The following is a 72,089-nucleotide window of genomic DNA, read 5'->3' on the forward strand; positions in this document are numbered from 1 at the left end:
TTGGAGAAAATATATATTTTGAAGTTGTTGAAATAAAATATTTTCTGTGTCATTTAGCTGAAATTGATAAGTTCATTGTTCAGATCTTTCATATCATGACTAATGGGTTGCCATTTTATCAGCTGTTCATTCTATAAGCTACTGAAAAAGTTGTGTTAAATCTCTAAATTTGATTGTTGACTTATCTAGTACTCCTTTTAGTCCCATCCAGTTTTGTTTTATATAGTTTGAGTACATGGTATTGGGATTATTATGTCTTTCTGCTGGATTGATGTTTCTTACATGAAAGTCTACCTTTTCTATTAAATAGCCATGCCACCTTTCTTATGGTTAGTGTTTACATGACATACTATTTTCTCATCATTTACTTTTTAAATATTTGGTTTTTTTCTAAATCAGGTTATATATTCTGTAAAACTGTAAAAGTAGATATAATATCTTTTTTTGTCTGAGAATTTTTAAAATTTTAATTGGTATGTTTTATCTACATTTATTGAAATTACTAACACTGCTGGATTTAAATGTACTATCCTTGCTATTTGTTTTCTTTATACCGTGGGGTTCATTGTTTCTTTATTCCTTCTTTTCTAGCTTTTATGCATTCATTAACTACTTGTATGATTCTATTTATATCTTTGCACTGATTTTTAATGACTACCTTAGAGAGTTTACAATAATGCATCCTTGACTTTTTAGGATTAAACTTGAACACCTTAGCACTTCTTTAACAATGCAAAACTTCTACTACAGTTCACTCTGTTTATCCCCATTCTTTTTGGGTAGCAGTTCTTCATGTTATTATGGTCATATATTTTACTTCTACTTATGCTATAAACCCTATAAGACATCATTATTATTATACACAGTTAACTACGCTTTTATATTTCCTTATATACTTAGACTCTTCCACGTTCTTCATTCCTCCTTTCAATTTGTGCTTCCATTTGGTATCATTTTCATTCAGCCTGAAGAACTTCTTTTCTTACCTCCTATAGTCTCATTCAGCTGTCAACCAATTCTTCCACCTTTCATTTGGCTGAAAATGTTTGTACTTCACCCTCCATTTTGGGGGATATTAATTCTCTAGGTTGACAATTTTTTTTAAAAAACTTTCAGCTATTATAAGGTGTCATTACATTATCTCCTGGCTTTTATAATCTCTGACAAGTTAACCACAGCCTTACTGTGCTTCTTTGAAGGTTATGTGTCTTTTTGTTTGGCAGTTTCATGAATTTTTTCTTTGTCATTGGTTTCAGCAGTTTGGCCATTACGTGCTTAGCTGTGGCTTTCTTTGTATGTTTTCTGGCCACAATTCTTTGAGCTTCTTTTAATCATTTGAGGTATTCTCAAATTGGATGTATTCTCCCAACAAATGTATTTCTGGAAGTTCTTGGAAATTATCTCTTCAAATAGTTTTTGTTTCCCATTCTCTTGTTCTTCTGTTTCTGTGCATGTATTTTAGGTTATTTGACCCAGTCTCAGACTTTTACATTCTTGTTCTTTTCTTTGTACTTTTCTTCTCTCTGTGCTTCACTTGGACATTTTTTTTTTTTAAACTTTATGAGGTTACTGTTTTGAGTGTGCCATTACACCCATTCAGTGAATACTTAATATCAAATACTAGATGTTTATTTCTGGAGTGCCCATTTGATTTTGGTTTTAAAGAGTCTTATTCACTGTTGAAATGCTCCAAATTTTAATCTTTTTTTCCCATTTTCCTGAACATGTTAATCATAGTTATTTTAAAGTTCTTTCCTGCTAACCCTACTATCTGCATTGCCAATGGATTTACTTCTATGATCTAGTTTTTTTCAGTTATTATTATTGGTCCCATTTTTATTGCCATTATGCATAGATCATTTAAAAAATTATAATCAGATACTGTATATAAATGGACTTTAGAGGCTCTAAATGCATATTGTTTTGTCCAAGGAATATTCACCCTACGTTAGACAGAATGCATCAAGAGCTGTCTATGTCAGCAGTCAGACACTGAGCTGAGTCAAGGCTGCTTTGCAATTAGATTCAGCCGATCTCTGATTCATCCTGTTCTTTGGGTCTTGCCATCCTAGCCCTTTGAAAGCCTGGAAGGTATCTGTCTCCTCAGGGAAGAACAGTCATGTTTAATGCAGACCTCTTTCCTCCAGAGGGACTTTTTCTTCTAAGCACTCTGAAACTGTGGAGAATTTCGGTTTGCCTGTTAGAATTTTCCTATCCACAACCTTGGTCTTCTATTTTGCCACAACCAACAGCAAATTTCCACAATGAAAACTGGTCATGCATTTAGGGTTCTTCTAGATTCCAAACTGCCACACTGACCCCAACAACTATCAAAATCTCTGCTTGTTTCTCTTTTCCCAGTAGACTTCCTCCACCTGGACCAAGTCTAATCCACAACCTGTGCCCAGAATCGGCAAGTGCCTCACGGAAACAAAACAGGCAGCAATCATTAGCTAATAAAGAAAATACTTATACTTTTCTGGAATTTCAGTTTGTTTATTCTTCTTGCTTCCACAACTTTTCAAACTTTTAAAAGTTTGCAACTTTCCCAGTTGATATTTTCAGAATATTGATCTGTCGTGATCTTCTTACATTTTTTTTTCAGAAACAGAACCCATTTCTCAGAATTTCTGAACTTGGAACAGATTCAGATTAGTTTGTGCAATATGACTGAAGCTGAGGAAGTCAACTTCAGAAGGCATTAATGGTGAAAATGATTTTCAACAATGTGGAGAAAACCTGTCTGCTGTGAAACAGATGAAAGAAGCCAGTATATAGACAGAGACCGAGAATCCTGGTAATGATCCAGGATGCTGACTGTTTGTAGGGCTCAGATGCATTCCTTCAGCACCCAAAGCTCTGTGGCTCAATTACTCTTTGGATTTTGAGAGACCCCACTCTCCCTGAAATGAATGCCTTCCTTTGTTTCTAGGTATGATTAATTTGGTTTTCCATCACTTGCAATAAAAGTCTGAATTAATACTCTGTACTATCAAATGTGTTAACACAAATAATAATGTTGTTATTAACATTATTTTAGGTTTCTATTTTTTAAAGTTTAATCTGAATTTTCCTATTTTGCAATAATGATGGCAAGTTGTGGCATCTTACTGCATTCAGATGCTTACCTGACATACTTTCTGATCCACTTATATAATGTGATGCTTTTAATCTTCAGGAACCCTGAAGATTATAGCCAAACATAGCCAAACATGTTAGAAGTGTATGTAAAGTAAGAAGAAGTAAGATCTGAATGAGGCTAGGAGGAGCTCTTTTATGTATAAAGTGCACAAGTTTTAGGGCATTGGAATTTAAATTTATTTTTGTTTATATTCTTGGTTTTGGCAGGTTATTCATAGATGAACTTCCTGATTTCTGGTTGTTAAAATTTGAGTGATTTTCTCACCAGGAATATGCTTCTTTTGCTTTGGTGAATTACTAACTCTTAGGGGAAAAAAAATCAGTATGTTCAATATACAGGGGAGAAAAAAAGCAATTCAATTTTTTTAGGTTATTTTTCTAACTGATATTTAAACTAATGTGGTTAAAAATGGAGCACAGAGACTGTCACTGTATTTAATACATTCTATTCATACAATTTTAAAAAGCTTTAATTTATCATTTCCTTTTTTATTTACTCTGTGTGTGTGTGTGTGTGTGTGTGTGTGTGTGTGTGGCAGGCTGTGGAGGAAGTAAGGATGAGGCAGAGAAGGAGAAGCAAAAGAAAAAAGGTAGATGAGATAGAAAAAATAATTACACCCTGAAGGTAATGAATGCAACCCGGAAAGAAAGTCAAGAAGCTTCTTGAGGAAGGGCATACCCTAGTTTCTGTTTGGGCTATGGACTTCAGAATATATGGTATGTACTCACCTGTCAGCTCTACTTTGGAAGTGATGATTAGCCAGCTAAACAGAATTGTGGTATACAATCTTCCACCTGATTTTCAGAACCATCACCACCCCCACAAGAATTTGAAGTCACCTAACAGAAAATTATCCTGGAGACTTAAATAGCTATGAATAGTGACTCTACCTCATAGATTAGATGAGAGATGAGATCAAATCACAGTCCCGATTGAAAGGGAAGCCATTGCTGAGCTATGTGGCTGGCTCAGTGTAGACTACGGGTAAAGATTTGGACCTTGAAATTAGAGAGACTTGGATCTGAAAACCAGTTTTATCACTCATCAGCTGTTTGACAGCAAATTTACTTACATTCTCTAAGCTTCAACTTCATCCAGCAAATGAGAAGAATAATGACACTTCCGAGTACTTTCATAAGAATTAAATGAGAGAACATATGTGGAACCTGTAGCATAAAGCTTAATTCGTGGTGCTCACGGAAGGCTGATGATAATTATTCGTTATTTACAGGTGAGGAAACAATAAACTGGCTTGACTTGTTTAGCTTCTTGTTTGTTTGTTTGCAAGACTGGAACTAATCACTCAAAATAATGTAATTTTCCCTACTTTGAAAATAAGGCAAAATCCAATTTCAATTGTTTCTTTCCTTGGGCCAGTGGACAGCCTCATTGTTAAATGTTTTATTTGATTTTTCAGGAAAGACTTTACCCTTAACAGAGCTGCCTAAGGATCTGCCAAATCAAGGCAGCACGTTGTTTCTAAGTTCGGTGGGCTCACTGGCATTGTTTTCCATCCAAAGATTTATTATTGCCAAATCCCACTGTTTGTCCAAAAAGAGAAATTCAATGCCCCCTTCCCCATGCAATCTCTGTTTATATTACTTTAAGCATTAGGTTAGAAATTTTCTTCCAGGATCTAGATCTTTAGTCAGGAAATATGTGATTGAGAATTAAGTTGGGAACTAGCTCTTCCACTAGTTGGAACTGGGCTAGCTAGCTTTGAACCAGAGGTAACTTATGAGTTGTAGATACCTGTTCAAAGTAGCAAAGTGGCTGTTATTATAGAGACAGGAATTAGAAAGTGTCTAACTTATGGATACTTGCTCCACTTTTTTGTGGCATTCTTCCTTAAATATAGATACACAGTATTTGTAGCCATACATAAACACATAGCAGTTACTAATTCTCAGGAATTAATTAACGCCAGCCTAGAATTTAGGAAATAAAGCACCTGTTTTTATTATTTGGCATTAATTCCCTTATTAAGAATACAGCATATGAGTACTCTGACACAGATACCTAGTCAAAGGCCCAACGTGGGCTCAGTGATAATGGAGGAGCTGAGCCTCACAGGCTTTGGTAATCTCCAGAAGGTGTCTGTGAAAACTGTATGCATATGTCTGTGTGTATGTATATGTTCATTCATCTGAACATTTCCATAGTCCCATGAAACAAGGCATAAGTAAGACTCATACTTTTGTTACTACCGATATGCTTTTAAAAGAATAATTACTGGAGGAATATAAAAGGAACCAAAAGTGGGCTACCACCACACATGAGAATGTGTAGAGCTTACGGTCATGTGCTGTCAATTTTCTGGGTGGCAGTGTAAAACAACCACAACAATAAACGGTGGCCACAGATTGAGAAAGCAGGACTTGAAAAAAGTAGCTTGCCAAGTCCCCACATTTTCTGGTTAGGGACTGGTTGTGGATTTTTTTCAAGTAGTGGGGATGGAGAGTGTGAGATTGCATTTTCCTCTATCAAAGGAGCAAAGCCACTAGAGCTTGAGTGTCCTGGTTTTGATTTTGTTTTTGTTTGTTTGTTATTGCAGCAAAGCCAAGATTAACTTGCAACTACTTTCTTTGCTCCTGTGCCTGGAGCTCTCTTCAGGGTCACTTGCTGGGAAATGCAGAGAAGATCCTCCGGACGCTGCAAGCATGACCCACGTGCCCCCCTCCCTCTCCCTTGGCTGGCTGGCTGGCTGGCTTTGGGCCAACTCAGAGTCCAGTCGCTGTGAAGTTCTAGGGAGTGTCTGCTGTAGTCTCCTGGAGGTGGAAGGAGCTGCTCTTCACTGCATTTCCTCTAGCTAGCGCCAGGCCGCAAACTTCCAACCTGCGCCTCACATTTCGCTGCATCAGCAATTCCAAAATCTTTCTAGTTTAGGCAAAGTGTCTTTGAGAGGCGATTTTTCTCTGGTCCCTCCATAGCTCACCACCACGTTAGACTTCGTGTCCGATCGCAGGCTTCACGGCGGTTCCAGCGTTATCCTTCACCCTCTCAGCTTCTGCTTAAGGTCCACCCGCGTGGAGCACACTAATTTTTGCAGTCGCACTGCCCGGTGGCTAAACAAGAACTGATTTTAATCCAAATAACCTTTGCTGCGCTCTACCGCCCCATTTTAGTATTTTCCAACTCCTCCTCATCTTGCCCTCTCGCCGAGTCTGTGTAGGCTGAGTTTCCCGAAAACTTGAAGGGACTTTCCTTCCGCGGGCGCGCAGCGCGCCCAGGGGCTCCTCCTCTGTAGGTGGGGGGATCCAAGCAGAGGTTATTTTAAAGGTCCCTTGCTCTTCTGCGTGTTTCACACACATGCGCCCGTGTGCATACATCTGTATTTTGTATGTTTTAAAGTGCTAACGGAGTGAAAGGAGAGAGCCAAGTTAATGAAACGTGGTTCTCCACTAAATCCTTTCTTAAATCCCCTCTGTATGAAGGCTTGGTGTGTTCACGCAATTCTCAATTAACCAAAGCCTAGGAAAAAAATCAAACTCCGCGCAAAGGTGGCAGATTCCACCTCAGGTTCCACCCAGGGTTCAGGACTCGGGGAAGCAGTTTAGAGAGTGGCTGGAGAAAGCCACAGGTTCCCTACATCGCTAAATCCAAACCCTAGAGGAAGCAAGTGGTTTTCTCCTTTGCACGCCCCTGGAGACGAAATTTAGAAAGGCTGCCTGCAGCCTGGTAAAATTCCTTTCTGCCTTCCTCCGCTTTGCATCCTTTCAACACTTCTCCTCATCTTGCCCCGTTCCCCTAAGACAGCAGGAAAATAGTTTTCCTGGCACACCCCACTCCGCAACCACACACACTTTTGCTGCATCCTGGCCAACGCCCCCACCTAGTGGTTTGGGCTTGCCAGCCTTGCTTTCCTCTACTGTGATTTCTAAGAGAGTGCTGCAGTTTGCAAAAAGAAGAAGGAGAGGAAGAAGAAGAAGAAGAAGAAGAAGAAGAAGAAGAAGAAGAAGTCGTCGTCGGCGTCTGCTTAGGCTCCTGATGTGGGTGGGTGGGATGGGAGGATGGGCAGGAGCCCCTAATATGTGGTGCAAGTGAGGCTTAAGGTTAGTCAGAGCAATGCTGGGCACTAGGGACAGGAGGAGAGGAAAGAGAAGGTTTTGCTTTTAACCCCAGCTCTGATGCTACAAAGCTTCCAGAGGACATTTTTGGAGAACTGCCACCTGAAGGAGTACCTTCACTCTCAATGGAGGAATGTGCTGTTTTCTTCATAATTCTTAATGCTATCAGAGCGTATACTAATTTACTTATTTACGTGGTTATTGTCTATCTACCTCTTCTAGAATATGAGCGGCTCGATAACTGGGTCTGGGTATACCCCATTATACTTCTGATGTCTAGAATTCCCAGCACAGAGAAAGCACTCTATTTTCACCCTCCTGACTGGTTTAGGGAGGAGGAAAGTAAGACAACTTGGATTAGGGTTGGGTCACCTTGGATAAAAAGCTCTTCTCTCAAAGGATCTCAATTATTCTTTGAAACTAAATGGATGGGCGAGATAATCTTGGGCCCTAGACTAAATAATACTCCTTAAAATTTGCTTACACTTAACCTGATAAAGTCACTTATGACATAGGGTTCATCGAATGGGTTATACCTGCCAAACATGGAGCTAGGTGCTAGAAACTCCCAGTTGGGATCACTTAGCTGGGGGCTGAAAGTACATTGCCCTTTTCTGGGTCTTTTCTTTAAACTTTGTCTGACTTGTACTTCTACCCTACATTGATTTCTGTTAATGTTGGAGGAGGAAGTGAGCACCAGGGATCTGCCCAGAGGTCATGGCACCTGGGAGCTGGCATTGCTTGGTGCCACATATAGCTGATATCCTGCTGTATTTATTGACACCAGAGAAGTCACACTGGTGGTGATGGTCCCAAAGCCCGTTTCTTTTTTTCTTCCTTTCTTTCTTCCTTTTTTTTTTTTTTTTTTTTTTTTCCCTTTTAAATTTTGTTGACCTCCTTTCCAGGCAGGCTGTGGGAGGGAAGGTCCTTACTGTGAACTGTTTTCCACTGGCACTGAACTGCTGAGCCGCTGGAGACGGAGGGTGGAATGGAAGGTTTAGTTTCACATACAGTAGGCTATGGTTTGTGATACTTTCACATTTTTGTAGACAGTTCCGCCCCCCCCCCCCCACACTGTTGGCCCACAGTTAAAGGCGGGGCATTGAATGGAAAGCACAGATTCCTAAAACCAGATGTGAAAAATTAGTTTGCATTGTACCAAGAGTTAAGTATGACTCGAAGCCCGAAGTTTAAAATGCACTATTGGCCATTTCCTTCTAAGGCGATATTACCGGTGCCTCCTTCTAACCTGGGTGTGGTCCGCAGGGCTGGATAAAATTCCTGAGTGGAGAGGTCAGAGCCTGAGGCTGGCTCCGCCTAGCACTGGTCTGCTGGGGTGGGGGGTGGTAAGTAGAAGCCCCGGAAGGTAAGCGGGGAGTGTGCTTGTGCCCGCGGCCGAGGGCGTGGATCTAACTGGAGGGCCGCGCTGCAAGCTCGGAAGAGGGCAGAGGCAAGGACGGGACGCCCTCATCCCCAATCCTGGCCAGAACTGTGGCGTCTGGGTGTCAGGATTGGTAGGGGGGCCAGGGGATAGGTACTGGGGAGAGAAGGCGGTAGGACCCGGCGGGAAGCTTCCTGGGCCGGGGAGGGATCGGGGCGGGAGGAGAAGAGGGAGGGAGACAGAAAAGGGGAAGGTGATGGGGAGCGGGCGTCCGCACTTGCTGAGCCGCACGAGTTGCACGGCTCGAGCAGACCGGACCTGGACTCTATAAAAGAAGCCCATCTGCTCTGCCGCTCACACGCTCCTCCCGGGCTGGCGCACGCAGCGTTCTTCCAGCTCCCCAAGACACCTGCCCCTTACCCGCGTGCCGCGCCAGGTCCCCCCGACCCGTGCGCCCAGCAGCATGGCTCCAAGCGGTGCCTGTGGGACCGAGGTGGTGGCGGCGGTGGCGGCGCGTTGCGAGCAGCCGCAGCCCCAGCCCCCGAATCCCCCCTCAGGCGGCCCCGTCTCCGCGGGGCAGCTTGCCGGAGTGGCCAGCGCGTGAAAAGAAGGGAGGGCAGAGCTCCGGCGCGAGGCGCGGCGCAGCGCGGCTCCCAGACTTCACCCCACCCAGCTCTGGCGGCCTAAGCAGCCGCAGGAAACTGCCCCAGTCTGGGGAGGGGGGCGGGAATGCAAGACCAGGACTCCTGGCTGGCCTGCAAGCTTTGGTCTCGACAGCTAGGAAACTCCTGCGGGCCGATTCTGCAGATCGAGGAGCGCCCGGGTTAGGAGACTCAGCCCCGAGCAATTGGGGTAAGAGACCCTACCTGGCTGATGCTCCCTCCTCAAACAATACATCGCCCTCCAGCACTAGACGCCTAGGTGGGATTCCGAGTGGAGCGGGGGCTTAGCAACCCAGGGCTAAGACGGGGCGTGAAGAGGAGCAGGCTGGGACGCGGCGGCAGCGCCTGGCGCACTGGAAGTGCAGAGAACGCGCTCGCCTGCCTAGGCTGCCGCGCCCTTGACCTCTAGTTCCAGCAGGAATCTGGGTGGAGGAATAATTGAGGAGCCCACGGAACTGACTAGCAACCGGGAGACAAGACTGTGGTCTCCGCGGTCCTGCCGCCCTTTCCTTCGTTTGCTCCATGCCCAAGAGCTGCGCTCCAGAGCTGTGGCGAGGAGAGACATGGAAGAAACGGGCACTCGGTGCGCCCCGCTGCCGCCCGCGGGTTCCCAGACCGGGATTCCTCAAGCCAATCTCTCCTCTGCTCCCCACAACTGCAGCGCCGAGGGCTACATTTACCAGGACTCCATCGCCCTGCCCTGGAAAGTACTACTGGTCATGCTGCTGGCACTCATCACCTTGGCCACCACACTCTCCAATGCTTTTGTGATCGCCACTGTGTACCGGACCCGGAAGCTGCATACCCCAGCCAACTACCTGATCGCCTCCCTGGCGGTCACCGACCTGCTCGTATCCATCCTGGTGATGCCCATCAGCACCATGTACACGGTCACCGGCCGCTGGACGCTGGGCCAGGTGGTCTGCGACTTCTGGCAGTCGTCGGACATCACCTGTTGCACTGCTTCTATCCTGCACCTCTGTGTCATCGCCCTGGACCGCTACTGGGCCATCACGGACGCCGTGGAATACTCAGCTAAAAGGACTCCCAAGAGGGCCGCGGTCATGATCGCGCTGGTGTGGGTCTTCTCTATCTGCATCTCGCTGCCGCCCTTCTTCTGGCGTCAAGCCAAAGCCGAGGAGGAGGTGTCGTACTGCGTGGTGAACACCGACCACATCCTCTATACCGTTTACTCCACGGTGGGCGCTTTCTACTTCCCCACCCTGCTCCTCATCGCCCTCTACGGCCGCATCTATGTGGAAGCCCGCTCCCGGATTTTGAAACAGACGCCCAACAGGACCGGCAAGCGCCTGACCCGAGCCCAGCTGATCACCGACTCCCCCGGGTCCACGTCCTCGGTCACCTCCGTTAACTCGCGGGCTCCCGATGTGCCCAGCGAATCCGGGTCCCCTGTGTACGTGAACCAAGTCAAAGTGCGAGTCTCCGACGCCCTGCTAGAGAAGAAGAAACTCATGGCCGCTAGGGAGCGCAAAGCCACTAAAACCCTGGGGATCATACTGGGAGCCTTTATCGTGTGTTGGCTACCCTTCTTCATCATCTCCCTAGTGATGCCTATTTGCAAGGATGCTTGCTGGTTCCACCTGGCCATCTTTGACTTCTTCACGTGGCTGGGCTATCTCAACTCCCTTATCAACCCCATCATCTATACCATGTCCAATGAGGACTTCAAACAAGCATTCCATAAACTGATACGCTTTAAGTGCACAGGTTGACTTGTCAGTTGCAATGAGGTAGCCTGAGCGGCCTTTGGGGACCATGTTGGGTCTGGTTCCACAGGTAGGTCGACTCTTCTTTCACTGTTACTGGGTCGGATTGAGACTCTGTCTTCTGGGCAAAGGCAGTGGATCCTGAGAAGCCAGGACAGCCCTGAGAGAGAGAGAGAGAGAGAGCTCTGAGAGGAGAACTGTTCGCACTAAAGATAGAGCTTACCTGCAGGGGAAGGCTCACTTCGTCCCCTCAAACTCCAGGTCCAGCACTGACCCTGCCGCAGCCAGTCACAGGGGAGGGTTGTAACTTTTAAAAAATCAATGAAGGAAGGGGGATCCTCGCCCTGCTTTGGTATCATGGATCATGCCCTCTAGAACCAGTGGTACTTGTTGTCAGAAGCCTGTCTGAGATAGATCTACATACAGCCTGGCAGTACTTGAACTAGACGCATAATACCCTTTGTTTTGGGGAGAACTTTGTGTTACAGCCTCATTTCAGAAGAGTTACTTTGGCACCCTTCAGTCTCCAGTTTTTGTTTATTTAAACTTGGTTGGAGAAACTTGTGGATTTGGTGCTTCAAATCTTACGTGTGGCTTGGAGGATGCAGAGAAACCTTGAAGAGTTAACAGCAAAATTCTGATGTTAAGATCTCTATTTTTATTATAATTGAAACTATATGGGGTGGGTGGGTGGGAATGGGAGATGGGGAGCATTAAACCGAGAATCCACACCTATGATTGTTTTCTGCAGATTTGTAATTTTTTTAAATTCCTATTTAGTGATTGTCAACCCACATTCTAACAACTCAAACAAAACATTATGTGTGCTAGTGCCAAAGTCTGCAGATTGCTTTATTTTTCTTCCTAATTTCATGTACCTGTTATTTTACACATTTAAATCCTCATAAATGAAGGATATGATGGGTGACTCAGCCCAAGCTGCTGCTATATTTCTTATTAATGCAGTCGATTAAACTGATGAGTATATACTGCTCCTTAACAGGGAAAGTATTCTTATTCCTTGTCTAATTCAGTGAGATGTAAAGGAGACGGCTAAAATAGAAATGGTTCTTCTATAATTAAGGAATGGGGGGCAATAGGAGGTTGTATATTTTGACTTGTAAAAAATCTTAAATGCATGAGACTTTTTTCTGATAGTCATTTACACTCCTTCCCATCTGTAATTCCTTTGTGTGCTAACATATAAAGCAACTGAGAGAACCAGCTCCTTTCTCCAAAAATCTTCAAAGTGCAGTATGAACCCCAAAAAACTATATTAAAGGAAAAAAAATTATTTTCCCTTGCTATTGAAGTTTGGGTGGGAACAAAGATTATTAGTAAAGGACATGCAAAGACTTTATAAAAGCTCACAGAAGCTAAACTTGAGCCTGTTTTTCCTGTAACTGATGGAACCAAACCTGACTTACCTAGGCAATCAGGGAACTGACAAGCTTTTGAACCGGCGAAATTCGTCACTGACCTGATACCTCAATGAATATAATAAAAGTAATACTTTATATTTATCTGTCTTTTCAAATTTCAAAAATACTTAGTTGTTGTCTCAAATTCACTCTGAGGACTCTTCCAACACAGGGAAAGATGACACAACAAAAGATGAAAAATACATTATCTAAATAAAAAGAGTAGCCCTGAAGAACCCATCTGCACAGAAAAAAAAGAAAAAAAATTCTGTATGTGGAGCATTTAATATGCCAAAGAAGATTCACACTCCATTCTTCAGAGAGCTTTCTGCAGTGTGATACCTTTTGTCTGCAGAAGCAAGTTGTCTTTGTAAAATGAATTCACTCCCTGCTTGAAGCTCCCCAGTCCAGACTGTGAGACAATAGATGCATTGAGCTGAAGTACACTGCTGCTTTCCTACTGTGCAGACCTTCACTCTGGGGGTAATGACTCCTGAAAATAGACTATTCAAAAGTTCACACATAAACTAAGTAAAAAGGGGGATTTTTGATCAACATTTACACCTGTCGCTGGAGTAAAATAAAATTTTAGGCATTAGACAATCCCTATATTTCTGTTACAGCCCCAGGGTTTTTGTCCATTTTGTGACATTTCTCCTATGGAGACATCTAGCTTACTACTGATGGGAATGTACATTCAGCACGGTACTTGTTTCTATGTTACCAGTGTGTTTGACTTTTGTCTATGCAGCTGTGTTTTCTTTGGGCCTAAGAAACAATTAAGCCAACTTCTAGGAGCTTGAGGGGGAAAAATGAAGTGAAATAAATAGCCACTTACAAATGACTTCTTTACAGGGCACTTGCAATGATTGTGTCCTCCTATTAACAAAACATGGCATCTTAGTCACATGGGTTGTTTGCCATTTGTAGATTACCCACTTAACGGTTTTGCTTTATTATTTGGCCGAATTGACTGAATTTGGAGCATATTGTGTGAAGTAGACGCTTGCAAACCCTTGTAGTTATAAGAGATCTAGAATCATCATCCAGCATTGCACTTGATAATGCAAAGTGTACTCATCCCAGGGGTATGTAGTTAAGGCTGTTAAGTTCCTTGTCAGTTACTGCTGCTTCTAGCATAGTTTGTTTTGTAAACTAGACATACGGCTTTTTCTCAGAACATAAAATGGGAGATGGAAATGTTAAACTTACATAGAAATGAAAATATATTTTCATTGGCTGTGATAACAACTAACTTTGCCATATTGTTTAATTGCACAGAATTTCACACAAATATATGAATGTATACTCATTAAAAAAATACCAATATTGTCTTGTGTTTCTAGGAATTTTATTAGAGTTTCCTTTTTAAAAATGGACACGGCACCCGTGAATGAAGGTTATGGAGTTCAACAAATTTCCTCTAGAGTAATATTCTTCACTTTTCCTCTCTGTTATCTTAGTTTTTATCTTCTTTAACCAGGAAACCCTGAGAGGACTATAATTCACTCAAGCGGTAAAATCTCAGATTATGTGTATTTGATGGAGTTGCTGTGACTGAAAATTGCCGTTGGTGTTCCACCTTTCAACAAATGTGTAATTGGAAATGACGTTTAGGAAACTAATGAAATAAAGTCCTTTCCGTGTTCAAAAAAGAATGGGTTGGTGATTCTATTAGCATGGAAAGATTGGTTCTTTGGATTCTGTGTTGCATTTAGGACTTCAAACCTGCAAGAGAGAATAATTGATGAGAAACGAGACTGTGGTGGACTGGCCTGAGTACTGTCATAATTTGGGGGATTTTGTAGGAAGGGCTTGAAAGGAATGAGGCAGATCATGCTCTCACATGCTGCAAAGGAGGTAAGTCAGATGCACCATCACAAGAGTTTTCCAGATCCCTCCTTTTAGAGGGAATGTTTAGTCTGTAGGCTAGATAGTGGGATTCCAAGATACTGCATGGTGCTTGAAAAACAGAAAAAGGAAACAGGGAAGCAGGGTTAGAAGAGGCTTGGGAAAATGAGAGAGGAGGAGACTGACCTATGGAACAGCAGAGGAGTAGACACAAAAACAGCTTTGGAATCAGAAAGTCCTCAGTTTGAATAGCAAATAGAGTGCCTTACAGTGGTGTGGCTGTCCTCAAAGGCAGCCTACTTGGAATTTGTTGCATGCACCTGTGCCTGTAAAGCACCTATGGAAATACCTGATACTCAGCACATGTCCTTCCTTGTTAGCCATTATTTCCCCATTGCCTCCATTGCGGATGTAAGGCTGTAGCTTAGAAAAACTGATGGCTATTGGAGGGAGGTTGGACTGGGGAGGACCAAGCTAGCCTGTATGGGAGAAACCTGGCTAGACCAGAAATGATGGAAGTTAGGAGTGTTTTCACACTTACCCACTTTGGCTAGTGAAAAATAGCCCAAAGGCCAAAAGCTGACATAAGGGTTGGTTTGCTGTGGCCCCAATGGCCAAAAGGAAATTGCCAAATATTTAATGTTCTATAGCATTCTCTTATTCTTCCTCTTCTTTGTCTAGAGATTTTCCCAAGAATCCAAAGCCTCTTTCCACATCTGCATCTTCCCTTAGATGTTTCATTTTTCCTTTTCGAGCTTTTCTCTTATGAAGAGAGAGCCATGAAGAACCATGATAATGCGTTGATCTAATATGGTTCTTATTTTAGCTCTGGAGGGAAGATTTACATATGTAAAAAAGTTGTTGATTCAAGCTAATGTGTAATTAGTGGGGGTAAAAGCTTTTAACTAGGGCATCTACTGGAGCTTTCGAAAGGGTAGAGGCTGGAAGGGAGAGTGGGTGGCAAGGGAAGCTTCTGCACCCTTCATCAAAGTCCATCCTTTAGCAGTCCACCAGGGGGCAGAGTGCCGCTGAGTTGTTTCCAGAATTCAGGTGCTCACCATTGACAATCCCTAACTCCTTCTTGGATACTGCAAATGGTAATTGACTTCTCTAGACTCTGAAATGAAGATCCATGAGCCAAGGGAGGGGGGGGAAGGGAGACTTATCATTTATTAAAAGAGATTTTTCAGAATTGCAAATTCAGGCAGAGGATCCCTAAAATAAACCTAAAATTTTTCTTCATATATGCAAAATCAATTATTTTCTTACTCATCTCTAGGCCTGGGAAATGCTAAAATGTTGGTATTACAACATTGTGACCTTTGATTAATGCGGCAATGGATGAATTCAGATGTTAGAAGACAGAATTTATATTCAAATTAAGGAGGGCTAATTACTTAGCTATATCATTTGCCACCATGATTTTTCTCATCATTGTGTTTTTCTTTCTGAAATTTCATTGGTTTGAGGCTGATACATCCATAGCTCAAAGGTAGAACATATGTCATTTACCTTTTAAAGAGAGGGCTGTTTTTTGGGGTGTGTGTGTGTGTGTGTGTGTGTGTGTGTGTGTGTTTCTGCACAGAAATAAGGTATATTTCCATGTCAGTTTTCCCCAGAAGGCTGTGTAATTTGGGCATTTACTTTAAAAAGAGGCACATATAAAAAAAAATAAAAATAAAAAGAAGCACATATAAATGTGAGTACAATCTTATGTATCACAAACATAAATTCCCGTGTCAAAGAATAGATGATATAAAATGAGAGAACAGGTTAGGTTTTATCATTGCCATTCCTCCTTAACTGTTCTCCCTAGCATTTTCATGATCCCCAGAGGGGAGTTTTCTATGTGCCATTTCACACATCTGTCAGTTAAATCTGACTTTCAAAGTCAACATCCACATTTCAGGATTATACTAGGATTTTCAGGACTCCCCAAGAGAGAGCCAGTCCCTGGAGTTGGACCAGCTGACCAAGGGAAGACTTAATACTATTCCAAGTGTAGTTTGTAAAAGAAAATGCCATTTCTTTTGACTTATTAGTTCATATTTCAAAAGATAGGAAAAATACTTTCCAAAACTACCAACTAGAAATCTATATAACAAGAGTGGCCTTAGAATATTTCCTGTACCTAAAGTGAACAGATGGTGATATAAGGATCCATTTATGGTGAATGCTTAAAAGAATCTACACATGGCTTGCCTGAATGATGCATGAAGGCATGACTCACATCCTTCCCGACTCTGTGGGAACATTCCACACATCAGCCTCTGATTGGTCATTTCATATTAGATTAACTCATTTCAGGATAGCGCTTGCTCACAAGTGTGGAGATGGGGCTGCAGGGATAACAGTCCACAAAGGGTAGGTTACTTGATCCAGCCGCTGGGTTCCGGGGTACTTTTGCAAACACATCTGGTAGGTAGTCTCTTCTAAGCTTATTTGCTAACCCAGTTTGTGATTGTGTCTGTAAACCTGCATCACTGCTGTCATTTATCAATCTATCCTTATTTCATTGAATATCTCAACGGGTCCAGCATTAGACTGATCTGATTTTGTGGGGAAGCACTTTTTTTGGCCATTCACCTCTCCACCCCAGTCTTGCCTGGGTGTAAGGTCCTTGAGTCCTCTCTTTCCCCCCGCCCCTCAGAGGCTTTCCCCAGAGCCTAGTATGTTGGGGTAATCAATCACATAGTGGGAAGTTTGGCATGAAGATCACTCCCATGAAGAACCCCAACATGTTGGTAAGTTTCAAATGCAAAAGCAAGTCTTTGACATCGGAAAGGCCCGAGTTTAATCTGTGTTTTGCAACCATGAGCAAGTTTCTCCGTAAAAGGAATAGCACACACCTTTATGTTTGCCTAAAAATTAAATGGAATAATACAACTCTTTCAACACTGGCTGCACATCGGATTCATCAGGGGATCTTTGGGAAAAATCTTTTCTCAGACCCCGCCTCAGACTAATTAAATTATATTATTTGGAGTAGGGTCTGAAATTCTTCTTTTAAAAATTCTCTTCGGCTAATTGTAATGTTTGGCTAGGGTGAGATCCACCGAGACTATGTATATAAGGCTTTTAGAACAATGCTTGGCACACAGAGTTTCTGTGGGTGTGAAGGGGGCCCCTGAACAAAATGGCAAGTCAAGTGGATTTGGTTTTTCAGAGTGGTACTTCTCAGAATTTGGTGGATGTATGAATGCAGATTCTGATTCAGTAGGTCTAGAGTGGGGCTTGAGATTCTGCATTCCTGACAGGCTCTCAGGAGAGAGCGATGCTGTTCCATGGACCACGCTGAGGAAAAAGGATCTACAGGAAAATGCAGCTTAGTTATAAAGCATCAGCCATGTCCCAAGATTACAGACGTAAAAAACAACCCAAACAAAAGCAACATAAAACTTCCAGATAAGAAAATACGCTTTTTAATGTACACTAGGTGGTGTTTTCCTGGCTTGTTTACATGATATTCCTGTCTCAGCTTCAGCAGCTGTTAAATGTCTCTGCTTACATGCTTTCCCCCAGATGCCTCAGATCCTCAGTTTACCCTGAAACAAACAGCTTACTTCTGGATCTGAATCAGCAAAGCATGACCCTTAGGCTCAGTCCTTTTTTTTTTTTTTTGACATCACTTCTAAATAAGGACTTTGTCTTTTGTAAGAGAAAAGAAAAAGCATTAATTAAAAATATAAAACAGATGCTAAAACAACAAATGAAACAAAGAAATAACTATTATCAACACATGGCAAGTGGCACGATTTCTTCGGTAATCCTTTTCATTTAGGAAACCCACTTGGATTATAAACATACACATTTACATATTATATGGGTTTTATCTTTTGTAAACATGGTAACTATTTAATCAAAGGCAAAAAGACATGTGCTTTCTATCTGTTATACTTTATTCTTACTGTATTTTAGAAACTTAATATCCTAGAGCAGCCTTTTGATTTCAGGGAAAGTCCCTCCTCACTTTTTATTCCCCAAATATTTCCCAAGGTTTCCTTTTTCTTCTTTAGTGAAAGTAATTTATTATTGATGAAAAATGTTTGTCAATTTCTTGGCACCCACCCATCTAACTGAAGAAACTGTTGAGCGTCCTAAGCCTGGGTTGGAAATAAGATTCAAATGACCAGGGTGCCTGGGTGTCTCAGTCATTAAGCATCTGCCTTTGGCTCAGATCATGATTCCAGAATTCTGGAATCAAGTCCAGCCATCAGGCTCCCTGCTGGGCAGGAAGCCTGCTTCTTCCTCTCCCACTCCCCCTACTTGTGTTCCCTGTCTCTCTCTGCCAAATAAATAAATAAATAATCTTAAAAAAAAAAAAAAAGAAGAAGAAGAAAGAATCAAATGACCCTACTTCAGGAAGAATCTTATCCTTTAGTTTTTTAACTTGAGTTAAATCCGTGTGTGTGTCATGTCCAGGTATGTTGATATTCTACATTACAAAGCATAGTTCAAAGTCTTTCATCTCTTTCGCGTATAGTTATGATGCTTACAGTTGTACTCCAGCAAAGACACATGGCTGGGAATTTGCTTCATTTTAAAAGGGGCAGAAGTTGAGGAGGGAACTGACTGGCATTATTGAGCACTTGGTGCCGCAGACGTTAAATAGCAGCCTCCCGCATTAGTCCTTGTAAGGCTATCCTGATGTAAGATAGTATTGCTTTTTTATTATTGTGCTATCATCATCATCGTCATGGTCTTCGTCGTCATTATAAACAAAGTACTACAACAATTTCTTTCACTTCTGTGATTTAGAGAATTATGGCAATGACCCCAGGTGAATAATCTGTATTCAGACTTGGAAAGGAAACTGCATTATTAGGTCCGTTTCACTTAAACTTTGAGAATCGCATTTTCTAAATGCTATCAGAAGCATTAAACTATAATAGAAGTTAGGGATTTTTTTTTTTGTAAGTACAACATTCTCTCCAGGGGACACAGCTTTCCTTCTTGGTCTGCTCCCAAATTCCTGTCTCTCCATGTCTGACGACAACCTTGACTGGCCAGGGCACATACCATGCCCACTTGTCTCTTCCAAGGGAATTGCTATGCATTAAAATGTACATTTAAGCTGCTGGATGTGGCAGTATTAAATATAGATGCTTTTGCTCTGATGAGTAATGTGTGACAGGAGGTATTACCCGTTTATGGGAAGTTACTGAGGGCTAAGTGTGTCAAAAACTTGGTACTTGGGACATTATGCCTATTTTTACATGGAGTCAAATTTCTGAGTGAAAAGTAAATTCACGAAAGCAACAGGGTGTTTTCAAATATTCAGTTTGCCTTAGCATTGTATAGAGAAAACTTCTAAATTAATACTTCTTATTTCTGTCTTACAATTGTGTTTTGCATTAGCCCCACCCCTGTTTGTCATCAACTTCACATTACTTCTCTCTCCCCTCTGATCTCCTCAAGGGATCCTAAAACACTGCCACAAACAACAAAACCAATAAATCCTCAAGACATCAACTTATCGGTATACACAAAACTGATTTAAAGCCAGAACACTGAGATCATATATAAAGGAAAGAGTTGCTTTCCTTAAGGAGCAAATATTATAATAGTGAGTGTGCAAGGCTGAGGAATCACCTCTGTTCTTGATTAAAAAAACAAATAAATTGGAGAAAATTCTGCTCAAAATGCTTTTTTCCCTGTTCCTTTGGTTATCATCACCCATGTTTTAAAGATTTTACATATTTATTTTAGAAAAAGAGAGTGAGTGTGAGCAGTGGAGAGGGGCAAAGGGAGAGAATCTTCAGATTCCCATGGAATAGGGGGCCCCCCTCCCCCCACCCCTCTTCCCCCCACTCCCCAAAACTGGTTCCCAGGGCTTGGGGCTCAGTCCCAGGACCTATGAGATCATGACATGAGCCAAAACCAAGAGTCAGATGCTTAAACGACTGAGCTACCCAGACACCCCAGTTATCACCCATTTTTAGTTGAAACAAAGAACCATGACACAGAAACTTAAGTAAACTTGGAATTAGAAATAGAATTAGACCCAGGCAGACCTTGGTTCCAGTTCCAGATTTGCCACTTGCCAGTCGTGTGACCTTTACCTCAAAAGCCTCACTTTCTTCATCTATTAATGTGGGGAAAATAGTGTCTTAGTCACAGACTCTGAGGACTGAACAAGCTACTTATTGTGTGCAGTGCTTAGTTCAGAAAGTGAACATGGTAGGTGTTTACTGGATTTTGGTTTCCTTTTGTTCAGACAAAATGAGCCAGGTGTTTATCCAAAGATTTTGGAATTTTGAGTCAACAGAATTGTTTAAAATCCTGTTTTTTTCCTTATTATTAGTATGCAATTTAGGAGAAACTATTTAATCACTGTAAATGTCAGTTTTTCTATCTCTAAAATGGGGCCAAGATGATCTATCTTGAAAAGGCTTTAAGAGGATTACCTTTTGTAAGAGTAATCACCCAAGACAGTTCTCAGAGCAATGCAATTGCTTAGTAGAACTTAATTTTCCTCTTTCAACTTCCTTTTTATCTTTAGGAGCTAAGGCCTGATGTCACATGCTATGCTTCTGTGTTGGTAAACCTCATTTCTCCTTGAAAGTGAAATCTGTCCAAATTCGTGATTTGGAACCAGTTTTATTGATACCATCTGGGAATTGCTTATATGCTGTGATTCGAGAGATGCTAAAAATTACCCTGCTTCTTGCCTGATGTTTATTAATTAAAAATTCATTTCTTTTAATTATTTTAAAATTTAAAAAAATACTTTTTGAAGTTTTAGCACATTCCAGTTATCATCACCCATTTACACCTTAATGTGAATTAGTTTGTGGAAACTAAGGATTGAGTCCAGAATATTAAATATTAATGATTAATATATATCAGAATATTAAAATATATACTTTTAAAAATTTCTTATTCTGAAGTCTTTTGTTTAATAATTTTAAAAAAATTTTATAAACATAAAATGTATTTTTATCCCCAGGGGTACAGGTCTGTGAATCACCAGGTTTACACACTTCACAGCACTCACCCTAGCTCATACCCTCCCCAATGTCCATAACCCAACCACCCTCCCCCTACCCCCCCCAGCAACCTTCAGTTTGTTTTGTGAGATTCAGAGTCTCTTATGGTTTGTCTCCCTCCTGATCCTATCTTGTTTCATTTATTCTTTTCCTACCCCCCAAATCCCCCATGTTGCATCTCTGCTTCCTCATATCAGGGAGATCATATGGATAGTTGTCTTTCTTCGATTGACTTATTTTGCTAAGCATAATACCCTCTAGTTTCATCCACATCATGGCAAATGGCAAGATTTCATTTCTTTTGGTGGCTGCATAGTATTCCATTGTGTATATATATACCACATCTTCTTTATCCATTCATCTGTTGATGGACATCTAGGTTCTTTCCATAGTTTGGCTATTGTGGACGTTGCTGCTATAAACATTTGGGTGCATGTACCCACTATGTTTGTATCTTTAGGGTAAATACCCAGTAGTGCAATTACTGGGTCATAGGTTAGCTCTATTTTCAACTTTCTGAGGAACCTTCATGCTGTTTTCCAGAGTGGTTGCACCATAAAATACATACTTTTATTTCAAAGATTTTTTTTGTTTCATTTGAGACAGAGAATGTGCACGAGTGGGGGGAGGAACAGAGGAAGAAGCAGACTCCCTGCTGAGCAATCCCAGGTTCCTGGGATCACGACCTGAGCTGATGGCAGATGCTTAACCTTAACCCTAACCCACTGAGCCACATGGGCACCCCCAGAACAGTAAGATACTGTGACTTTTGAATATTAGGGAATAAGAAAGAACTGATTTTGAGCCCTAACCTATTTTTAGAGTAGCTAGTTATGAATGGCCATGTGAAGGCCCTGGGGGAGAAGTGAAATTTAAGGGATTATTGAAAACAAAGCTAGGCTCCTGGATAGCTGACTTAGATAACAGCATGCTTGGATTTTATACTATTTCTGTAAGATTTTAAATTTTTTTCAGATATCCTGAGTATTCAAGTTTGCAGTGAGAAGACTTAATTTGGGATAGTAAGTACATCACTACTCTCTGCTGGAAAATAGAACAGAACACATACAAGCTATCCTGCTTGGCTTTTTAATGATCTCTATGGTTTTCTCCAAGTTAAAGGTAGCTGGCCAGGGTGTACTTGTAAGAGGGAAAACTGGGGCTGATGTGTGGCAGCCGGCTTGCCTGGCCCTATTTAGATGCTGTCCCAAGTACCACAAATGTATACTAAGTAGTTCTTTGCCCACAATAACCCAAACCGCTGTCCAGAGGCAATGAAATAATTTTAAAGGTCACTTAGTCTGCATTTAATCAAGTCTGTTTTCATTTTTGACTGCTTGTGTTACTCAGTGGTATTCATAAAACACAGATATTTGCTATAGCAACTGCCACAGGCTAACACTGCCAGGCAGATGGACTGGCCAGATTATTTTCATTCCACAAACGAGATCCTCCTGACTTTATGAAATGGTGCCTGTGACCTATTTGAGATCAAAAGTAGATCAAAAATAAGGGTTAAAACACTGCATTATTGGATATTTTTATTATTTATTTTAGGTAAAACTGTTGTTGCCCTCAAAGGATAACAATAAATATATTGTGTAATTATAAAACTAAAGAACACCAAGATGATAATCTATTCCAAAGCAAAAAAAAAAAAAAAAAAAAAAGACTTTTTAAAAAAACTTTGGATTAAAATGGATGCTTCTCTATATTTTTTCTTCTTTCTCTCTATACCCAATTTTAGAGGGTATATCTTATAGAAGATATTTGAGGAACTTATCAAAGTCAAGCAGGGTTTTTAAATTTTGGCACTGTTGACATTTCATCCAGAGAGTTTTTGTGGTGGGGGAGCTGTCCTGTGCATTTTAGGCTGTTCACTAGCATCCCTGGTATCTATTTGCTAGATAGATAGAAACTTACCTCCTTGCCAGGCAACCAAAAATATACTGAGACATAGACAAGGGTCCCTTGATGGGCACTGGGATACACAGTCAAATTAAAAATCTTAACAGAAAATCTATTTAGAAATCTGAATTATGCCTCTTGCCACCATTTTGATGAGACTTCAAATAATTACCACATATCTTGTTTATATAATCAAACAACTGCCTTAGCTCTATTTAATATACAGGTTCTTAACAGGAGGTCCCTGAATCTCCAGAAAGTCCATAGTGGAATTCAGGGCACCTGTGGATCCCATAAAATTATCTATTTTTGTATCTATCTGTGTATTTTTCCTGGACAAAAGGTTTTTTAAAATTTAATAAAATATACATAACATAAAATTTACCATTTTAACTATTTTTAAGTATAATGTACAAGAGTTTTTATAGATTCTTTATGAGGTACTGGGTCCCCCAAAAGTTAAAATCATTCTTAATGAAGTGCAAGATGATACAGGTTTATTTTAAAATGTGGTTGAATGTCCAAACCCCTCCTTGTCCTCATCCCATCACCTTGCCATCATCTCTGAGACTTTTCATTCTTTTCTTTTCTTTTTTTTTAAATTGAGATATAATTGACATATAACATTGTACTAGTTTTAGATGAAATAAGTCAGAGAAAAACAAATGCCATATGATCTCACTTATATTAAGTGGGATAACATTTTTAAAAATTTTTTCAAAGATTTTGTGTATTTATTTGAGAGAGAGTGAGAGCAAGCACACAAGTTGGGGGGGGGGGGGAAGCGAGAGGGAGAAGCAGACTCCCTGATGAGCAGGGAGTCCGACATGGGGCTTGACCCCAGGACCCTGGGATCATGACCTGAGCTGAAGGAAGACACTTAACAGACTGAACCACCCAGGCACCCATAGTGGAATAAAAAAAATTGTTAAAAACCCAAACTCATGGATACAGAGAACAGATTGGCGTTTGCTGCAGGTGGGCAGGGGTTGGGGGTGGGTGGTGGGGGAGATGGGTAAAACTAGGTTTAAAAGGTAGAAGCTTCCAGTTATAAGATAAGTAAGTCCTGGGGATGTAATGCACAGCATAGTGATTATCATTAATAATACTGACCATGTATTTGAAAGTTGATAGGGAAGAAGATTTTATAATATCTCATCCGGAGTTTTCTTTGATTTCTGCAGATGAAAATATTTGGTCATCTTTAGGCTGTCTTTGCCGTCTACCTACCACCTACCATGTGGATGGTGATGCTCAGACTTTAGGAATGGGGACTGGGTTTTCAGGAGGGCTCAGCAGTATCTCAGGTGAGTATAATGGCAAACTTCCTCAGAGGTCTTAGAGTTACTCATCCTTCCATTCCAGGGCCTGACACAGTGCCTTGCACTTTGTAGGATCTCCTTAAATGCTCAGGAAATGAGGGTGCGAATGAATGAACAAAGGAATGTGTGACCTTTCATGATGCTGCTCAGTCAAATATTTTTCACTCACATGGTTTCCTAAATGTCTTTTAGTTAAAAGAACCCAAGTGAAAGAAAAATGTGTCATCTTTTTTTTTTTTTTTGAAAAATGTGTTATCTTAAAAGAGAAGTTACCTATCTGTTCTTAATAAGGTGCTGTGAATTGCTGGGTCACCAACAAAGACTAAGTGATATTACTTACTCAATAAGAAAAATGCACTAATACATTATAGGAAGACTTTCAATAGCATAGGTCACGTCAAGGGTCATGGTACTTAAGAGCCAAACACCTCTCAGTTAACACTAGAAAGCAAACTTAAATGGACAGACTCATTTTTTAAGCTTTCCGTACAATTATAGTCTCATTGTCATTAAATGATTTAAAAAGAAATTTTCATACATTGGTCTCTCATGGGATCACATTTTTCTTCTAGAAATACCTACTGTACTTCTGTACAGGGTGATGAGGAGAGTGTTTTTTCTGTTTTGTTTTTAAGGGATGAAAAAATAATTAACTGAATGAGTGTGTATGGAGGTGAGTGTAAAGCAGTCAGGAAGGATGCTGGCACAGTCATAGGCCTGAGGTGGGTGGGCACTGCTCCCTGATGGAAGGCTTGTTCTGCCTTTGGCTGTCTGTGCTTCCCACTGAGTTCCTGACACTCAATGGGAATTGTGGTGAGGAAGAAACTGGTGGGAATTCCAGATACAGTCACATACGTGAGTGGTTCACAGGTGCAGGCGTAGATAGGAAAACCCTCTTGGCATTAAGATCTCACTCTGGCCCAAAAGATGGTGGTTTCTGATCCCAATGTAATGAAACCCTTACATCCTTTCAGATTTGGGCAACAAATACAGCTACCCCCCAAGTGTCTTGCTTCTTTGCAAAATAAGGAATGGGATACAAAAGGAATACAAAAGGAAGGGACACCTGGGTGGCTCCAACTGGCTGGGCGGCTGGGCGGTTGCGCAGAGGACTCTTGGCTTCAGCCCCAGTCCTGATTTCCTGGATAATGAGATGGAGCTCAGCAGGACCTCCTCCCACTCAGTGCTCAGCCAAGAGTCTGCTTGAAGATTCTCTCCCTCTACCCATCCCCTGACTGGTACATGCATGTGAGCAAGGGTGCTCCGGAATACAAAAGGATTTTTGTTAGTCACACTTAGGTCAACCAAGGCCAAACCTCTGTGTAAGGTTAGTTTCATCTTTTTCAAACAGTTTAGGCATCAATACAACAACAATAACAACAACAACAGATTTTGATGGCCTGAATAATTAATTTAGATTTGTGGTTTGCATTGATTGGATTCACTGGATAAGTGCACATTTCTCTTCTTATTTCTGCTTCTGTGGACCCACAGCATTAAGTCTGAACAAATGTTAAATGATGGGAAATTTTTGTTTATTGTATAATTCAATAGCCCAGCATTAGAGCTGCTTATTAGGTGATTGTAAGATGCAAAGAAAAGGAAAATTACAATTTTCTTGTGCTGACTGCTGCAAACAATGGAATCAATTAGTGTGGCTCTTAATTATACAGAAGTATAATGTTGCCATGCAAGTATCAAACTGGAGATTTTTTAGGGGAAACAATAGACAAAGAGAAAAAGGAGAAAGATTGTGACAGAAGATTACATTTACTGTGACAGGTTTTATCTCTCCAATATCAAGTTAGTTTCTTGGGGCTGAGTGAAGAGGAGAGGCAAGTCCGGGGAAGGAAAGGGAAGGACCAATAAGAGAAAACAGTGCAGTGGGAACAGTAATATTTCTGATCATTTATCATTGACACTCCCAAATGAGTGTTCGAGAATTAAATTATCTTGTCATTTCCCTAAGGATTGAGGTCATGAGTAATGGAAGAAGAAACCAAACTCACACCCACTTCTCTGGAAAATCAACCTGCTATCTGAACAAGGAAATGTGTATCATGACTGCTTGTAATTAAATACAGGATTGCTTCATTACTTCTGAAGCTCCCTGTCAAGTATATTGGATCTCACTGAAAACATCAGATGATAATGTTGCCTGGAGTCTCAGGTTTTGAATGCAGCTCTGTATAAAGAATATGCATGGCCTTTCTACTATACAGGTACTCTGATAAAGGATTTTATTTGCTAAACAGTAGATTTATTTTTGTAACAGGAGCTATTCTTCTTTTGGAATTACGGATCCATAGAAATCTCAAATCCTCCATTCCAAGACAAATGCCAACATTTACTCTGTCCTTAGTGGGGCACTATGCTGATGGCTTTCTATGCATTATCTCATTGAACTTTCTCAACAACGGTTAGGTAGCATTCCTGTGCTCATTGACAGCTCCATTTCCAGCAATACCTCTCAGTGTACCTGATGGCCAGATGTGTTAAATGTCCTTGTCCTTGGAACACAACACGCCATTCCCCAGCCCCATATATATGCCACTCTCTCTGTTGCTATTAGACCTGGAAATGACTACTCATCTCTCAAGATGCAGCTCAAACTCAACTCTTCTGCTTGGTCCTCCCAGGCAGATCTTCTTACAGATTGTCTTTCCTCTTATCACTTGTAAAACTTATAAAAGTTGGGACCCCTGAGTGGCTCAGTTACTTAAGTGTCCCTGCACCTCAGGTCATGATCACAGGGTGCTGGGATTGAGCCCCAAGTCAGGCTCTCTGATCATCGGGAAGCCTGCTTCTCTCTCTCCCTTTGCAATCTCTCTCACTCTTGCTCTCTCAGATAAATAAATCATGCTTGTTTATTAAAAAAGGAAGAATTACCAAAGTACTGTAGGAAAAGTCATTTACTGGAATACTTGAGGCTTAAGGAGGGCATGACACAGATACACTGGATCCTAAAACTTTGTGGTGACCAGCTGGCCCAAACTATGGGATATGGAGGAAGTGTGGCATTTAACAGGATTAACATCATGGTGGTCTAGCTGGTCATATTTAAGAAATAATGGCTCCCAGTTGTGATATTTTAGCAGGTAAAAAAAAAGTTTCAGTGCATTATATTGCTATTAGGCAAACGTTTATTATGTACCTAATTTCTTACTCTATAAGAGATAGAAAAACCAAGAGCAAATATTTGGAACATGGCTATATTAAGTGGTAGAAGTGAAAAGTACTTGGGAATAAAATTATCCAAACTCCAGAAACATTATTAATCTAGAAACAGAATAAATCCTATTCATTCAGGGTAAATGATATTCTTTGAAATCAGTTTCAAATTTCTAGTTGAAGCTTGGATATGAAAGATTATACTATAAATTTACCTCTGATTATAAAATGAGCAATAGTAATATTCTTTCAGGAGACATAACTCTTTTCTGAATCAAATAATCACTTATGTAGCATCTTTCGGGGCCCAATTTTTTTCTCTCAACTAAATAGGATATTAATGGAACACAAAGAGCACAAAAATGAGTAAAGACACATTATTTTTCTAATCTTAGCAATATGTTTCACATATGGATATAACTGCTTTTACTCTTATTTTTTTGTGTGTGTCATTTTATTAAGAACTCTGTTGCCCCTACTCCCACTTTATAAAGACTTACGGAAAACCCTATAAAAATTATGTCAGATACCAGTGCAAGAAAAATAACTTTGTTTTACTTGCTGTAAACTTTTATTGGGTTGGAGAAACAATTATTTTCAATTACTGTGTTAAATTCTTTTCATAGTTCTTGTCTATACAAGAACTAAAGGTGTGTAATGAAAAATATTTAATTCCATAGTTTTAAAGAACGAACAGCAATTTGAAAAACTTACCTAATACTCTACTGCCTATTATCTTTTTAATTTTTTTTTGCATTTGTAGAGATTTTATATTCTAAAAGGAGTGTCAAGATTTTGTTTATAGTATTTTTTAAAGACTTTGGTAAAGATTCACATATGTTGTCTTACTAAGGTGTGCGCCTGTTAGCAAGTATGTTCCACTGGGTTCTGCTTGCATAATGAGCTGTCATTATCTGGGGTGACTTTGATTCATTTCTTCTTGCATATGTATGCATGTGTACGTGTGAACATTGTTTCATGTCTGACTCCCTAATGAAAAATTTCAGAAATATAAGGTGAATAACATTAACTAGTATGCCACCCAAAGGGAAAATGTTATCCAATGTAAAAAATACTTTATTTCTTTAAGATGCACAGTACTCAATAAATTATATTGACAACCTTTTTGCTAGACTCAATAAATTACATTGACAACCTTTTGCTAGACTAAGAAAAAAAAAAAAGAATTCTCAAATAAAATCAGAAATTAAAGAAGAGATATTTCTAGTTTTAATGCACAAATACAAAGGATCATAAAAAACTACTATGATAGGGAGGGCACATATTGCATGGAGCACTGGGTGTGGTGCAAAAACAATGACTACTCTTACGCTGAAAATAAATAAATATTACTACTATGAAAAATTACATGCCAACAAATTGGGTAATCTAGAAATGAATAAATTTATAAAATCATAAAATGTACTGAAACTGAATAGAGAAATAGAAAATCTGAACAGATTAGTAAGTAAATTGAATCTGTAATCAAAAACTTTCCAACACAGAAAAACCCAAGACCAGATGGTTTTACTAGTGAATGCTGCCATACATTCAAAGAATTAATACCTATCCTTCCCAAACTCTTCCCAACAATTGAAGAAGAGGGAACACTTCCAAACTTATTTCACAAGACCAGCATTACCCTGATACCAAAGTCAGAAGGACACTGCAAGAAAATAAAACTCAGACCAATAGCTCTGATGAATACTGATACAAATCTCAACAAAGTATCACCAAACTTAATTCAACAGCACGTTAAGGGGATCACACACCATGTTCAAGTGGGATATATCTCTGTGATGCAAGAGTGATTCTATGAATGCAAATCAACAAATATGACACAGCACATTAATAAAATGAAGTATAAAAATCATATGACCATTTCAATAAATACAGGAAAAGTATTTGACAAAATACAACATCTAAAAACCCTCAATAAATTGATTATAGAGAAAACATACCTCAGTATAATAAAGATTATATAAAACAAGCCCACAGCTAACATCACATATAATGGTGAAAGGTTAAAAGCTTTTCCTCTAAGATCAGGAACGAGACAAGGATGGCTACTCTTACAATCCTCCCCCCCTCCCCAAGATGTGAGAGAGAGAGATAGCAAACCAGAGAGCCCAAGCTGGGGGAGGAGCAGTGGGGGAGGGAGAAACAGGCTCCCTGCTCAGCAGGGACCCCTACACCACTGAATCCCAGGACCCTGGGATCATGACCTGAGCCTAAGACAGACACTTAACTGACTGAGCCACCAAGGCACCCCTACTCTCACCAATCTTATTCAACATGTTCCTGGTCCTTGCTAGAACAATCAGGCAAGAAAAAAGAACTAAAAGACATCTAAATCAGAAAGGAAGAAGTAATATTGTCTTTACTTGCAGATAAATGATATTATATATAGAAATCCTAAAGACTCCATTAAAAACCTCTGGTCAATCAATGAATTTTGCAAAGTTACAGGATATAAGGCCAGCATGCAGAAATCAGTTGGGCTTCTATAGACTGACAATGAAATCTCTGAAAAAGAAATTTAAAAATTTCATTTATAATAGCTTCAGAACAATATAATTCTTAGGAATAAATTCAACCAGGGAAAGTTCTATATACTGAAAACTATAAGACTTTGATGAAGAAATTGAATAAGACAAGACAAGTGGAAAAATATGTATTCATGCATTTGGAAGAATCAATACTGTTAAAAGGTCCATACTACCTAAAGCCATCTACAGATTAAATGCAATCTCTATAAAATTTCCAGTGGCATTTTTCACAGAAAGAGAAAACTATCCTAAAATTCATATAGAGCCACAAAAGATCCTGAATAACCAAAGTAATCCTGAGATAGAAGAACGAACCTGGAGGTATCACATTGTCTGATCTCAAATTATACTACAAAGGTATAATAATCATGACAGCATGATACTGACATAAAAATAGACACATATACCAATAGAACAGGGCCCAGGGGACCCTGAAATGAATCCTGCATATATGGTCAACTAATATATGACAATTGGACCTAAAATACTCAATAGAGAGAGGATAGGCTCTTCAATAAATAGTGGTCAAAAACTGAATAATCATATACAGAAAAATGAAATTGTACCCCTTATACTACTCAAAAATATCAATTGAAAATGAATTAGAGGCTAAACACAAGACCTGAAACCATAAAACTCCTAGGTGAAAATGCTCCTGACATTGAACTTGTCAATGATTTTTTGGATATAACACCAAAAGCACAAACCAAAAAAGCAAAAGCAAAAATGAGAACTACATCAAACTAAGAAGCTTTTGCCCAGAAAAATAATCAACAAAATGAAAAAGTGGATTATGACATGGGAGAAAGTATTTGCAAACCATATACCTGATAAGGGGTTCATTTCCAAAATATATAAAGAATTCATACAAATCAATTACCAAAAACAAAAACAAAAACAAACAAAAATAAACATTCCTAGTAAAAACTGTTCAGAGGAATAGATAGACATTTTTCCAAAGAAGACATCCAAATGACCAACAGGTCCATGAAAAAAGGCTCAGTATTTCAAATCTTGAGGAAAGTGCAAATCAAAACCACAATGATATCCAACTCACATCTGCTAAAATGACTATTGTCAAAAAAAAAAAAAAAACCCAAGAGGTAACTAGTGTAGGTGAGGGCATGGAGAAAAGGGAACCCCTGAGCACTGTTGGTAGGAATATAAATTGGTTCAACCACTTGGAAAACAGTATGAAGCTTCTTCAAAAAATTTAAAGTAGAGCTACTATATGTTCCAGCATTCCCATTTCTGAGTATATATATCCTAAGGAAATGAAAGCAGGATATTGAAAATATATCTGCACTCCCATGTTTTTTTTTTTTAAGATTTTTTTTTTAGTTTATTTGTCAGAGAGAGAGAGCACAAGCAGGGGGTAGTGGCAGAGGGAGAGGGAGAAGCAGGGTCCCTGCCCGAGCAAGGACCCTGATGTGGGACTCAATCCCTGAGCCAAAGGCAAATGCTTAACTGACTGAGTCACCCAGACATTCCATGTACTCCCATGTTTATTACAGCATTTTTAACAAAAGTCAAATATGGGAGCAACTTAAGGGCTCATCAATAGATTAATGGATAAAAAGGACTGGGTGTATATACATGATGGAATATTATTCAGCCATGAGAAAGAAGACATTTCTGCCATTTGTGATCATGTGTATGGACCATCAAGGATATATGAAATAAGTCAGTCAGACAGAGAAAGGTGAACACTGTGTGGTATCTTTCATATGTGGAATCTAAAAAAGCTAAACTCACAGAAACAGAGTACAGTGGTGGTTACCAGGGGTTGGGGAGTGGGTGCCTTGGGGAGATATTAATCAAAGTGTATGTAGTTGCAGTTATAAGATGTATAAGCTTGGGGATCTAATACACAGCATTGTGATTATAGTTAACGATACTGTATGATATACCTGAAAGTTGCTAAGAGACTAGTCATCAGTATTCTCACCACAAATAGGAAATAAAAATATGTGATGTGATAGAGGTGTTAGCTAAGGCTAAGTGGTAATCGCATTGTAATATGTGTATTAAATCAACAAGTTATACACTTTAAATTTACTCAGTGGTATATGTCTATTATATTTCAATAAACACACACATATTTACTTAGAATATTCATCTAATTTAAGGGTATTTGGATGGCATAATATTTTGAGACTATTAAGCACAGCATCCCATAAGTTCAAAATATGTATGTACATGTGTATGCTTTATTATTTTATGCTTATAAAGGAAACAGTCCTAGAAAGGGGTGACATAGTATGCACCCAAACAAAAGGCACACACTTGAAAAACAACATCTATTTCACTTATCTCAGTAGTCCAGACAGGAGGAGTTAAATCTGTATATCTCAGTCAAAAGCAGGGCACAACCAGTTTGCAAACTCTATGGAAAAAAATCTACAAAAAATAATATTGGTCCACAAACTTGCAGGCACCATGATGAATTATATTTATTTTGTTCTCATTGTGAAGATAACAATAAACATGGAAGCCATATCAAACTTGGAAACTTTACTAAAAATATGGTTCCAAGTTTACCCTTTGCCTGTCCTTTGGGTTGGCACACCTAAAATGATCAGATATTTTACATTTATCATGAAAGCTGGGGATCAAAATTGGTTTATTAAGCCTATTTTTATACATTGAGATATAATTCGACATCTAAAAATGAAAACATTCTGCGGGCCGAATACTACACAGTCTGCCAAACAAAACATGTTACCCAGTTTCTAAAAGTTATGGCTTCTAATTTCTTGCATGATTTTACTGTGATACCCATCTTTAAATAATACGTACTTCTAGGTTATGATTCAAGAGGTAATAATAAGAAGAAAACATGTATAAAATGGTTATTATATATCAGGCACTCTGTATGCTAAGTGCTAAAATCTTCACAACTATGCAACTATCATTAACTTTGCTTCAGTAGGAAATTGGAAGACTGGAGTTAAATAATATGAACAGGTTCACCAGACTAGAAAATGAAGCTGAGTAAAGCATCCAGAACAGCAGGGACAAATCAGTAGTAGCGGTCATTATGATGGTTTGGAGCTAAGTAGCCCTGGTTGCCAGGATATTAAGTATTGTTTCCCAAAGTTGCTAAGGTAGTTGATACTAGATAATAATACTCTATTTCTTCCCCTCCAAACTAGGCTTTTCTCAATTTTCGTCTCTAAGTTGAATAAGTTTCATGAGTTTCATCAAAAGCAATAAGGAATTTCTTTTGACTCCCTCCATCTATACCTAATCAGTTTGTCAGCAGTGCATGAAGCCGTTTTTTCAAGAAAATGGATGGAAGAAATTCTGCAATCACATTCTTCTCAGGAAATCTTTTCTTTAAAAACAATTTCATGAACACATGTTGCTTTTCTCATGTATTTCTTAAATCTTCTGCTTAAACCTCAAAAAGAACTCATTAGGCATTGTTTTTGTCTTGTTCTTTGAAGATGTTAGGAGAAAATATGGGTTTACTTAGATATTTACCCAAATACCTCACAAATCTTAGAGAATTTTGAGGGTTTATATCTGGGGCTTCATAAAGGAACATAACTCCTTTACCAGACAATGTTTACCCAAGTTTTTAGAGTCTTTCAGTAACAAAAATGTCAAGAATCATGATTTTCTTGAAGTTAAATGCCACCTTTTTCAGTTATCTTCCTTCCTTCTTTCCTTCCGTCCTTCCTTCCTTCCTTTCTTCCTTCCTCTCTTTCTTTCTTCCTTTCTTTCTTTTCTTCTTTCAGAGAGAGACCACACACTTGGAGAGAAGGAGGCCAAGGGAAAGGGGGAGAGAGTCCCATGCAGACTCCACACCCAGTGAAGTTGACCCGGGATCTGATCCCACAACCCCAAGACCATGACCAGAGCCAAATCAAGAGCGGGAAGCCAACTGACTGAGCCACCCAGACAGCTCCAGTCATTTTTCTCTTGAGTGTTTCCCTCCTTAAAAATGTTAAGAAAAGAGATAACTCCTAAAGCTACACATTGCGCATAAATTGCAATGTTCACTCGAGGCTCACTTTGTTTTTCTAGAGGCCATATGTGTAAATCAGATTTAATGGAGTGAAAACAGGAAGTCTGTGCTACGTCAGCACATAATTCTTGTGTGTGAGATTCCTGTCTTTCATTTTATCAGTGTTTATATAGCATTTATAGTTGCCCTGTAAGGTGCCAGGTAATGAGTCCAGAATGTTCCAGACTCATGTTTTTTGCTGTTGTTGTTGCTGTTGTCAATATTTCGGGTTGTATTATTATTCATAATTACAAATATAATTACTTTTCTCAAACACCTAATTTTTAAGATGAAGGCAAGTATCTTTTGACTGTGGATCATAAGCTGTATAGAAATGGAGTTATCTCATACTTTATCATATAAATTCTTCTAAAAATTTATTTGAAGAGACACACCTTCTTCCTTAATACCTTTATATACTATTATCATTTTTATGTTTTTAAACATAAACTGTTTTGTAGATACAGCCATACATCTTTGAATATTTTTCTGCCTAAAACATACTGTCAATGAGAATTATACCTTCCCAAACAAAAATAAGTCAGAATTATGTACTAGAGCCATAGATGCCAATAAGTCTTGGATAATAAATGTGGTCCCATTTAAAATGCCAGTCTTACTGATAGAGTTATTTGAAACACTGTTTTTATGAAACCCAGGCCTTAGATTTAAATCTTGGGTGATCCAATTTATTTTCCTTATTTAAAAAATTACAGATTTTAGTTAGGCCAAATAGAAGTTAGCATTGGCAAATAGAATTGAGTAAAATCATACAGTAGGATTGGTGAAAATCTACTAGTAATTTATACCTTAAGCTCTTACAGGTATAGAATCTGAATGTTGAAATGACGTTCTGAAGTCATCTGACTCAATCTATTATTCCTCTAGAAATGTCTTAATGTCCTTGGTTAATGCTTACCTGGGGTTTCATTAACTTTTCTGTAATGGGATGGTCATGTCTCATGGGAAGTATGCCTGATATTGAGATGTTACAGCCATTCAGAACTCTTACTGATACTGAACCTAACCATGTGTCTCTCAACCATGTCATTATGACTTCAACTCCTTGAGAATTTTCTCCCTCATTTACATGAATGTCCTTCAAGTATTTAGATAATTCATATGCTTTCCCGTGGATTTCTCTTCTTCTCCCTAAGTCTCTCAACACATTGTTTGAATGATATAATTCAATTCAAGACCTTTTACCATTTAGCTCACATTCCCCTAAAACACCCGAGAATTTATTAATATGTATCTTTAAATGATGTGCCAAAAGTGATCATCATGTTAAACATGTGCTCTGGCCAGCAGAGCCTACTAACTGTCACTTCCTATGATGGAACCATATGCTTCCATTATCATATCCTGAATATACACTTTCATTTGGCAGTTATCATTTGATTTATTCATAGAAAATCTGAGGAGAGTATTATCCTTTTTCCTTTTTCTAAATAATAAAATTTGTTTAATTGACCATATTTGTGTGTGTGTGTGTGTGTGTGTGTGTGATCCTACTGTCAGAAAGCTGTAAGATTAATTGTAAATGCCTGTGTTTGGCACATTACTGGCTTCTTTTGCTTGATTTTTATTTTTCACTCATTTCACATGTGTGTCCCTTAAGAAAAGATATTCATTAAGAGAAAAGTAGCTTATAAAATTTGGCAGTGTTTTAGAGGTGATTGGTTCATCAACTTGAATTGGTTCATTCATAAATGAATTCTCTATGGCTAGAAACTAATTCATTCAAATAATCAATGAATTAATTAATTAATCAGTTATTCAACTTAATTGTAATTTTTGAGTGACCACGGTGCTAAAGACATTTAGTATAAAGGAGAAAGAGACAATATTTCTCCTTAAAGTCGTTCCTCCAGAGAGCTTATAAACAATTGGACAGAAAAAAAAAAATATATGCACAAGGTAATAGTACAATGTGAAGGGTTATCTATCCATCCCTCCATTTATCAGTTATAATCTGAGACAGTTAAAGGCCTACTAGAAATATTCTTATTATCTTCTCATGTATCTTGGGATTTTGTTCATTAATGTTGATTTTTTTTTTCTAATTTTCTAGCGTGGAGACTATTCCCCTTGATAAATAAATTAAAAGCAAAATGGAAATTGAATAATATTGATTTAGTTTTCCAGATTTTTCAAGTGTCTTAATATTTTCTTTCTGTCTTTCTTTTACTGATTTCTAGTTTGATTTCATTGTGGTAAGAAAACACATGTTTTATATAATGTTCTAAGTTTTTAGTTTTACTTAGTAAGTAGAATAGGGGAAAATACAGCTATTTTATCATCTCAAAAGTAGAAATGCTGGTAGTAGTTTCCTATCTAACATCTGTTTTCTCCTTCTTACTAGCATAACCTCATTTTTGTTTGGGGGAGGCAGTGTGCCAAGTTAAAAATGCTTCTCTCTCTAGACTCCTGTGCCTTTAGGAGTGCTCATGTGATCAAGTTTTGGTCCATAATAAAACAGCTAAAGCCTACTGGCTAAGACTTCTAAAAAAGCTATTGTTCTTCTAATAAAAGGGACACCTTCACCTTTCTTCCCTTTTTTTCTGACTAATATGTATGCATGATGCCTGGAGGTACAACAGCTATCTTGTGCCCAAGAGAACAAAGACAAACCCACTAAGATTGGCAAAGAAAGAAGCCAAAGAGAACTTGAATTCTTCATCAACTCCTTGAGTGACGGCACCATCCTTAAAGTTCCCATCAAAGGAGGGTTTATTATGGGGAAAAAAATCCTATAGGTTTAAACTATGTTCATTGACTTTTTGTTATGTACACTAAACATAATAGCAAATTATTCATCCTGCTTTTTTCCACCTAATTTAGAATCAACCTATCTTTTACTTCACCTTTAAAATCCAGCTCAAGGCTGGATAACTTGCATAGTCCTACCCTAAAACAGTATTTGGTATTTGGTATGAAGACCCTATTCAGCTGCCTTCACACCAAATACCACCTTCTTTCATGCTTTATCTTACTGCATTGTTTTTAAATTTATGATCCTTTCTTCATTAAATGACTTCTTGAGGGCAGGCATTATGTCTTTTATTTTGCATTTTTGACCCCTGCAATGCCAGAAATTTAAGCAGAGACCTGAAGTGGAACCAATTGGCTTACACAGTAGTAAGTACAAAGTAAAGCAATGATCTTGGCTTGAGCTATCTGGTTCAATGGTCTGGTAGAATGTCACATACAAGCTCAGTCATTGCAAATAATGTTTTTTTTTTTTTTTCTAGCTGTCTGTTCTAGCACAGTAGAGTCATGTTGGGGGAACAGAAAAAGTAAGCACCACTTCTCACCATGTTCTCCCTCATATCACAGGTCTCCCTCTGCCCCAATTTTGGATACTGTACAGATCACTCACCAATAGGGAGGGACCCATCACTGTTCTCCAACAACAGCCAGGCTTGCCTGCACAGCAGTACCTGTGGCTCTAGCCACAGATTCCTGTACAGAAATTTGGCTCTGTCAGTGGCAGCTGGAGAGGGTAATAGGACCTTCTGCTAAATGAAGTTGAGTCAATGAATGGATGAGCTGCAAGGGTCAGTTGCAAAGAGTGATAAGTTAATGACAACTCATTCAGATGGATACTTTTGTCATCTAACTCCCAAACCTACCTGTGGCCAAACCTGTGACCCTGAGGGGAAGCCATCTCCCATGGGAGAGAAGTCAATGGGGTGGGAGACCATATTCTCATCATTGAGTCCAGGAACTAGGGCTTCAAGCCGCAAGGCTCCTGGTTCCTTCTTCTCTCAACCACCCCTATTCACTTTCACTCTCACTCCTAGTGCTGCCATTGTTTATGCTGCTGCTTCTTTTCCTTCCTCTTCTTCTCCTTCTTAACTTCTTCTTTTCCAGCAGCAGCAGCAGCAGCAGCAGCAGCAGCAGCAGCAGCAGCAGCAGCAACCAGTCTCCATTACTTTCTTTTTTTTTTAATATTTATTTTTATTTGTTTATTTACAGCATAACAGTGTTTATTGTTTTGGCATCACACCCAGTGCTCCATGCAGTACGTGCCCTCCCTATTACCCACCACCTGGTTCCTCAACCTCCCACCCCCCCCACCCCCCTGCCGCCCCTCCATAACCCTCTGGTTGTTTTTCAGAGTCCATAGTCTCTCATGGTTTATCTCCCCTTCCAGTTTCCCTCAACTCCCTCTCCTCTCCATCTCCCCATGTCCTCTCCTTTCTAAACTGAGGGCAGGTCTCACTGTGTGAAGGAAACTGAGGAGCTTCTTTCTTTTTCTAGAAGAATCCCTCATTGGGTCAGGCTTCTCAGACTCTGCTGATTTTTCCTCTTCCTTCTCCTCTTCCTCTTCAGGCATCAGAGAATATTTAGTTCCTCGTGGTTGCATAAAACGATCCTTTGCGAAGTAGTTTTTATAGCCACATTGCTTGCAGGTAGTGTGCAGGACAGCCTTGAGGGTTATCTGGCCAGTGTAATCATGGAAGGACTACTTCTGCCTCTCTTCTTACTCAGTGATAACGTTGTTGGTGTCAAGGCCTTTCTCAGTGCTTTGGTTGACAACTTTCATGGAGCAGGATACATTTATCCTATCATTTTTCACCTGTCAGCAATAAACTTCCCCCCGACATTTTTTTTCTCTGACTTCTGCTATCTCAGAAGGTTTATCCATGCAACAGGATGACATGTGAGTTCGAAGGACCAGACCTTGCTTCCAACAGCCTGGGATTTTGATAAAAGTTTCATAGTCTGTCATAATAACAACCTCTGGCTGGAAAACAGTGTAGACAGCAGGCAACTCCTTAATGTTCTATGGCTCCTCCATTTCTCTTCTGCTAAGGGTACTTCAAGTGTCTCTGTGTCAGCTCTTGGTCTCCTGGACACAGCACTCTGTGAAACACTAAGACCCAGGCCTTATTTGGCACTTCTATTGGCAATTTGGCAAGACTCAATAAATTGTTATACAGGCAGATGAACAAAACTTTCTAAATAGCATTTGTAGATTGCAGTTTGTTGTTGTTCGCAACAATTCTCTAAGTCACTAGCTTTATAGAATATGGCTGTATTGGCATAGTTCATTTTTCTTAGCACTACTGGAAGTAGCTGAGACATTGGACAGGAATTATTGCCAGAGTTATATTAAATACATTTAAGTAAAGTAAAACAACATCAATTCATCTGTTCTTTATGAAATTGGAAAGCCCACTTTCTCTGTGGTGTCAAATTTTGTATATATATGTATTTTGTATCTGGAAAGTAGTTACACGCCTAAGGATGTGGGGGATCTTCCTGTTCAGATTTTTGTGATGTTTTGGCTTCCTGAAGTTCTCATGCGATAAATGGAATTGTTCTTCTGGGATCCATCTTGTAACCACTATATACTTGCTGTTTGGCTGCCTGTGTGATGCTAGGATGCATTTATGACCATCACAAACCCTCACTGATTTTGCTTGAGAAGAAGTGAACTACTTTTCCTTTCTGCTGGAGTCATCACCTTTTCTCTCCACTACTGAAGTCTAATTTCCTCTCTCCCCTTTCTTAATTCCTGTCTGAGTTCATTTTTCAAACGACTCCAAGGGAAATCTCATATTTAGTAGCTCTCCAAGGGCAGAACCAATAGTCCTCAGTACCAGTCTCTTATAATATTCTAAGAACAAAATGAGAAGTGTGGGAGTTTTCTGAAACGGAGGATGGAGGACTGAAGGAATCTCCAATAAGCTAATGCTTGCCTCCTATTTCCTTGATTTTTCAGATGTAGATCCTTTTGGTGTATGCATTTCTTTTAAGAGGCATGGCATATATTCTAATATACCGAGGAACTTTGTAGAGCAAATATAGAATCATGCACTTTTTTGGACAAAATAGAAACAAAATTGTAAATGTACTATAAGTATATGTGTATACACACACGCACATATGTATGTATGTATGTATGTATTTAAAAACATATTTCCTACCTACAATTATATAAAAAACAAGGAAATTGCCTTTCACAATGACATTGGGAGGATGTACATAGTAGTATATTTAAAATAAAAAATGTCAGTTAAATAAACAAAATGCCATAATTATCAAAATGACATCGAGTCTGGAAATTAAAATGTAAAAAAAAAAAAAGTATTATATCCTAAGGAAAAACTGTGGTGTGATAAGCAATATACTATACTAATGTTAGAATATTGTTTCTAAGAAAAAAACCCAAGATTCTGAGTATATATTTAACTCTATGAAACTCAGGTTTTTAATTTATAAAATAGAATGAATATTTAATGTTAATAATTATTATTAATATTTAGTGAGTATTTATCTGCCTTTATCACGGAGTAATTGGAAGGATAATTAACATAATAAAAGTGAAAATGCTTTAATACCACCAAAGTGCTACGGATGTAGGCTTTATTTAATATAGTTAATAAAAATACACACAGACAATAGTATCACTGGGAAAAGCCAGAAATCAAGAAGTTTCAATTTGTTAGCTGTGGGGGAAAGAATATGCTACATGAGGGTAAAGTTCTACATGTTAGAAGCTTAGCTTTTTGTGTTTATTTAACAAAGTACTGCAATAGTTTTTTTTTTCTAAAAGAATATCTGAAATTCAGTTAAGACCCAACAAACAGCTGCAGAAGATGATTCTACATGGTTAAAAAGTTAAAAAGTACAACAGAATATTATTAGAAAAAATCAAATGGAACAGAAAGCTTATAATGAGCAGTTCCCATCCTATTCCGTTTCCTAGAAGCAAATTCTAATTTAGCTGTTTCTTTTGATATTTATCCAAACTATATGTTTCTTTTTCTTTCTTTTTTTTTTTTAAAGATTTTATTTACTTATTTGGGTGCTTGAAAGCATGAACAAGGGGGAGGGACAGAGGGAGAAGTAGACTCCCTGCTGAGCAGGGAGCCCTATGGCTGTCCTGGGATCAAGACCTGAGCCTGAGCCTAAGGCAGATGATTAACCAACTCAGCCACCCAGGTGTCCCCCAAATTATATGTTTCTAAGAATATTTTTGGGTTGATGACTTTTAGATTCTACCATTTGACTTTCTATAATAAAAATGAAGATTTAGCTTTTTAAAGTTCCCCCAAACTCCTCCATTTCTCTCAACTTTATCCTGTCAAACTGAAATTAAATCAAGGATCATTGCTTTCATCAATGTTTATGCAGATACAGTTCCACTAGAGTCAAAATAATGCACAATGTGGCAAACCCTCACTTGTGAGGTTTTTGTATTGTACAATAGTTGTCCTACTTCTCACATGCCCAGTTTGCTGTCTCAATATTTTTAATTTATACCTTTCCCTTTGTAGCTCTCCATTCATTCCTCATAATCTAGATTGTTTCCAGGAGTTCCAGCAGTTACCTCACATTGAGGTCTCTCCTCATTGTCTTCCTGATTTGATCCTATGTTTTCTGAAACTTATCTTTCTCTTTCTTGATTTACTCATGAATTTGCTGAAAAATGTTTTTCAGGATTTCTCAAGAAAGTTTCATGGGACGTAAATGTGTGGAAATTTGGCACATATGAAAATGCCTGATGTTCCTGTATCTTCCCATGTGATGAGGGATTGGCTTGGTGGAGTATTAGTTTGAAAAGCATTTTTCCCTCAGAATTTTAGAGTACTTGTTCCACTGTCATTTAATATTTAGTGCTGCTTGTGAGAAATATCAGTCTTGCTCCTTTGTTTATGACTTATTTCCTTTAAATTTCTGGAGACTTTAGAATTTTCTATTTCTTATACTAAAATTTTATAATGTGTACTCTGATTATGGGTCTGTGTTTATTCTTTTTTGCTTGGTAGTGGAAGATTTTTTTCAATTAGAAATGTATGTACTTTATTCCAGGGAAATTTTCTTGATTTTTTTTCTTTAATCTTCCTTTCCTTGGAATTTTCTTTATTCTTTATAAAACTAATTTGTTGAATATTAAATTTTCTATATAATATCTCTAAATTTCTTAATTTTTGCCCATAGTTTTCTTTGTTCTTTCTCTCTCTCTCCTCTTTTCTCTCTGCACATTCTACTTCCTTGATATTGTCTTTCAAAGTTTCTATTACAATTTTTTCAGCAATTATGTTTTATGAAATAAAGAGTTATTTCTTGTTCTCTGATATTTTTCATTTCCAAAGTGTGGTGGGCAGATTTCTAAGATGGTCTCCAAAATTCTGGGCTTCTCATGTACATACCTTAAATAATTAACTCCTCTTGAGTGTGGGAGGAAACTGAGTATGATGGTATATATTTTTTTCTTGACCATATTACTTTACATGAAAGAAAACATTTTGTACAAATAATTAAGTTATTGATCAGTAGACTTTGGCTTAATTAAAAGGAAGATTGTAGTAGGTAGGCTTGAGGTAATGAGTTTGAGTCCATCAAAGGGAGCCCATTGGTCAGTGATAGAAGTCAGAGATCTGTATTCCTGCTGGTTTAGAGGCAAATAGCGTTCAGGTTAAAAATGGGTTATGGGGACCATTTGAGAAGGAGCTGGCTTCTCTCTTTTGCTGGTCTATGTCTAGCAAAAACATCAGGGATCTCACTCAGTCCTATTATCACAAGGAAGTGAATTCTTTCACCAGCCAGTTGGCTTGGAAGAGGAGTCTGAGATTCAAATAAGACCCCAGACCTGACCAACTCCTGACCGCAGCCTTGCAAGACCTTGGGCAGAGCTACTGTAAGGTAATAAATTTGTGTTGTTTTAAGCCCCAAGTTTGTGGTAATTTACCACATAGCAACAGAAAAATAATACACACAGCAACTTGTTCTTGTTTTGTGGATGGATTATCTTTCTCACCCACCTTCCCTCCATTAGTTCATTTGTTCCTTTATTATTTTAGGCTCTTTTTGAGTTAAAAGCTCTCATCAAATAGTGGTTATTTTTAGTCTTCCTTATGCTTAAATGTGAGACATTAGGAAGGGAATCAGGCACCTGAGTGAAGCCTTGTGACAAACAAGATTCCATTTAGGTAGATAGAACCAGAGATGTGGCGATCTTTTCTCTGTTCCTAAAGAATTTCTCTGAAGAGAAATGTCTGAAACTCTGGCTAAGTGCTTAAGGCCTGCCTGGCTATCAGAATTCCCCTGTGAGATGGGCAAGGAAGTCTGAGTATTGACAAACTTAGAAGCTACCAGTTAAGTCCTATTTTCAGTCCTGAGCCAATTTCTACTATGACCATAAGCACTTTACATATTTGAGGAAATGCCTCATATTCATCTTGTCAGAGGGTAAATGTTTGGTTGCCAGTGTGTATCTGTGTGTGGCCACTTTAAGTATTGACCTGAAACAAATCTCCTTTGCCATGTGAGGCCTCAAAGCTGCCATCCATTGTGCATTTGGCTGACCGCCAAGACCTCCTCATGTCTGAGCCTTAAATCAGTTCTATTCAACTTTGTATCCCCTTATACACACACCTCAGATGATAGGATTGACAAAATCGATCCATTTTCTTAAATAGAAATTAACAGAAAACATACTATTAAATGCAGTTTACTGTGCTGTGGAACTTTACTAAGATTACTTTTATGCACGTAGAGGTTTACATTGCATGAGCATTTGAAGTGAGGGAGGAGAGAAAAACTGATTTTTCATTTTATTTATTTATTTATTTACCTTTTTTTTTTTAAGATTTTATTTATCTATTTGAGAGAGAGAGAGCACAAGTAGGGGAGAGGGAGAAGCAGCCTCCTCACTGAGCAGGAGCAGGGAGCCTAATGTGGCTTGATTCCTGCATCCTGGAGTCAGGACCTGAGCCAAGGCAGACACTTAACTGACTGAGCCACCCAAGCACTCCCTGATTTTTAAAATATGCTTTGGAATATGGAGTTGATAAATATGTATATATCTGTGGTTTTGAGGGTAGCTGCAAAAATAATAATGACTGATACCTGAGGGATTCAGTTGTCACAACTCCTCTCCCCTTCAGCCGTTGTCAGGCTAAAGGCAGCTGAGTATTTAACTGAGGGCCCCTTCACCAAGGGTGACCAAAATTTGTTGCCAACTATTTCACTCCTTCTATTGCTTACCACTCCCTTCTGCTCAAATGGCAGTTTTCTTTTATTCTCTCTCTCTCTTTTTTAAAGATTTTATTTACTTATTTGACAGAGATCACAAGTAGACAGTGAGGCAGGCAGAGAGAGATGGGGGGAAGCAGGCTCCCTGCTGAGCAGAGACCCTGATGCGGGGCTCAATCCCTGGACCCTGGGAACATGCCCTGAGCTGAAGGCAGAGGTTTTAACCCACTGAGCCACCCAGGTGCCCCTTTGGCACTTTTTTTGGTGAAACAGAAGTGATGCTGCTAGACAGGAAACAACATGTGTTGGAAAGGATATGGAGAAAGGGGAACCCTCTTACACTGTTGGTGGGAATGCAAGTTGGTACAGCCACTTTGGAGAACAGTGTGGAGATTCCTCAAGAAATTAAAAATAGAGCTTCCCTATGACCCTGCAATTGCACTACTGGGTATTTACCCCAAAGATACAGATGTAGTGAAAAGAAGGGCCATCTGTACCCCAATGTTTATAGCAGCAATGGCACGGTCGCCAAACTGTGGAAAGAACCAAAATGCCCTTCAACGGACGAATGGATAAGGAAGATGTGGTCCATATACACAATGGAGTATTATGCCTCCATCAGAAAGGAGGAATACCCAACTTTTGTAGCAACATGGACGGGACTGGAAAAGATTATGCTGAGTGAAATAAGTCAAGCAGAGAGAGTCAATTATCATATGGTTTCACTTATTTGTGGAGAATAAGAAATAACACGGAGGACATGGGGAGAGGGAGAGGAGAAGGGAAATGGAGGGGAAGATGAATCATGAGAGACTATAGACTGAAAAACAATCTGAGAGGGTTTTGAAGGGGAGTGGGGTGGGAGGTTGGGGGAGCCTGGTGGTGGGTATTATGGAGGGCACGTATTGCATGGAGCACTGGGTGTGGTGCAAAAACAATGAATACTGTTACACTGAAAAGAAAAAAAAAGAAGTGAGGCTGCTAAGGCTGCTCTGTTTATGGATGGTCTCTCATTGAGTCACATAAAAATATCCACATACACAACTGAGTAATCAGCCCCCAGGTAAGGAATTGATTAACTGTTAAGGAAATGTTAGCTACTGTCTCTGCCTTGTAGGTGAGGTAGAGGAAGAATAAAAAAAAAAAATTAAAGTCATAAACGTGCTCTAATAACTTAGAAAAAAAATCTATGGCTCTACATGAAGAAATCATAAAATAAATTCAAATGAATTGTATTAAGGAAGATGTAAATATCAGAGGTGTGAAAAACTCTTCATGCCCCAGCCCCAAGTCCTAATGAAATCTACAGGGATGCAGGCATATGTATATAAGCATTTAGAGATTAAGCTATTACTATAGTGATATAAGTGAATTGGTGGATTTGTATAAATGAATAATAAGATTTTAAAGTGGAAAGATTACATAGAAAAGGGCAAGATTTGAGCAGAGATTAATAATGTGCAATGAGTTACAAATATAGTGTGTATTATTGTCATATTCCTTGTGTGTGAAGATAAGATCTATGTCTTCATAACAGCAAACAAAGAAGATTTGGGTTTATATTCAGGAATTCTACAAGATAAAGAAAAACTGACAATAATTGTTTCTAAATTAACATGTAACTCAGTCTTATTTCCAAAGAGCTTTTAGACCTTGAGGAACTATTCATCTAGAATACATTTGAGTTGCTCACTTATTTCAACTATGTTTCTGGATTTTTGAAAATATGATATAACATTCATATTTTTGCTTTTTTGGAGTAAGGGAGAAAGTAATTATTATTAATATTAGTAATAACAAAAGTTGTGATTGCAGAAGACAAGATCAGAAAGGTTAGCAAAAGTGAGAATCACAAAAAAAGTAAGAATCACATTTTATTTATTCATTTGGCTTATTAAAAAATACCTGTTATAAGAGCTTATAGGCAGATATATAATATAAACCTATAATTACAGGTTAAAATATACATGTAATAAGGACGCAGTAAATATGAAAAAAAGAAAAAATATATAACAATATACTAAATGCCCAAACCGGACTAAATACTAGAAAAAACAGATTAGGTGGTAACTGATGTATGAATTCTAAAGCATATTACTTAAGTGTCCACCCTTCCTCACGAAGAGAATTCTAAGCTTTTTATCCTGCTTATAGGTGATTTTGTATTTTTCTCTTTGAAATATGCTCAGGGATATTTTGGTGGGTTATTTTGAGCATATATTATAAATAAATAGGATAGAATAATACCATCTTTTTTTTCATGTGCTGATAACCTATGACTAAACACCATGCAAAACAGAAGACCTAGTAATAAATTGGTTAGTGAAAAGATGAAAAATCTATTCTGTGAGGTAAACTATTTACCTAGATTGAATGAATGATCCCTTCCATGCAGCTTTAAGTATGCTTATTCTTTTCTAGTACCCTGAAGAGCAATATTCAGGCGCCCCCCACAAAAGCAAATTAAATTCACAGGGGATGACACTATCTTTCAGAGCTTCATCATTTTATTTGTCACATTAAGACTCCACAAATACTTAGGCAACTTTTTCAGTGACTTGGCCAACCTTAAATTAATGATGGCAATAGATTATTTCATGTTTTGCCTTCATCTTCTTTCTTTTTCTCTAACCCCCTTTAGGGAATCACTGAAACTGATTCCCTAAAGAGCTGGGCACCTCAAACAGATTTACATCTGACACTAAAAAAAATTTAAATCCTTTATGGGGTCAAATGTGCTTACATCTAACTTTTTGCTTTTCCCTCAATTTATAAATGCTCTCATTGTACAGAACATAGAACTAGACCATATGGAATCATGGAAGATGAATGTCATAAAATTCCTTTTACATGGACATTTTCTTTTGTGGATAATAGTTCCTTTTTGTAAAATCTATAATACCTCTTGAAAAAAAAGTTTAAATAGTTGCTTGCTTATCAACCATTAAGGATGTGGAATTCAAGTAACACGAATAGCTTTTAAAGCCTAGTCTCAGGAAATCAAGGATTCTATGTCTGTGTATTAGGGAGCTACACATTAGCAAACTTTTTTTTTTTTTTTTTGGCATAGGAAAAAAACTGTTGCATTAATGACCTGGTAGTTTATCATATACATATAATAATGTATATGAATTGTGACTTGTTAGAAATTAATTTGCATGCATATTGCTAGTTTTATCTTAAAATATTTACTATATTTGAAGCTAATAGAACTGTTTACTTAATATAGTTAGTGTTTTATAAAGTATCCTAGAATTCAGACTTTTTACAAAATCAGATGGCAAAAATTCTATTATTCTGAATTAACAAGTTTCTAAATTGATCTTACTCATTTACTAATTCTAAAACATATATTGGGCTCTTTGTATTCATCAGATCCTGTTGGATATATGCTGAGTGGATCTCAGTCCTTTCCCTCAGATGAATTCTTGTCTGGTTTGGGAGATACAGTAGCTAAACGATGTGAAAACTGCAGGGCAAATCCAGTGGTGCACATAGGCTGGAAGTCAGGAATGTATCTACAGAGGAAGCAACTTCTTTGTTGAAATTTAAGGACTGACTGATTTTCTGGGTATACAGTGGTTAGAAGGACATTGCATTCAAAGAAGTCATATGCAAAGGAATCAGGGAATCAAAGTAGAAATCTGAAGAAACTTACATGAAATGATAAAAATCACTGATAAAGTCAGCATAGAAATTATACTGCTTAATGCCTAGTTAACCTAAAATGTAAGGTTTAAGTAGATGGAATTGAGACCAGAGTTTGGTAGGATTAATGATGAAGGTTTCTAAAGGTAGCCTTTCCAACAGACCAAAAGGATATCAAAATTTCACGTGAGTTTGAAACGTTTTATAATTTAAATGAAAATTCAAAAAGCCACAGAAAGGAACTAGAATGTTTCAGATATATAAAGTATCAGTCCAGGAAGTGAGAAACTAACCAGTCTATTTTTAAAGCCAAAACAGTTAATTGAAGTGAAGTGACTTACACTGGGGTGCATGTACCCCTTCAAGTCTGTATTTTTGTACCCTTTGGGTAAATACCTAGTAGTGCAATTGTTGATTAGAGAATAGTTCTATTTTTAACTTTTTGGGAGACTCCTTACTGTTTTCCAAAGTGACTGCACCAGTTTGCATTCGCACCAATAGGGCAAAAGGGTTCCCCTTTCTCTGCATCCTCGTCACCATGTGTCGTTTCCTGAGTTGTTAATTTTAGCCATTCTGACAAGTGTGAGGTGGTATCTCATTGTGATTTTCATTTGTATTTCCTGATGATGATTAATGTTGAGCAACTTTTCATGTGTCTGTTAGTCTTCTGGATGTCTTTGGAAAAAATGTTTATTCATGTCTCTGTCCATTTCTTGTCTGCATTATTTGGTTTTCGGGTATTGTGTTTGATAAGCTCTTTATAGATTTTGGATACTAAACCTTTATCAGATATGTCATTTGCAAATACCTTCTCCCATTCTGTTAGTTGTCTTTTGGTTTTGTCAACTGTTTCCTTTGCTGTGCAGAAGCTTTCTATCTTGTTCAAGTCCTAATAGTTCATTTTTTATTTTGTTTCCCTTACCTCAGGAAACATATCTAAAATATATCTAAAATATAAAATAAATATTGCTATAGCTGATGTCAAAGTGGTTGTCACCTGTGTTCTCCTCTAGGATTTTGATGGTTTCCTATGTTGTATTTAGGTCTTTCATCAATTTTGAATAATTTTTGTATGTGGTGTAAGAAAGTGGTTCAGTTTCACTTTTCTGCATGTTGCTGTCTTGTTTTCCCAACATCATTTGGAGTTTTTTTTTTTTTTTTAAGATTTTAGTTATTTATTTGACAGAGATACAGAGAGAGCTTGTGCTCTCTCTCAAGTAGGCAGAGTGGCAGGCAGAGGGAGAGGGAGAATCCGTCTCTCCACTGAGTAGCAAGCCTGATGCAGGGCTCGATCCCAGGACCCTGGGATCATGACCTGAGCTGAAGACCGTCACTTAACCAACTGAGCCACCCAGGCGCCCTGAGTTTTCCCACCATCATTTGTTGAAGAGATTGTCCATTTTCCATCCTTGAGGATTCTGAGCTTCAGTGGACCATGAGTGCTTCCCTTGAATAACTCACTGAACTCTCTTGCCAGTTTCTACACTGGCCTGACTGGGCATAATTCAAAAAGGAAAGGGTCATATTGATTCTATTCTTCTGGAGCTCTGTGATAGCATTTAATAACACCACAGTGGGACATCTTCCACATACAGGATTATGGTGTTTCTTCAAGTAATTGCTAAAAGATACGGGATCTGGTTGTTCTATCATACTCACATCCGTTTTATCTAGATGTTAAATGGATCTATAAATCTCCCCTGGGATTCACCATAGTAACTAATGGAAACTTAGACCCCAATGGCAGAAATCAAAAGAAACCACAAAGACATTACTAGGATTCCCTAGATATTTACTGAAGAGTTTTTTGAATTCCTGTTCTTTTGACTCAGTCAGAGCTCCATCCAGTACAGGAATAATGTAAACTCATCCTTATGGCTTTCCATGGCTTTAGCTGTATAAGGCAAAAGCATTTCAATACTGTGTTCATTTTCATCTCTCTGCAGAGACATGCATTCAAACACTACTGTCTTCCATAATTCTTCATAAATCTTTTGGTCAATACAAAGGTCATACAGAGGCGTCTGAAGGCCCAAGGATGAACATTCTCTGGGTAACAGATGGATCCACTTGTTTGTAAGCATGAACGGCACAAGACCCACATGTATATCCTGCATGGGGTGCAATAATGGCTCTAGCAGTATAGACTGTATAGTCTGTATAGACTGTACTTGTGAGAGCCAACCTTCTAGCTGTGATCCTGAGGCTGTGAAGCTCCGAGTATGTGATCTCCTAGGAAGCTCCTATGCACAAGGATGAATCTATATCCCTCACTTTCAATCTGGAGATGTCTTTAGGTCTAAAATAATTCTAAATAATTCTCTTGTAGGCAGTACATTAATGGGTCTTATTTTTTTAATCCATTCTGATACTCTATGTCTTTTGATTGGAACATTTAGTCCATTTACATTCAGAGTGATTATTGATAGATATGAATTAAGGACCATTGTGTTACCTGTAAAGTTGGTGTTTCTGGTGATGTTCCCTGTTCCTTCCTAGTCTTTGTTTCTTTTGATCTTTCTTTCTCACTCAAAGAGTCCCTTTATTTATTTTTTTTAATTAATTTTTTAATTTTTTTTATAAACATATAATGTATTTTTATCCCCAGGGGTACAGGCCTGTGAATCGCCAGGTTTACACATTTCACAGCACTCACCATAGCACATACCATCCCCGATGTCCATAACCCCAGCCCCCTCTCCCAGCTCCCCTCCACCCAGCAACCCTCAGTTTGTTTTGTGAGATTAAGAGTCACTTATGGTTTGTCTCCCTCCCAATCCCATCTTGTTTCATTTATTCTTCTCCTAGCCCCCAAACCCCCCACATTGCATCTCTACTTCCTCATATCAGGGAGATCATATAAGAGTTGTCTTTCTCTGATTGACTTATTTCGCTAAGCATAATACCCTCTGGTTCCATTCACGTCGTCGCAAATGGCAAGATTTCATTTCTTTTGATGGCTGCATGGTATTCCATTATGTATATATACCACTTCTTCTTTATCCATTCATCTGTTGGTGGACATCTAGGTTCTTTCCAGTTTGGCTATTGTGGACATTGCTGCTATAAACATTCGGGTGCACATGCCCCTTCGGATCACTATGTTTGTATCTTTAGGGTAAATACCTAGTAGTGCAATTTCTGGGTCATAGGGTAGCTCTATTTTCAACTTTTTGAGGAACCTCCATGCTGTTTTCCAGAGTGGTTGCGCCAGCTTGCATTCCCACCAAGATTGTAGGAGGGAGTCCCTTTCTCCGCATCCTCTCCAGCATGTCATTTCCTGACTTGTTAATTTTAGCCATTCTGACTGGTGTGAATGGTATCTCATTTTGGTTTTGATTTGTATTTTTCTGATGCCGAGTGATGTGGAGCACTTTTTCATGTCTCTGTTGGCCATCTGTATGTCTTCTTTGCAGAAATGTCTGTTCACGTCTTCTGCCCATTTCTTGACTGGATTATTTGTTCTTTGGGTGTTGAGTTTGCTCAGCTCTTTATAGATTTTGGATACTAGCCCTTTATCTGATATGTCATTTGCAAATATCTTCTCCCATTCTGTCAGTTGTCTTTTGCTTTTGTTAACTGTTTCCTTTGCTGTGCAAAAGCTTTTGATCTTGATGAAATCCCAATAGTTCATTTTTGCCCATGCTTCCCTTGCCTTTGGCAATGTTCCCAGGAAGAAGTTGCTGCGGCTGAGGTGGAAGAGGTTGCTGCCTGTGTTCTCCTCAAGGATTTTGATGGATTCCTTTCTCACATTTCCTTCATCCATTTTGAGACTATTTTCCTGTGTGGTGTAAGGAAGTGGTCCAATTTCATTTTTCTGCAAGTGGCTGTCCAATTTTCCCAACACCATTTGTTGAAGAGGCTGTCTTTTTTCCAATGGACATTCTTTCCTGCTTTGTTGACGATTAGTTGACCATAGAGTTGAGGGTCTATTTCTGGGCTCTCTATTCTGTTCCATTGATCTATGTGTCTGTTTTTATGTCACTACCATGCTGTCTTGATGATGACAACTTTGTAATAGAACTTGAAGTCCGGAATTGTGATGTCACCAACTTTGGCTTTCTTTTTCAATATTCCTTTAGCTATTCGAGGTCTTTTCTGGTTCCATATAAATTTGAGGATTGTTTTTCCATTTCTTTGAAAAAAATGGATGGGATTTTCATAGGGATTGCATTAAATGTGTAGATTGCTTTAGGTAGCATAGACATTTTCACAATATTTGTTCTTCCAATCCAGGAGCATGGAACATTTTCCATTTCCTTGTGTCTTCCTCAATTTCTTTCATGAGTACTTTATAGTTTTCTGCATATAGATTCTTAGCCTCTTTGGTTAGGTTTATTCCTAGGTATCTTGTGGTTTTGGGTGCAACTGTAAATAGGATTGACTCCTTAATTTCTCTTTCTTCTGACTTGTTGTTGGTGTAGAGAAATGCAACTGATTTCTGTGCATTGATTTTATATCCTGACACTTTACTGAATTCCTGTACAAGTTCTAGCAGTTTTGGAGTAAAAGCTTTTGGGTTTTCCACATACAGTATCATATCATCTGCAAAAAGTGATACTTTGACTTCTTTGCTGATTTAGATGCCTTTAATTTCTTTTTGTTGTCTGATTTTTGAGGCTAGGACTTCTAGTACTATGTTGAATAGCAGTGGTGATAACGGACATCCCTGCCATGTTCCTGACCTTAGTGGAAAAGCTTTCAGTTTCTCTCCATTGAGAATGATATTTGCAGTGGATTTTTCATAGATGGCTTTGATGATATTGAGGTATGTGCCCTCTATCCCTACACTTTGAAGAGTTTTGATCAGGAAGGGATGCTGTACTTTGTCAAATGCTTTTTCAGCATCTATTGAGAGTATTATATGGTTCTTGTTCTTTCTTTTATTAATGTATTGTATCACATTGATTGATTTGCGGGTGTTGAACCAAGCTTGAAGCCCTGGAATAAATCCCACATGGTCGTGGTGAATAACCTTTTTAATGTACTGTTGGATCCCATTGGCTAGTATTTGGTGAGAATTTTTGCATATGTGTTCATCAAGGATATTGGTCTGTAATTCTCTTTTTTTGATGGGATCCTTGTCTGGTTTTGGGATCAAGGTGATGCTGGCCTCATAAAATGAGTTTGGAAGTTTTCCTTCCATTTCTATTTTTTGGAACAGTTTCAGGAGAATAGGTATTAATTCTTCTTTAAATGTTTGGTAGAATTCCCCTGGGAAGCCATCTGGCCCTGGGCTTTTGTTTGTTTGGGGATTTTTGATGACTGTTTCAATCTCCTTACTGGTTATAGTTCTGTTCAGGTTTTCTATTTCTTCCTGTTTCAATTGTGGTAGTTTATATGTCTCCAGGAATGCATCCATTTCTTCCAGATTGTCAAATTTTTGGCATAGGGTTGTTCATAATATGTTTTATAATTGTTTGTATTTCTTTGGTGTTGATTGTGATCTCTCCTCTTTCATTCATGATTTTATTTATTTGGGTCCTTTCTCTTTTCTTTTTGATAAGTCTGGCCAGAGGTTTATCAATCCTATTAATTCTTTCAAAGAACCAGATCCTAGTTTGTTGATTTGTTCTATTGGTTTTTTTGTTTGTTTGTTTGTTGTTTCTATTTCATTGATTTCTGCTCTGATCTTTATGATATCTCTTCTCCTGCTGGGTTTAGGCTTTCTTTGTTTTTCTTTCTCTAGCTCCTTTAGGTGTCGGGTTAGGTTGTGTACTTGAGACCTTTCTTGTTTCTTGAGAAAGGCTGTACTGCTGTATATTTTCCTCTCAAGACTGCTTTTGCTGTGTCCCACAGATTTTGACCACTGTGTTTTCATTATCATTTGTTTCCATGATTTTTTTTCAATTCTTCCTTAATTTCTTGGTTGACCCATTCATTCTTTAGAAGGATGCTGTTTAGTCTCCATGTATTTGTTTGGGCTCTATCCAGCTTTCCTCTTGTGATTGAGTTCTAGCTTCAGAGCATTGTGGTCTGAAAATATGCAGGGAAAGATCCCAATCTTTCCATACCAGTTGAGACCTGATTTGTGACCCAGGATGTGATCTATTCTGGAGAATGTTCCATGTGCACTAGAGAAGAATGTGTATTCTGTTGCTTTGGGATGAAATGTTCTGAATAGATCTGTGATGTCCATCTAGTCCAGTGTGTTATTTAGGCCTTTATTTCCTCGTCGATCTTTTACTTGGATGATCTGTCCATTTCAGTGAGGGGAGTGTTAAAGTTCCCTACTATTATTGTGTTATTTTCGATGTGTTTCTTTGATTTTGTTATTAATTGGTTTATATAGTTGGCTGCTCCCATGTTAGGGGCATAGATATTTAAATTGTTACATCTTCTTGTTGACAGACCCTTTGAATATGATATTGTGTCCTTCCTCATCTCTTGTTATCTTCTTTTTCTTAAAGTCTAATTGATCTGATATCAGGGTTGCCACCCCAGCCTTCTTCTGATGTCCATAAGCATGGCAAATTCTGTTCCACCCCCTCACTTTAAATCTGGAGGTGTCTTCGGGTCTAAAATGAGTTTCTTGTAGGCAGCATATTGATGAGTTTTGTTTTTTTATCCATTCTGATACCCTGTGTCTTTTGATTGGGGGCATTTAGCCCATTTACATTCAGGGTAACTATTGAGAGATATGAGTTTAGTGCCATTATATTGCCTGTAAGGTGACTGTTACTGTATATTGTCTGTTCCTTTCTGATCTACTACTTTTATGATCTCTCTTTGCTTTGGGGACTCCTTTCAATATTTCCTATAGAGCTGGTTTGGTGTTTGCAAATTCTTTCAGGTTTTTTTTTTTTTTTTTTTTTTTTTTGTCCTGGAAGCTTTTTATCTCTCCTTCTATTTTCAATGAATGCCTACCTGGATAGAGTATTCTTGGCTGCATGTTTTTATCGTTTAGTGCTCTGAATATATCATGCCAGTTCTTTCTGGCCTGCCAGGTCTCTGTGGATAAGTCTGCTGCCAATCTAATATTTTTACCATTGTATGTTACAGACTTCTTTTCCCGGGCTGCTTTCAGGATTTTCTCTTTGTCGCTAAGTCTTGTAAATTTTACTATTAGGTGATGGGGTGTGGACCTATTCTTATTGATTTTGAGGGGGGTTCTCTGCACCTCCTGGATTTTGATGCTTGTTCGCTTTGCCATATTAAGGAAATTATCTCCAATAATTCTCTCCAATATACCTTCTGCTCCCCTCTCTCTTTCTTCTTCTAGAATCCCAATTATTCTAATGTTTCATCTTATGGTGTCACTTATCTTTTGAGTTCTCCCCTCGTGGTCCAGTATTTGTTTGTCTCTCTTTTGCTCAGCTTCTTTATTCTGTGTCATTTGGTCTTCTATATCACTAATTCTTTCTTCTGCCTCACTTACCCTAGCAGTAAGAGCCTCCATTTTTGATTGCACCTCCTTAATAGCTTTTTTAATTTCAACTTGGTTAGATTTTAGTTCTTTTATTTCTCCAGAAAGGGCTTTTATCTCTCCAGAGAGGGTTTCTCTAATATCTTCCATGCCTTTTTCGAGCCCGCCTAGAACCTTGAGAATCGTCATTCTGAACTCTAGATCTGACATATTACCAATATCCGTATTGATTACATCCCTAGCCTTCGGTATTGCCTCTTGTTCTTTTTTTTTTTTTTTTTGTGGTGAGTTTTTCCGCCTTGTCATTTTGTCCAGATAAGAATATATGAAGGAGGGGCGCCTGGGTGGCTCAGTGGGTTAAGCCGCTGCCTTCGGCTCAGGTCATGATCTCAGGGTCCTGGGATCGAGCCCAACATCAGTCTCTCTGCTCAGCAGGAAGCCTGCTTCCTCCTCTCTCTCTCTGCCTGCCTCTCTGCCTACTTATGGTCTCTCTCTGTGTGTCAAATAAATAAATAAAATCTTAAAAAAAAAAGAATATATGAAGGAGCAAATAAAATGCTAAAAGGGTGGCAAAGACCTGAGGGTAATGCGCTTTAACCAAATCAGAAGAGACCCCAAATCATGGGGGGGAGAAAGGGAATAAAAAGAAGTTCACTCTGCCTGGTTCTCTGCCTACTTGTGATCTCTGTCAAATAAATAAATAAAATCTTAAAAAAAAAGAAGTTCAGAAAAAAAATTAAAAAAAAAAGAAAACAAATTTCAAAAATATATAAAAAAGAATAAAAAAATATATATTTTAGACTGGTGACTAGAACAGGGTCACCCACTTAATTTTGGGAGTACTTTGGTCTCTTAGGAGAAACAACCTCCCAAAATTTTAAAGAATGAAAAACATATATAAGGGTAAACACAATGAAGGGATGGAATATGTCTATAAAGATGAAAAAAAAATTTTTTTTTAATTTCTAAAAAAGGAGTTGATAAAGTAAGTTGGTTGGGAGAATAAAGAAAAAGAAACTGGAGAGGTTTTTCTCAGGCTGGAGAGTAGAACAAGCCCAGAGCTAGATTTAGGGCATATTTTGATCTATTAGAAAAAGTTGTACCCCATTTTTTTTTAGAAGAAAAAACCCTATGTGAATACAAAAAATAAAGTTAGATACAATGAAGGATAAAATGTGACTATAATAATGAAGTTTCAAAAAAGATTATTATTTTTTTTAATATAAAGTATTGTTAAGATAAACTAGTTAAAAATGTTAAAAGAGGAAAGGGTAAAAGTTAAAAAAATTTAGAAGAAGAAAAATAATTAAATTAAAAAAAATTAAATTAACTGCAAGACTAAGGATTCACGGGAGAAAGCCATGAATTCCATGCTTTGCTTTCTCCTCCTCTGGAATTCTGCTGTTCTCCTTGGTACATGAACTTGGTCCTGGCTGGATTTCTTGTTGATCTTCTGGGGGAGGGGCCTGTTGTAGTGATTCTCAAGTGTCTTTGCCCGAGGTGGAATTGCACCACCCTTACCAGGGGCCGGGCCATGTAATCTGTTGGGTTTGCTTTCGGCCGCTTTTGTTCCCTGAACGCTTTCTGTAGAGTTCCGGAGTACAGGAATGAAAATGGTGGCCTCCCAGTCTCCAGCGTGGAGGAACCGAGAGCTCGGGGCCCCACTCCTCAGTGTGCCCTCAGAGACAAGCACTCAATCACTCCCATGTCCCTGGCCTCTGGCTGTGCTCCGAGCTCACCCATCCTGCAACCGGTTCAAGGTAACCCCGAGCTGAGAGCTCACTCCTCAGCTCTGTCTCTGTAGCCAGCTTCCCCGCTCTAATACCTGCGAGCTCTGCAACTCTCAGACACCCCCGATCCTTCTGTGACCCCACGGGACCTGGGGCCACACTGACCCCACGTGGGCTTCACCCCAGTTTAGCCTCTGGAGCAATGTTCCTCAATGGAGCAGACTTCTAAATGTCCTGATTTTGTGCTCTGTTTCTCCGCCACTTGCCGGGGACCGGCCCCTCCCCCCATGGTCTATCTTCCCATTGCTTGGATTCACTTCTCTGCTGGTCCTACCTTTCAGAAAGTGGTCGATTTTCTGTTTCTAGAATTGTTGTTCTTCTTCTCTTTGATCTCCCATTGGATTTGTAGGTATTTGCAATGGATCAATAAGCTATCTAGCTGATCTCCTGCTACCTGATGTAGTCTCAGCCAGTTAATTCTCCGTCATCTTGACTCCTCCACCAAAGAGTACCTTTGATATTTCTTACAGGACTGGCTTTTGTTTGTCTGGAAAAAAACTATCTTCCTTTCTGTTCTGAATGACAGCCTTGTTGGATAAAGTATTCTTGGCTGCATATTTTTCCCATTCAGCACATTGAATATTTCCTGCCACTGTCTTCTGGCCTGTCAAATTTTTATAGACAGATCTGCTGTGATCATGATATGTCTTCCTTGTAGGTTAAGGACTCCTTTCCCTGCTGCTTTCAGAATTCTTTTCTTGTCTGTATATTTTGTGAATTTGTCTATGACATATCTTGGTGATCACCAGCTTTTGTTGAATTTAATGAGAGTTCTCTGGACTTCTTGGGTTTCAATGTCTGTTTCCATCCCCATATTAGGGTAGTTTTCTGCTATAATTTCCTCAAATATACCTTCTTCTCCTTTTTCTTTCTCTTCTTCTTCTGGGATTTCTGATACAAATGTTATTACATTTTAAAATGAGTCACTGAATTCCCTAAGTCTACATTTGTGATCCAATACTTTTCTTTCCCTCCTTTTTTTTAGTTTCATTATTTTCCATAATTTTATCTTCTATATCACTGATTCATTCCTCTGCTTCATCCATTCTTGTTGTTATTACATCCAATTTAGTTTTACAACTCAGTTATAGCATTATTTTCAGCCTGACTAGTTTTTAGTACTTTTATCTCTGCAGTAAGGGGTTCTCTAGTGTCTCCTACACTTTTCTCAAGCTCAGCTAGTATCCTTATGATTACTGTTTTAAATCCTGGGTCAGACACCTTTCTTGTATCTGTATTGATTAAATATCTGGATGTGATTTCTTCCTGTTCTCTTTTTGGGGTGAATTCCTCTGTCTTATCATTTTATCTGAGTCACTGTTTTTTGTTAGGAAAGCCTGTTGCATTTCTGCTCCTGAATAACAGCTATACTAGGAAGAGGTCCAAAAAAAGAAAAGAAGCTAAATCCTATTTCCGCTCATGGTGGAGCTTTGATTGTAGCATTCTATGATCAGTAGACTTGGTACTTGGGAAGCTTTGTGCTGATCTTCTGGGGGGGGGGCTGCACAGATTCTCAGGCTGATTGCCCTATTGGAGATGAACCTGCAGGGTGCAGCATTGTGGGACTTGGTGTAGTGGCTACGGCTTCTACTGGGTGGTGCTGTTTTGCTCACTGAGATTGGTGAGTGATGATGGTGCTGGGGGGCGGGGGGATGGCATCAGCCAGCTCTCTTGTCTCTGGATGGAGAACTTGTACTGCCACTCTTCAGGAAGCCCTCATAGAAGAACAACCCTAGTTGTGTCCCTGGCTTCTGCTAGATCTCTACCTTCACCCTACCTGCATCTGAGCTATTCATCTGCCAGGTGGCACAGTAGTCCTATGTTTTATTGCAGCCCTATGGCTGGGTTTTAAAACTCTAATTTTAGAGATCCCCACAGTGAAGACCCATGCTGATCTTCTGGGGGAGGGCCTTGCTGTACTTTTGCCATTTGTCAGTTTGTCCTAGAAACTGGTTGCACCACCATGCAGCAGTTTGGATTTCATGGTAAAGTATAGCCAAAACCTGGCACCAAGCAAGGTTTGCTGCCCTCAGTCAGTGTTTCTGTTCCTATGCTAGTGAATGGGGCAGCTCAGTGGCACCTGCTGGGTTCCTAGAGCATTTTCTTAATTTCAGTGTAAAGTGCATCACCCAATCAAGATAGGATTAAAGCATATACTGACATAAAACTAATTTTTTGGATTGGAATTTTTTTTTTTAGTTTAATATTCTGACATTTTTATATGTGGCATTTTGTGATGTTACAGAAGTGGTCTTGCAATCTTATATATTTTATCGTAGTGATATTTAAATCTCTGTGACTAGAATCCCTAGTGTTCAAATCTCAGCTCAACCATGTGATCTTGGGCAAATTACTTAACCTCTCTCTGCTTCAGGTTTTTCATCTGTAAAATGGGAATAATTCAGTAATACTTGCCTCACGGGATTGTTGTGAGTGGGAAAAGTCAGTAAATTTAAGGTGTGTGGCACATTTCCTGACACATAGTAAAAACAGAATGTTTTGTTTTCAAGAATTTACCTAAACTATTAGAGTTTCTATTTCATCATCTGAAAGAGTAGATTATATGTCATAGAACTATTAAAAGAATCAAATTGAAAATCTGAGAGTAAATAATCAGTAACATGAAAAGCAAGGGGTTATATTCTCCTTATTCTGTAGCTACTTTCAAATACTAATGCATTAGTAAACAAAAAATGGTACTAAACCTTGTCGTGGTGAGCAGGTATGTCCAAACTCATTGTTCTTTTTGTCCTACTGATGCACTGTTTTCTTTTTTTTTTTTTTAAAGATTTATTTATTTATTTGACAGAGAGAGATCACAAGTAGGCAGAGAGGCAGGCAGAGAGAGAGAGAGGGAAGCAGGCTCCCTGCCGAGCAGAGAGCCCAATGCAGGACTCGATCCCAGGACCCTGAGATCATGACCTGAGCCGAAGGCAGCAGCTTAAACCACTGAGCCACCCAGGTGCCCCTGATGCACTGTTTTCTTAAAGATAGTCTAGAAATTTCCTTTTATGGATATATCTTGAGAGTAGTTGCCCAAACCAACTTCTAAATAAAAGAAGTTTCCTCTCCCTTTGTATTAGTCTTCTAAAAAAAGACCAGAAAAAAGACTAATTGTGTATAGAGAAGCTTGATAACTTTATTTAGGCATTTTTATAAGCTTTAATTTTTACTTTGCAATGTGGCATGCATAAGAACATGTACTTTAGAGTAAAGGTTTTCTTTGTGTTAAATTCCTGAATTCCTGACTACTACTTGCTGTGTGGGGATGGGCAAGTTACCTGTGTTTTGGTTTCTACATTAGTTAAAAAAAAGGATATTAAGAGTACTTTAACCTGTTGAATTGCTGTTCTGAAAGACTTACTACATATAAAAGATTTACAACTACGCATGGTACATGCTAAGACCTTGATAAATATTAGATATTGTGATAATTATTATTGTTCTTTGTGTTTCATTGTAGAGGAGCAACAGAGTAAAGTGAAGTTTAACTTTCTTAAAATATTTTATTTATTTTTGGGGGGTAGAGAGAGCACAAATAGGGGAAGGGGTAGAGGGAAGGGGAGAGAGAGAGTCCCAAGCAGACTTTGTGCTGAGATCAGAGGCTGGCACAGGGCCCAATATCATGACCCTCAGAGCATGACCTGAGCCAAAATCAAGAGTCAGATGCTCAAGTGAAAGCCACCAGGTACATTGAAGTTTGCATAATTTTATGTTGTGTATGAAACATTACAAAACAAAACAAATCTAAACCAAATAAAACGATGTCAGCAAAAATGGTGGAGAAAAGACCTCTGAATATTCTCCCCTCCATAAAATGAGAACAATGGCAGTAATTGTTACAATTTTTAATAGAACTCTAGAAATTAACCAAAGGCTGACAGAATCTATAAAAATAGCTGAATTGCAATAAAAAAAGTAATTATTATGACATTTTAACTTTCCGCATTCCAATACCCTTCTGCCAAGATCTATAGTAACCTTAAAAACAACAGCCCATAATCAGGGTGAAAGCCAGAAGCCTGGCAGCATTTGAAAGTGCACAGGAGGGTTGGAGCTCCTCCAAAGACCCATTTCCAGAAAATTATCATTATTTTACCTGTCAGATGTTTCTTGCTGACAAGACTATCTTTACTCAATCTGACTAGGAGCTTACCTAGTGAGAATAACCTTTTCCCTGGGGCATCTGTCAAAAACAATTAGAGGCAATTGTTAAATGTTTTGACTGCCCAAGATTATGGTTAACAGTTGGAGCAAACAATAGGCTAACTAAATAACTTTAAAAAGATCTGGAAAATGAGATGTCCATAGCAGGCTTTGAAAAGACCTGACATACTCCTGGGGATCTGGGAGGTCATCTGCATGCTTAGGGCTATTCATATACCAAGGGATGCATTTATGCTAACAGAAAACCTGAGAAGGACCCAAACACTTGTCTTCATTTGTTTGGACTGCTATAATACAAATACCATAAAGTGAATGGCTTATAAATAACAAACATTTATTTCTCTTTTAGAAGCTGGGAAGTTCAAGATCATGGCACCTACAGATTCAGTGTCTGATGAAGGCCCACTTCTTCATAGATGGCACCATCTCAGTGTGTTCTCACATAATGGAAGGGGCAAAGGATCTCTCTCAGAAAAAAAAGTGTTATAGAAATGCTAATTCCATTCATGAGGGCTCTGCAGGTGTGATCCAATCATCTCTCAAAGGCCCAAGTCCTAATAATATCACTTTGGAGGTTGGGATTTCAAAATCTGAATTTTAGAGGGGTTATAACAATATTCAGACCACAGCATCCCTTATTTCTGATTCACCCTGAGGCTCTGTGTATGCTGAAAGCAAAGGTTAAGTTAGGGTTGGTTGTAAACTACCTAGCTGAGTGTTGAGGACAACCTCAAATACACTCATAGCCTCTCAGCAGAGATTGCAAGAGTTATTGTTTCCATGCATTTAGGGAAATCTCTGTCCAATCACTAGTTAACCACCAAGAACTGAGCAGAAAATTTAGTGACACGACAAAGAATTCAGACTTTATAGAATTAGTGCAGAAAGGTCAATAACAGCAGCAACAACAAACAGCAACGTCAACAAACCCTGGGCCCAGGGCATAATGTGATTTCTAAGTTGTTGCATTATATTATTTAAAGTGTCTGAATTTCAACAAAAAGTTATAAGATAGAGATATCACCTCACACCAGTCAGAATGGCTAAAATTAACAAGTCAGGAAATGAGAGATGCTGGCGAAGATGCGGAGAAAAGGGAACACTCCTACACTGTTGGTGGGAATGCAAGCTGATATAACCACTCTGGAAAACAGCATGGAGGTTCCTCAAAATGTTGAAAATAGAACTACCCTATGACCCAGCAATTGCACTACTGGGTATTTACCCTAAAGATACAAACGTAGTGATCCGAAAGGGCACGTGCACCTTAATGTTTATAGCAGCAATGTCTACAATAGTCAAACTATGGAAAGAACCTAGATGTCCATCAACAGATGAATGGATAAAGAAGAAGTGGTATATATACACAATGGAATATATGCAGCCATCAAAAGAAATGAAATCTTGCCATTTGCGACGACATGTATGGAACTAGAGGGTATCATGCTTAGTGAAATAAGTCAATCGGAGAAAGACAACTATCATATGATCTCCCTGATATGAGGAAGTGGAGATGGGGGGTTAGGGGGCTAGGAGAAGAATAAATGAAACAAGATGGGATTGGGAGGGAGACAAACCATAAGTGACTCTTAATCTCACAAAACAAACTGAGGGTTGCTGGGGGGAGGGGAGGTTGGAAGAGGGGGAGTGGGGTTATGGACATTGGGGAGGGTATGTGCTATGGTGAGTGCTGTGAAGTATGTAAACCTGGCAATTCACAGACCTGTACCCCTGGGGATAAAAATACATTATATGTTTATAAAAAATAAAAAAAATTTAAAAAAATTAAATAAAAATTTAAAAAGATGAAAAAAAGTTATAAGATATGCAAAGAAATATGAGAGTATAGATCATACATAAAACTGTCCCTATAGAAGCCCAGATGCTGACACTTTATTTGTTGACACAAATACTTTAAATCAGCTATTTAAAAAAATGCTCAAGTAACTAAAAGAAAGAATTAAAGGAAAGTTTGAGAATGTTGTCTCACTAAATTGAAAATACAAATAAAAAGATAGAAATTAATTAAACAAATAGACTATCATTGAAAAGTACAATAACTGAAATAAAAAATTCACTAGAGAGGCTTGACAGCAGATTTGAATGGGCAGAAGAAATAATCAGTAAACTTGAAGGTAAATCAATTCTAATTGTCCAGTTTTAGAAACAGAAAGACAAAAGCGTAAAGTAAAATAAACAGATTCTCAATATCAGTGGAACACTACCAGACATATCAATATATGCATAATGATATTTCCAGAGTTATGAAGAGAGAAAGGTAAAGTAAGAATATTTGTAGAAATTATGGCTAAACACTTCTCAGATTTGATGAAAAAGTTTATTGACATGTCTAAGAAGCTCCATGAACTCCAAGTAGGAAAACTCAAAGAGATCTATACCATAGACAAATTATCAAACTGTCAATGACCAAAGACAAAGAGAAAATATTGAGCACAGAAAGAGAGAAATATCTCAGTAGGTACAAGGGATTCCTAATAAGATTAACAGCCAGTTCCCCATCAGAAGAAATGAAAATAAGATGGCAGTATGACGATACATTCAAAGTGCTGGAAAAGAAAGACGGTTAAACAAAACTATCTTTCAAAACTATCTCTAGCAAAACTATCCTTCAAAAATGAAGGGGAAATTAAGACATTTATAGATAAGCAAAACTGAGAGCATTCATTACTATCAGACTTCCCCTGTAAGAAATCATAGAGAGTTTCCTTAAATACCAAATGAAAAAACATTAGATAGTAACTCAAGTCCAAAAGATGAAATAAAGAGTACTGGTAATAGTAGCTACCTAAGTAAGTTAAAAAAAAAAAAGTCCAAATGTATTTTTGCTTTTTAAGTTTTCTTTTATAATTTACTTATTAAATTTCGTTTGAATACAGTTGACACACAATGTTACATTAGTTTTAAAGGTACAACATGTGATTCAACCACTCAGTATATTATCCTATGCTCATTTACAAGTGTAGCTACCATCATACAATGTTATTGCAATATCATTGACTATATTCCCTATGCTGTGCCTTTTATTCCCAAGACATTCATTCTATAACTAGATGCCTATATCTCCCATGTCTTTCACCCATTTTTCCATTTCTCACTCCCTTCTCCTCTGGCAACTATCAGTTTGTTCTCTTTTATAACCAATTTAAAATTATTTATTTAATTTAAAATTAAATAATTTAAAATTATTGCATAAAGCAATAATTATAAATCTGTTGATAATCATATACAGCATAGAAACATGCAATTTGTATGACAATAAAAGCACAAAGGAGGGGATGGGAATGGACTGCATGGAGCAAAGTTTTTATACACTATTGTATTTAAATTAATATTAATCTGAACGAGATTTTTAAAAAAGATTTTATTTATTTATTTGATAGAGAGAGAGCTTAAGTAGGCAGAGCATCAGACAGTGGGAGAGGAAGAAGCAGGCTCTCCACTAAGCAGGAAGCCCGATGTGGGGCTCGATCCCAGGGATCATGACCTGAGTCAAAGGCAGCTGCTCAATCGACTGAGCCACTCAGGTGCCCCTGAACTAGATTTTTTAAAGTTAAAATATTAATCATAATACTCAGCCCAACCACTAAGAAAATAACCAAAAATATATAGTTAAAGAAACAACAAGGGAATTATACACTAGAAAATGCCTATTTAACACAAAGAATGTAGTACTGGAAAAATAGAGGAATAAACAAGATATAAAACATATGGAAATAAGTAGCAAAATCACAGATATAAATCCTAATGTATTAGCAATTACAATGTGTAAATACTCCACATGATCTCTTATTCTGTGTACAAGAGACACATTTAGACTAAGACACAAATATATTAAAAGTAAAAGTATAGAAAAAGGCATACCTTGCAATCAGTAACCAAAAGAGAATGAGAGTAGCTCTATTAATAGCAACGTAGACTTTAATACAAAAATTGTTACTAGGAAGGACATTTTGTAATAATGAAAGGGCCAAGCCCTCAAGAAGATATAACTATAAACATATATGTGAATATCAGTGCCCAAATTAAATGAAACAAAATGAACAGAATTGAAAGTGGAAATAGACTGTTCAACAATAATAGCTGAAGACTTCAAAACTCACTTTTAGTATTTGATAAAGCAGTTAAAAGACCGGTAAAGAAACAGAAGACTTGAACAATACTATATACTAACTAGACCTAACGAATACTTACAGAACACTCTATAACAACAGAAGAATACATCTTTTTCTCAAGTGCACATGAAACATTTTTCAGGATGGACCCTATCCCTGTGTATGTAAGTGATACAGATTATATTCTCTGATCACATGGAATAAAATTAGAAGCCAATAACAGAAGAAATTTGGTAAATTCACAAATAAATGAAAATTCATATATAACTAGTGGATCAAAGAAATCATAAGAGAAATTAGAAAATTCCTTGAGATAAGTGACATTGTAAACACAATATACTGAAACTTAATGAAACTTAATGAAATGAAATACAATATACTGAAACTTAATGAAACTTAATGAAATGAAATACAACGTCCTGAAACTTAATAAAATAAAGTAGTGCTTACAGGGAAATTTGTAGCTATGATGCTTAAATCAAAAAGGAAGAAAGGGGCATCTGGGTGGCTCAGTTGGTTAGACCTCTGACTTGATTTCAGCTTAGGTTGTGATCTCAGGGTTGTGAGATTAAACCCTGCATCGAGCTCTACACTGGGCATGGAGACTGCTTGGGATTCTCTCCTTCTGCCTCTCCCTTTATCCCTCCTTCCCTCCCACTCTCACTCTCTAAAAAAATAAAAAGAGAGATGTCAACTTAACAACTTAACCTTCCACTATAAGCCTAGAAAAATAAAACAATCTAGAACAAAAAGAAAAAAAATAAAAACTAGAGTAAAAATAAATGAAATAAAGAATAGAAAACATAGAGAAAATAATGAAATCATAGTGGGTTCTTTGAAAAGATCAGTACAATTAACAAACCTTTAACAAAATAATCAAGAAATAAGGAAGCATCAAATTAATAAAATCAGAAATGAAAAAGGTAATGTTATGACTGACCTTAGAGAGGCAAAACAAATTATGAGGAATATAAGAACAATTGTACATCAACAATTAGATAACCTAGATGAAATGGACAAATTCTTTGAAAAACACCCAAAATACTGAAACAAACTCAGGAAAAAACTGAAAATCTTAGCAAACAAACAAACACAAAAATAGTTAAAAGAAAAGAGAAAGAAAGGAAAAATGACAGGGGGGAAAAAACCCTGAAAATTTGGTCTTATTTTCATTTGCTTCTTTCTCTAAATGTGTTGTGTCTAATTTTTTTAATAAATCATTTTTGTTAATTGAGCACTGTGTATCATAAGGATCTAGCTAATTTGTGGGATAAAATATCTCCCTTCACTGCTGGCCTGTACCATATGGATGACTACTGAGAGAGTTGTCTATTGTTTTCCTAATGTTAGCATGCTGCTAGCTAGAAAAAAATAAATGCCCATGTTTATGATTGGGAAAGGAATACTATCCTCATACTGCGCTTTCATTTTAAGGAGCTATATCCAAAATGTCAATAAGCTCTTCTTTTCAGTTTTTATTATTGGTTATAGCTATGGGGGAAACCTGTAAAGCCTGTTTTCATAGTAGTAATTCCTGGTAACAGCAGGTATGATTTTTATAGTGACATAAACTGGATATATACTTTTGATTTAAAGAAATGCTTCATACTTTATATTTGGCTCCCTACAGCATATTTAAAATTAATTAAAGAGCCTGTGAAACTCTACTTAGCATGAATGAGAATACAGTCAGTTACTTTTCCTGCAAAGGAAGGCCTCAAACAAGGACTAGTGAATATAGTATCTGGACTGTATTATACTATTGATAAATGATAGTTTTTAAGTAATAGGCCATTATTTTCAATGTGCTTCTAAAGACTCTACCATCATTTGTTACTTTCCTAGACTCTGGGTAGCAACAAAGATTAGAGAGATGCACTTGAATATCAATTCAGAAAAGTAGATGATTATCCTCCAGGAGAAGTTGTGGCAGTTCTTGTCTCTTAAGTTTTGTATTTCTATGGCCCTTTAATGTGATTAGCAATTGTAATTGTCACTATAGTGCTGGGCCAGAAAGCTGTTATATCAATCAATCAAACAAATAAATGGGTAAATTAATTAATATTTTTTATTGAAAACAATATAAAAGAATTTTAGCGAAGCAATTCTGATTTTCAAAAGTCCTACTTACCATATGCATTTAGCAAAACTTTTGACATCAGTTGGGGTTGCTAAGCAATAAATATCTCTGCCATGACTCCAGAGTCCCTGGGATCACTCCATTACTTTGTCACTCAAGCATGTCACACAGCTTGATGTGGGTCTTCAATTCCTACACAGTTAGAAATGGAGCCTGCTGTTCCTATGGTAGAAAGAGAATTAATAAAATGGAGGGAGAGAGAGACAATTAAAACACTGGGAAAGTAGCCTTACTTTTCAGAATTTGGGGGATGCATTTTTGAAATGAAAGGTGAGTCATCATAAACTCAGTGGATTTATCACTTTACACACACAGATAGGGGTGCTTGGGTGGCTCAGTTAGTTAAGCCTGGGACTGTTGATTTCAGCTTAGGTCATGATCTCTAGGTTGTGAGATGAGCCCCAAGTCAGGCTTCATTAACATTCTCTCTCCCTCTCTGCCCCTCTTCCTCCTAACCCCAGTCACTTCCATACTCTCTCTCTTAAAACACACACACACACACATACACACACACACACACACACACACACACACACAGACTGCAAGTAATTTTCACACCCAGCAGAAACTTATCACCTTTTTGGGTACTTATATGAACTTTGTTATTATAGAAACACTTCTCAGATAAACCAGGGTATGTTTTGTAAAAGCTTCTATACCATTTTCTATTTATCAAAGGATAGTCCTGATCATTTAATCATCAGATATATTATAGTCCTGACTGCAGTGAAGATAGGAAAGGCTGATGAGAGTCCTGTGCTTATTTAAAGGTTTTTGACAGTAGGCAGACTAATTTAAGAAGACTCTTAACTAATAAAATGGTTTGTAATTACTTATATATGAGCAACTTTTTTTTTTTTTTAATTTTCATGTCGGTGCTAGATTCTGTGGAAATACTTACTTTCCCAATTCTATCTCCTGATACAAGCACACTTATTTATTTCTACATTTTTAAAATAGGAAAAAGAGAATATTTCTTTTCATGTTGCTTTACTGAGGTGTTTAAAAATGAATCAGATTTCACCTGAACTATAAGAATAAAGAACATTAAGACAAAGTAAATTTTTCTAAGCCATCAATCAAAATCTCGAGTATCTTTTTAAAATTAGTACCTAGTGCTTTAGAAGAATGAACTTATATTACATAGCATAGATGGGTCTTGAAGAAATGAATTTGGCCCTATTAAATAGAACTGAGATGAAAGAGAATAAAATTCCCCTAGCTCCTTGACCATGATTTTGAGGTTAGTTTTCTAATATATGGAATAATGGGGTTGATGTACATAATCTCAAAGGTCATATTCAATTTAAAATTTTTTCATCTTTAATATAGGAACTGCAGCAAATGAGTTAAAGAGTTTTATCCCACATGGTATACTCACTCAAGTCAAAGATAAAAAATCTGCCCCATGACTGTTCAATTACCTCTACATATAACATGGTTTAATTTGTTTGAGATGGTGTATCAACAAATAACCTAAAGGCATTATAATTCCTACATTCTTCAGTATTCTGAGATAGAGAAGTGAAGTGCATCCATGGGGTGAAATGACCAAGAAGTAGAGTGACTTTCTCATGATCACATAGCCAGAAAGTGTAAAGCCAAGATTCAGATCTATTCCTCTGATAACCAAGTCAGGGGTGGTTTTTTTTTTTTAAACAGTATAACACTTTTCATTTTATAAGAAAATATATTACAGAATACTTATTTTTCAGCTAATGTAACTGAGCCTCAGAGCTATAAAATGACTTACTTACCCCCAAGGATGCCTATAGAATGAAGACAAGAAACCACATTTCCTGACTTCCATTCTGATGCCCTTTCTGTTTACATCATCTAGATTCATAGCTAATCTTCATTCTTACTCTGTACATTCCATTTTGAAGGATAAATATTATGGAGAAGGAGAAGTGAAAACTTGGGATTTAACAATATGTTTGAACTAAAACTTTGGAATATTTTCTTGAATTATTCAACCTTGAGCTCTTTATGGTTAATGATTTTTAACAGTAACAATAACTTTAAGCCCCTTTAAACAGTAACACAGAAGTCTCCTGGCTTATCAGTCTCTGATTCTAAGAAACTAGGACCTCAGCCTTATCTTCTCTCCCTTCTTAATAATGCCCTGAAAGGGCTAAAAATTATGTATACAAATCCATTTTGCCAGCTAAAGTCACTGTAGATGATAATTTATTGAGCACTTATGCGTGAGGCATTATGCCATGCTTATTACACGTAGATTTTATTGTATCTTTGCAATAACCACATACCGTAGGTACTATTAGTGCCCTCATTTTGACAGGTAAGGAATTTGGAGCACAATGGGGCTCACATTTCCAGAGCCACCAAGTGGCAAGGCCAAGTTTTGAACTGAGACAGGCTGACCCCAGAGCTGATGCTCTTACTGGTGGAACTCCACAGCCCACAGCAAACTTCTTCTGTAGTTCCATGTACTACATATTCCTGCTTGTGGCAAAAGGAATCACTTGAAATAGCCTTGACACTCCCTTTTAGGAGATGCAATTACAAGTTTTGTCAAGTTTCCATTTTTCAGCCAAAGCTGGGTTATATTCCATAACTGAGAGGCTTCCAGATATAAGCTCTAAAAATAGCTTGAGCATATGTACAGTTTCACAAAGTGAGCAGTTTCAACATCTTCTCATTCTTTATTTCCTTATTCATAGGAGCTCAAACCCAGTCCAAAAGGCCAGGAGAATCAGATGCTCAATCCCTTTCCTTTTTCTTCTCCGTTCTTATAGCCACTTTACAAAATCTTTCTCCTTCTCCTTGCCAAACAAAAAATCTTATACTATTTTGTGTATGTGTTTGTGAGCATACACTCAGTATCTGTAGCTAAATCAGTATCTTTTACAAAAATAATATTAAGTGTCAGAACACTTAAACCAATTACTAGTGAGCACTTACAATGAAATTCTACCTATTTAGCAATTTGTATGTTGTTAAAAGACTGGGACATAAGATCTGGAACCATAAAACTCCTGGGAGAAAAAATAGAGAGCAAACTTCTTGACAATGGCCTTGGCAATCTTCTTTTGGCATTAACACGAAGAGACAGGACAACAAAAGCAAAAACAAATAAATGGGACTACATCGAAGTAAAAAACTGCACAGCAAGGGAAAGAAAACATCTGCAAAATGAAAGTCAACCTATTGAATGGGAGAAAAATATTTGCAACTCATATATCTGATAAGGGGTTAATATCCAAAATACATAAGAACACATACAATTCAGTAGCAAAACAAAAACAAAAACAGAAAGACAAAAGATTCAGTTAAAATAGTCAGAGGATCTGAATATATACTTTTCCAAAGAAGACATCCAAATGGCTAACAAATACATGAAAAGATGTGGAACACTGATAATGATCAAGAAAGTACAAATCAAGACCTCAATGAGATGTCACCTCAAATATATTAGGATGTCTAATATCAAAAAGACCAGAAGTAACAAATGCTGGTGGGGATTTGAGAAAGGGGAACATTTGTCTATAGCTGGTGGGAATTTAAACTAGTATAGCCACTAGAAAAACAGTATGAAGTTTTCTCAAGAAATTAAAAATAGAACTACCATATGATCCAGTAGTCCCACTTTTGGGTGTATATTCAAAGGGAATGAAACCACTATCTGGAAGAGATATCTATAGTCCCGTGTTCATTGCAATATTATTCTCTACAGCCAAGATCTGGAAAAAAAACTTGTGTCCATCAATGGATGAATGAATAAAGAAAATGTGGTATATATGTATAAAGGGAATGTTACTGAGCCTTAAACAAGAAGAAATTCTGCCATTTGTAACATTTGCTTTCCATGAAATTGGAGGGTCTTATGCTAAGTGAAGTAAGCTAGGGAAAGACAAACACTGCATAGTATTACCTATATGCATAATAAAAAAATGAACTCAAACTCATAGAAACAGAGAGTAGAAAAGTGGTTGCTGGGAGCTCGGAGGTAGGAGAAATAAGGAAATGTTGGTAAAAAGGCCCACACTTTTAGTTATAAAATGAATAAGGACCTAATGCACAGCACAGTGACTAGTTGATAACACTGTATTGTATAATTGCTAAGAGAGCAGAACTTAAGTGTAGTCGTCAAAAAAAAAAGAAAGTCAATATGTGAGGGGATAGATGTGTTAATTAACTTGATGGGAGAAAGCCTTTTACAATATATATGCATATCAAATTATCACATTGATCCCTATCTTGGGATTTTATTTGTCAATTATACTTCAATAAAGCTGAAAAAATAATATAATAAAATAACTTGCTTTTCAAAACTTGAGAAAAACTAAAATGAAAAAATAGTAAGTTCATACTTTTGAAGGCTATCAAATAAGGAAAATTGTTTTTAAATGAGATTAACCAGCACTGGCAAAGAAGGACATAGGGCAATGAGCACTCTCTGCCACTGCTACAAATCAGTCTGACATTGAGCTGAAAAACTATTAGAAGTATTTATGTCCCATACAGAGGAAAACTACTCAAAAATGTTCATCTTAGCATTATGTATAGAAGCTGAAGCACGGAAACAAATTCTATTCCAGTATAGGGGAATGACTATGCTAATCATGTTATATCCATTTGAGGAAAGGTATGCATCCATTACAAACAGTGTTTATGAAAGTTTTTCAT

The 72,089-nt window shown here is 38.1% G+C and overlaps 1 protein-coding gene and 2 pseudogenes across 1 annotated transcript; 1 reads left to right on the forward strand and 2 right to left on the reverse strand.

Moving 5' to 3' along the window:
• Positions 1–8,920: 8,920 nt before the first annotated feature.
• Positions 8,921–11,596, forward strand: HTR1B (5-hydroxytryptamine receptor 1B). Its single transcript, XM_046005742.1, has one exon. It carries the CDS (start codon positions 9,816–9,818, stop codon positions 10,983–10,985), a length of 1,170 nt encoding a protein of 389 aa, XP_045861698.1. The 5' UTR covers positions 8,921–9,815; the 3' UTR covers positions 10,986–11,596.
• Positions 11,597–16,938: 5,342 nt separating this feature from the next.
• On the reverse strand, positions 16,939–43,543 carry LOC123942134 (annotated as a pseudogene).
• A 5,725-nt stretch (positions 43,544–49,268) lies between these two features.
• Positions 49,269–49,960, reverse strand: LOC123942548 (annotated as a pseudogene).
• Between the last annotated feature and the right edge of the window lie 22,129 nt (positions 49,961–72,089).

This window comes from Meles meles, chromosome 5 (assembly GCF_922984935.1).
Source record: "Meles meles chromosome 5, mMelMel3.1 paternal haplotype, whole genome shotgun sequence".
Lineage (NCBI taxonomy): Eukaryota > Metazoa > Chordata > Mammalia > Carnivora > Mustelidae > Meles > Meles meles.

What these genes read in the sequence shown, in the direction of transcription:
- HTR1B (XM_046005742.1), top strand. Translation starts at nt 9,816, where the DNA reads ATGGAAGAAACGGGCACTCGGTGCGCCCCGCTGCCGCCCGCGGGTTCC.